Source organism: Anoplopoma fimbria, chromosome 11 (genome assembly GCF_027596085.1).
Source record: "Anoplopoma fimbria isolate UVic2021 breed Golden Eagle Sablefish chromosome 11, Afim_UVic_2022, whole genome shotgun sequence".
Classification (NCBI taxonomy): domain Eukaryota; kingdom Metazoa; phylum Chordata; class Actinopteri; order Perciformes; family Anoplopomatidae; genus Anoplopoma; species Anoplopoma fimbria.
The window spans coordinates 12488384-12549331 of NC_072459.1; the positions used below are offsets into that span (position 1 = coordinate 12488384).

The 60948-nt window shown below is 41.4% G+C and overlaps 5 protein-coding genes across 8 annotated transcripts; 2 read left to right on the top strand and 3 right to left on the bottom strand.

Annotated features, from left to right (window-relative positions):
• Positions 1-18801: 18801 nt before the first annotated feature.
• On the bottom strand, positions 18802-45880 carry tbcd (tubulin folding cofactor D). Its single transcript, XM_054606843.1, has 39 exons — positions 45432-45880; positions 45293-45343; positions 45100-45197; positions 44848-44949; positions 44541-44687; positions 44035-44090; positions 42298-42430; positions 41460-41505; positions 40704-40836; positions 40179-40321; positions 40032-40092; positions 39822-39896; positions 39562-39656; positions 34223-34379; positions 31565-31622; positions 31444-31473; positions 31027-31112; positions 30147-30227; positions 29776-29849; positions 29518-29635; positions 29176-29236; positions 29049-29071; positions 28922-28953; positions 28729-28791; positions 28579-28637; positions 28214-28295; positions 27994-28112; positions 27793-27884; positions 27328-27468; positions 26376-26459; positions 25796-25954; positions 25488-25626; positions 22805-22926; positions 22319-22396; positions 22130-22216; positions 21950-22037; positions 20622-20731; positions 20433-20517; positions 18802-20342 (listed from the first exon to the last, which is right to left on the bottom strand). Exons 1-39 carry the CDS (start codon positions 45607-45609, stop codon positions 20322-20324), a joined length of 3567 nt encoding a protein of 1188 aa, XP_054462818.1. The 5' UTR covers positions 45610-45880; the 3' UTR covers positions 18802-20321.
• znf750 (zinc finger protein 750) lies at positions 37212-39176 on the top strand. The gene is given in 3 exon segments (XM_054606844.1): positions 37212-38476; positions 38595-38689; positions 38692-39176. Coding segments are annotated over 3 exon segments (1845 nt in total).
• A 1084-nt stretch (positions 45881-46964) lies between the features above and the next one.
• On the bottom strand, positions 46965-49344 carry fn3krp (fructosamine 3 kinase related protein). The gene is made up of 6 exons (XM_054607060.1): positions 49159-49344; positions 48805-48956; positions 48577-48668; positions 48321-48403; positions 48087-48209; positions 46965-47976 (listed from the first exon to the last, which is right to left on the bottom strand). Exons 1-6 carry the CDS (start codon positions 49297-49299, stop codon positions 47638-47640), a joined length of 930 nt encoding a protein of 309 aa, XP_054463035.1. The 5' UTR covers positions 49300-49344; the 3' UTR covers positions 46965-47637.
• Positions 49345-49454: 110 nt separating this feature from the next.
• arl16 (ADP-ribosylation factor-like 16) lies at positions 49455-51141 on the top strand. The gene is made up of 5 exons (XM_054607061.1): positions 49455-49572; positions 49868-49923; positions 50023-50139; positions 50242-50357; positions 50504-51141. Exons 1-5 carry the CDS (start codon positions 49497-49499, stop codon positions 50667-50669), a joined length of 531 nt encoding a protein of 176 aa, XP_054463036.1. The 5' UTR covers positions 49455-49496; the 3' UTR covers positions 50670-51141.
• A 13-nt stretch (positions 51142-51154) lies between these two features.
• On the bottom strand, positions 51155-60549 carry epn3a (epsin 3a). Of its 4 annotated transcripts, none has more exons than XM_054607058.1 (11): positions 60324-60549; positions 57591-58338; positions 55776-55894; positions 55028-55105; positions 54488-54577; positions 53909-53992; positions 53455-53584; positions 53039-53185; positions 52847-52924; positions 52519-52755; positions 51155-52345 (listed from the first exon to the last, which is right to left on the bottom strand). In XM_054607058.1, the coding sequence occupies exons 2-11, from the start codon at positions 58186-58188 to the stop codon at positions 52059-52061; spliced, it is 1848 nt and encodes a 615-aa protein (XP_054463033.1). In that variant the 5' UTR covers positions 58189-58338; positions 60324-60549; the 3' UTR covers positions 51155-52058. The 4 variants fall into 4 exon arrangements, with proteins under 4 accessions (XP_054463033.1, XP_054463034.1, XP_054463032.1 ...); XM_054607057.1 differs by having other exon boundaries at positions 51156-52345; positions 53039-53188; positions 57591-58335; XM_054607056.1 differs by having other exon boundaries at positions 51156-52345; positions 53039-53188.
• Positions 60550-60948: the final 399 nt, after the last annotated feature.

Genomic DNA, 60948 nt, shown 5'->3' on the forward strand with positions numbered 1-60948 from the left:
ACTCACTCCCAGGGTCATTATGTCCCAGTACACAGACACGCTTCAGCAGGTCAAAAGTCGGATGGAGCCACATGTGGAAATGTATCAGATATGTTCAGAACAAAGCACAGAAAGTTCACAATGTGAGGACAAATTAATGATAGAAGTAACACTGATGGCACGTCACTGGCTATCACATTCTGGTGTTAGATAAAACCTCAACAACATGGTTTATTAAATTATATTAGATTAAATGTGTACTCATATATATATCATACTATGCATTCGAGTAAGAATGTACCTTAAGAGAAACTGTAGTTTAACATATACATTTAAATACACACACACTTTTGTCTGTGTATCCCTTTACTGAATATGCCCTCATGTGAAGGAGTTCATGTTATTGTGCTGCCTGACACCTGTTGAAACACAGGAGACTCCGTCATGATGAGACATGCGGCTATGCAGGTGAAGAGCTGCAGCAGGTGACACAACCACAACCACACACAGACAAAACCACACTCTCACAAAGGAGGCACGAGCAGAGTGCTTTGTCCAGTGTCCATTACAAAGCTACAAATCAATCAAAATCATGGCTGAAATCCGACTATCAGAAATCAAACATTCACATTCACACAACCTACACGACTATTTAACATTTTTAAATGCAATCATGTGTGCCTAAAACTGAATCCAAATTTATTTGGAAACTGATAAGATATCCACCAAGCATGATTTAAACGTGCCTTCACATGTGTCTTACAATGTGCAGGCCAGACAACAAGCAAGGCTAAGCAGCTTTGAGCCCCAGCCATTCCAACCGTATGATCAAAATCCCAGGATATGTCTGCAAACAAAGCCGGCGATTCAGCGGTGGGCTCGCTCTGCACCTCCACCCTGTCCCGCTCTCCTCTCGCCAAGCCTCAGATCCACCAGCAGCCTGGGGAGTTGTACGTCGCACAATGGGAGCATTGTACGTGCTGAGGTAACACCATAATTGTTACAATCTTCCCATTCAGGTGAAAAACACACCCATTTTTGACTCCCAGTGAAATCTTGAGAGGTTTGTGGCTTTCAGTGATGTAGCATTAATCAGATATAATGGAGGGGAGGGGGTGGGCGGCTTGCGCACCTGAGGTTGTGGCTTGAGCCCCAACTACAGTAAGCTCCTGTTTGTGTCTTCACGTGTGTCTGTGTGAGCCAAAGTCCAGACCACAAGCTCCGTGAAGCTGGAGTGACAGATTTAATAACAGCCTGATATTTCCACATGGTGGATCGGTGATCTGTGATGAAGTTAAATAATCCCCCGCTGCTATGTTAAACCCCAAATGAGAAATAATTTTTCCAAAAGCATCTCATTCCAACGATACTTAAACAGATGTGCTGAAAAGAGAACGTCTATATTCTCCAAGATTGGGTTTCTCTTTCGGCTTTATTTATTTATTCTATTCTTTCCCTCGACTGCCTCTTATCATGGAGCTTTGCTTTTAACGACAGGGATGTCAGCCCTGGCCTCCTCCCCACGCGCCTTACACATCCTGGGGAGATAAATCACAACTATGGGCCTGCGTCTGGGAGGGGCCAGTGAGGAGGAAGCAGTATGGAGGCCTGGGTGGTTCCAGCTGGTCTGCTTCCAAGTCTTAGTTGAGCCTAATGCAGCCTTGTGAGGAGCCTCCCTGCCTTTCATCCGTTTAGGAAACATCTGGAATCATCTGCCGGTTGAATGAAAGCATGCACGTGCATGTGTGTGTGTATGTCAAGGAGGGTTTGCCAGGAATGTTATCACTGTGTAAAAGATTAACCTCACTGTCCAGCAAATAAATTAAGGAAGCTCACTGGTGAATTGCCAGCAGATGTTTGGGCTTTGACATCATCTCCAGTGAACAGATTCCTGCTGAGCATCAACAAGAAGTTTACAATCAGTCCCCATCCTGAATACTCACAGAAGGATGGCCCACTGTGTGACGCTGCTGCAATAAGAAAAAAACAAACTGAAATATCTACACGCTTTATGTACGACCACCAGATTTTTCTAAGGCTTTTAAATTCTCAAAGACTTGCTTACAAATGTTCACAAGAGCTGAATAGTCAAAACCAGGCACAAGCGCATACTGTTGCTGTTTAGCAGAGTGGTTATTGTATCCAGGTGAGCAGACAAAGACTGTGGTGGCGCAGCGTGTCTCTTCATGCCCGAGGCCTGGATGTGTTGACAGAGGTCAGGAGTCACACCTGTCGCTAACACACCTCTTTCTCCGCGCGCGAGGCATCGTCACCTCAAACACTAGCCGCTTGTAGCCGCCTCTGCACACAAAAAACGTCTCTCATGTTAAGCCTGAAGAATAACAAGCGAAAAACATCATCGTTGCTTGCTGTGTCACTGTGTGGTGGAAAACCTCAAAGACTTAAAACTTTTCAGAAAATAAGAATAATGGCCCTGTTTTCAGTGTTTTTGGCCACCATGTATTTTTGAGCACACTCAATTTGTTTTTAAAGCTCAAAGTATTCTCACTGCTTAACACAGGCACGTGAAATCTTTCTTTTCAAGTAAAAACCTGAAATACCACCAAGTGGTTGAGATAAGTGTCTTTCACACCACCACAGGAACATATAAAAATATCATGCAAACACCTCTTCCTCTTTTGGCCCTCTACTCCACCTATACAGTGTGTAAACACCCTAAAAGATAACAGACGGCCCTCGCAGACATTACAATCTGAAGGTTTTTACAGCTGAATGTCCCGTTGCAGACTAGGTGTGTAGGGAAGAGAGTTGCTGTGTTTGGACCGGGGAGAGGATGCTTAGGTCTGGCTGCAGCGACACCAGGGGATGTGATTTTTGGGAGTATTGCGGAGGATGTTTTGCCTCCTGTGTGGTGACTCCTGACCCCCACCATCCTCTCCCAACCTGCTTCACCTCTGTCCCATTGTAGCTCTTCTCAAAAAAGCTGCATGTTGTGCATACATTCAGTCCACTGGCCCGTACAGGAGATAACACTGGCTCCGTCTCACATCAGAGCAGCCAGCCTTGTGTTCTTATTATTGTTTTGAGAGTCATTTGACCCCCATGTTTAGTATCTATTCCATAAGTATAGATGTATATGTGTATATATATATATATATATATATATATAGGCCTGTACACATTAGTTGGCCTCCTCTCCGCCTCATCTCAGCTCCTGTGCATGGGTGTTTTGTCAGTCCTGCATGACTTTCTCGCCTGCTAAGACAACATGGTGTCGTCCTGAGGGTGCACCGTGGCCCCTGCTGATCACACTCCGCTGACTTGCGCTCTCATCTTCGCTAACACGCACTGACATGACCCTTTGAAGTCATGGGGAGCAGCGTGGACCTGGGACCAGCCCCAACAAAAGCAATCTGATCCTCGGCTGATGTGTCCAAGCATGCCTGTAGCCCCCCCGACAATGGACTAGGACAGCAGGGGCCCCCTTTGCAACTTCTGTGTGTACCTTGGGGTGGACCTGCATGTTGTTCATGGGGGAGTTGGACATGTGAAAGATCTGATGAGACAAGGTGCCGTTACATATATGAGTGATTAAAAGTTATGTCCGCTGATAGTCAATTCCTCCTCTGCTTTGATTTGTATCATAACGGAAGGTTTAGCCTTTTATTTGAGATTTCTTTATTCAAATAATAGCCAGTGGCTGGACTATCGATTATTTTGTTATGTTTTCACATAAATGGAAATTGCTTATTCTTTTTTCTTTATAATGTTTGCATTGGCACTTATTGTGAAAAATGAATATAAGTTAAACTAAACATTTAACCCTATCCACTCCAATCATTTTCAGACAGTCCCTTTAATAACCCAAACAATTCAAACTACTTACTCTTAAAGTAATTAGCAGCTGCATTTCAACCTTGACTCTTTTTGTTTTTAGAACAATGTGTTTTTGTTTAGGAGACTCAGGTATGATAACCACCACAGCGACTCACGTCTGACCCGCATACCCAAATCTCTAAGCAAACATTTGGAAATGTTAAATATGCAAAGCTCACCTTGAACAGTATTTGCATAAAGAGAGGAGGAGCCCTGAGTCGCAAGACAGTCGTGCTTTTTGTTATCTTGACATTCCGGTCTTTGTTGTGTGCTTTGTGTTTACATTTGCTGATATGTATTCAGTAGACAAGTAAGAACAGCTCTAAGACAGCTCGATGGCTTGTCCTGGACTCAAGGTCTCTTCTCCCTCCTGGAAAGTACGAGTGAATAAAACCTTGTCTCCTACCTGCAGCAGGTCCTATTTATGTCTGGGACCATTATGGACACAAGGACACATAAGACCTCGTCTATCCAACAAGTGGAAAAACTTAATCTGGCCTTCAAAGCCTCCAGAAAAAAGAATTTCGCCAAGAAAAGCTCCAAGTCAATTACTTGGTATCTGATACGAAATCCTATTCCAGAATGTAATGTTCCAGTTGTAGAGGGAAACAAAAAAAGGGAACAAAATAAAGAAAAAAAAGAAATAGTTGAAGATTAATTTCTCAGCCATAATCAGCCAACGCCAGAGTCTGGTGTTGGCTGATTTACTCTGCAATCTATCATCATTACACAATAACCAACTTCTTACGCGTGAGTGACACTGCAATCTTCAAGATCTCAAACATTGAGTTAATAAATAACCCTTCTATTTTCACTTTACATTCAGTCAACCAAAGGCTCTGGCTGGAAGGTATGTATTCACTCTCACCATGAATTAATCCTCAGGATATGGAGCACAAAACTGCCACAAATGTGACGGTCTCGCTCCCAAAAAAAGCCCTATATAGAGCAACCATGGCTGTGCTCAATTCAATCCCACTTTTCTGCTTTTGGATCACTCAACACACTGACAGGAAGGGCAACACCTCATACACACCTGCCCATAAACACTTCCTTGTTTGTCTTCAACATTTACACCATTCCAAGCGTGCAAATCACGTACCGTCGCCAAAACTGAGCCCAAGAATGAGCTCAGCGCAGAGCAACGCAGCAAATCCGTCCTACATCTGGTTCACTTTAGTTTCAGCATCAACAAGTGCTTCCACTTCCACAGCACATGCTTTTCTCTCTCTCTCTCTCTCTAGCAGAGCACATATGAATCACGGAGGATGATGGGCTGCAAAGCTTGAGAGTGTAGCACCCAATGTATATTTCATGAGGCATTAGACGCCGTTTTATTCATGCTGGTCTGTTTTGTTGGGGAGACAGAGAGCTGGACAATAGACTCATGGCATTGTGATGGAGGATTAGAATACCTACAGTCCACAAAGGCCCACAAGCACTCTTTATTCCCTGGAGGGGCCCATTCATAATTCTATTAGGTGATTTTCTGTGGAGGAATTCTTGTAAATCATACGGAGGAATTTCTTTAGATAAAATAATGAGTCATGTTTAGGAGGCGGGATGATAGAGGCGGCTGGAAACAGAGGGTTTAGTATTGGACTGGAAGACACTGTAGCATGATGAAATGTTTTATGGTGAGAAAACATGTGGTTCAAACTTCCTCAAGAGACCAAGATGTGTTGGATAATCATCTTTCAACATCAAAACGGGGTCTGGAACTGACTAACTTTACCCGGGCAGTGTGCATGTTCAGAAGAAAATTACACGTTCACTGAACCACCTTAACATTGACCTAACCCCATCCATAAAGCTGCTCTTACAGTCTCTGCGTCCTGAACAACACTCTCTTTGTTCCCCTATGCGAGTAGTGGAAAACGAAGGAGACCGTGGTCCTATCCTTTAAATCATCTGAAACAGACGGGTTCACATGTTTTGGTTGTAGTTTATAACAGCGAAGCTTGCTGAGTATCGGCCCCAGGAGCTCTTTTCTCTCGGCCAGCTGTTGCTTTCTGCAGAGCTGACTGCAGATATAGCTCAGCAGAAAGCAGGCGCCTGCTTCTGTGGTATTTATTTGAACAAATGAAATAGTTCTCTACGGAGGATTCAGCGCAGCCATACATCTCCTGATACATTCCTGTGGATGAGTGGATGATGATGAATAGTGCCCGCGGCAGAATGTTTACACCTTAAAATAAAAATACACCTATCTTTTGTTTCAAATTCCTGATTGTCCTTAAAGCAGCTTTAATCAACATTTGCATATTTATGTATCACAGGACTGCTTGTTTGTGAAATGTTCACTCGTACTAATGATGAACACGGAGAATTAACGCCACACTCTGCAGTAACAGTTTTTCATTTTATGGCCTATAACTTTGCTTTGTATGATCGCCTGCTTGTATTCAATCACAGCAGGCAGCCGTTTTCAGCGAAAGGCGTAAATAATAAAAACATTTTACAATAACTGCTGAGCTCAGATGGCAAACAGACAAAGTTAAGGACTGGCTGGTTAAAACTAGAGCTAAAGAAGACTGAATATTGGACTCATATTCGCCTGGTGAACAGAAACAGGACTCAAAATAAATGCTTTTTAGCTGGATGAGTTACTAGTTAACAAGTTAAATATCAACCTTAAAGGTGATACAATGTCAGATTTGGTTTTAACATCCATAAAAAAAATATTACCACTGGGTTCGCAATCCCAAATGTATCCTGTTTTACTGGTTGAGAAGAGAAAATAATCGCAAAAAGTGTGTCCTTACTGCAGAGACGGCCACAGAGCAATTACTAGGAAATTTCCACTAGGAAAGATATGCTCCTATAAACATATGTAAAAAAAACTACCTGTAAGAACATATTCCTAGAAACATATGTACATCAACCATCTGCATGTACCTGATTATCACTTAACGTGTAAGCCATTCAGAACATTAAACACAAAAATCATTGTTTTCAACAAAATACTGTCTCTGATTTGAATTTATTTGTCTCTTCTTAGGCCTCCATTTTTTTTAATTACTTTTGAAGAAGATAATCTCCATATTGTAAGAAATTATAAGTGCTTTTATCAATGTTTCAGGTATTACACCTAAGAGATTTTGAGGATTCACAGAAAACGTTGTTTCTACACATCTCTCGATATTCCAGTCGATGACAAATAGTGCTTGGGGTGGATTTTTTCCACAGTGTTAACAGATTTGTTTATAAATACTTTTGAGTGTTGATCATGTTTTTGTGAGGTACAATACTTGATCTCTATATAACTTTTGTTAGACAAGGCAGGTGTTTGTAACCCATTCATCATTTTTATAGGTAAACACCTGACAGGTTAGCATGTACTGGCAGTAGAGCAGAGAGGAAAAAAGCAACATTGAGAAGAGCAGGAGGCAGGGACACAAAGAGAAATAATAAAAAAGGAGGAGACAAAGTGAGCAAATCCAATTTAGCCATATGTGATCCTATCTCCACAGCAACTCTTTGTGTGTGCAGCGAGCAGTTTGTGAGCTTTGGCACCGACCGACTCCTCTCCCCGCGTTAGCCCCTTTCTAACTGCCATCCCTGAAAATAGGATAGAAAAAGGGACACGATGAGCGAAAGAGATAAAATGTGATGTGGGGCGAGAGAGAGAGAGAGTGAGAAGAGGAAAAATAAAGAGCGAGTGGGGGATAGGGAAGTGATGAAGTGAGGGGAGACTGGAGAGGGGAGTAAAAGGACATTCCTGAGCCAGCTGTGGGTTGGAGGGGGAATTCTCACTGAATGCCTGACAAATAAAACAAGACACAAGGCTATTTCAGTATTCCAGGCAAAAAAAAAAAAAAAAAAAAACACTGGCACATGGCAGCGGAATGAGGGGGAAAGAGAGATTTTGGAAGGAAAAAGAGGCGGCTAATGAGAGAACCAGCAGGCTGCATGGTCCTGTTAGGCCGGACCGAAACCACAGCAGTCCAGCGGTTAACCTTTCGCTGCCTCTCCCTCTCCTGTCTCCTCCAAAAACGGAGAGGAAGGAAACTGGCAGCAGCAGTAGCGATTCTCCTGCACCCTGACAGCTCATACATTCCTCTCGCACAGACAGGTGGTGGGGCTGTTTAATAAATACGGGATTTGATGGAGGGAGACGGCAAAGGAGGGGTGTGGGGGGGGTCAAAGGTCATCACAGACTGTAAACAGCAGAGTCGAGCAGCCATAATATGGCTACTGCTCTTCAGGGGATGCAAAACCCTGGACTCTACTCATAACTCCTTGTTAATGACTCAGCCATCCAGAATGACTGACTACAGATGGCTCACTTTATTAAGTGGTGCTTAACTACACAGCTATGAGGATTAAGAGTGAGCAGTTCAATAATTATGGTGGAGTGGCTCAAAGGCTGAAAATTATAAATGATTTCCTCTAAACCACTCAGACCTCACAAGTTAGACCAGTGTTTCCTAGACCTTTTATGTCTGTCTGTCAATCCATGATGTTCACATTTGAATTGGTTTTAAAGTAGACGTTATGTAACACTATCATTACATTACATTACATTACAGTCATTTAGCAGACGCTTTTATCCAAAGCGACTTACAGTCAGTAGTATATCACATATCATTCACCCATTCACACACTGATGACAGGCTACCATCAAGGTGCCACCATCAGACTCTAACTAACATTCATCATCCAGTCCACACCGATGGCAAGCCTTCGGGAGCAACTTGGGGTTAAGTGTCTTGCCCAAGGACACATCGACTGCTGAAGCCGGGTATCGAACCTCCGACCCTCTGATTGGAGAACTACCTTGCTCTCCACTACGCCACAGCCGCCACTATCACTTTTATAAACGTGTACATTGATACAAAACATTTTTTTGTATGATTTATTATGTCGGTTTGGTTTGCATTTGTACAGGAAGTGCTATTACTGGAGAGTTTAATCATTTATCCGTTACTTTAAGCAAACTAGTGCATCTGTTTAGTACTTTTAGCTAACTGTTTCAACTGTCTGTCCATTACTTTAACCTTTTGGCTGACTGTTTTAGCTAATTATGTTAACTGCTTATTCATTTACTATTTTAAGTTATCTGTTTTTTTTACTTCAAGCTAACAATTTTCAGTTTTGTTTATTATTTTTAGCTAAATAAGGACAATTTTAACAATTTTGTATGTCCAATTATTTAACCAGACTATTCTAGCTGTTTTTTTATTTACTTTTCGTAACTGTAACTGTTTATCTAGTTTGAGTTAGTAGTTTCTAGTTTTAGTAAGTTAGTTGTATACATTTGGCTCATGATTTCAACAGTTTATAATATACTGATAGTGAACAATGACCTTTATTATGTTTCCACTACTTGAAGAAAACAAATTCAACTTCTCTGCTCACTTGTTAACTGTTTATACAATCTCAAAGACAACAGGAAGTGTTCAGATGTTACTGACCCCAAGATGTGGGAGGGTAAGAAGCCGTCAGCTGATCGTAACTGGTAGTTATCAAAAGTTACATCTTGGTGATATAGATGAATGAAATTGTCTTCTACTCTCTCCATTAAAAATGCAAAATATAAAATATAGGCTGTGGCAACTTTTTGCTGGAACTGTTTCACAGAAACTGATTTGACTCTATTGTTGTTTGATTGAATTATATTAAGGTGTTTGGAGGTCAAACAAATGTTGCGTAAAGGCAAAGATAACATTAAGATAAAAGCAGTCATTTATTTATTTAGTTAAGCCTCATCATGAGTGGAATCATTCATGCAAGCACAGAGCCCAGAATAGCAGTAAAAAGTCCCTCCATTTGTTTCATGTAAAATTCTTTTCACACTTACTCACTTCAAAAATCCGTCGGTGTTGTTTCCCCATCTACTGATACTGATACATTAGCATTTAATATTTCACACCTTGTTATCTAAATGCCATTTGGTGCACCCACATTCATGAAACAAGTGAACTCATGCTGAACTCTGTCACTGCTGTCAGGATGTCAGTTGGCTCCCCTGGATGTGAAGTGATAAATAATAAATAAGGAGAAACTATCAGAAAGGACCACACAGAAGGGCAAAATACTTTTTAGCAAGCAATTAAGGACTTATGGTTTAAACTCTTGTATACTGACGTTTATCTTCATGGATTTCTTGCCATCATGACAAACACCTGCTATTGTTCCATCTGCACGCAGAGACTCGCCTTTCCACCACAACCAACGTGGAGTGTCAGTGAACGCGTCGGTAGGCGGGGTTGACCTGACAACCGGCAATAAGACATGACTGATTCACTTGGATGAATGCCACAACAACGTGTGATGGGCCGACTGCACCACCTGTATGACAGCAGTGACTAATTTGCTTCCTCTGAAAAATGGAGTTTACTTTGTGGTCATGAGAGAACCTGTTCTAAACGTGATAAATGTCTTGCGTTTGGACCGATCAGTGTAAACTAGACTGTATTGCGTCACCAGTTGTCTCGTATCAGCTTCAGAGCACTGCAGGGCAGCGGGAGCTCTGATGTGGAGAGAGGAAACACATCCACTGCTGTCTTTTAAAGTGCTTTGTGTACCACGCAGCACAAGACCGGGGCTTTCCGATGAGCAGCACTCCAGCGTTGCCACCCAGGGACAGAATTGGTGGCCATGTGTGTCAGCCGGGCCGCCACATCACAGACGCCCTCCAGCCAAAATCTTTGTGATCTTCCCAACAGCGTGCGAGCTGGCCTGTGCCCCTGCACACGCTTTTTCCTTCCTCGACCCCCCCCCGACATAGATGAGAGGGGGAGAGGGGTGATCATTTCACAGGGGGGGGAATCCCACATCCTGCAATTTTATCTTCTTGTCTGTCGGAGGAACCTCAGAAAAATATGATAGTGTTATTTAAAAGGGCGACGAAACGAGACATGGCGTAAAGTAGACAGCAGTGACAATACTGCTGCTACTTAGAAACATTCATTTTCATGTGGAAAATAAAAGTACAGATGAACTGTTACTCTCGACTACATGTCAAAAGCCACTTCCTAGAGTTGAGTCACTCATTTGGGAGGACAGCTGCTGGTAGACCGCTGCAACCGCATCCAATGTCCTTTCTTCCTCCATCTACTCATCTCTCTCTCGGGTCAGCTACTAGAATTAGTATGCACACACTGCCCCACTCTTGCTGGTGACGCAAATCATGGATACTTCCAAATGCTTCTCCACAAACAGCAGTTGTGTGGTGATCTTCTCTGAACCGTTTGAGGACATTAATGTGGATAGTGAATGTGCCTCATGGAAACAGCCCTGAAGCAGCAGCAGCAGAAGAGTTCAGCGTGCTGCTCCGTATCCCACATCACTGATGGAAATGATTAAGTACATTGGAGTGTAATTCCACCCCCCTCGGTCTGGCTTTTAAAATAGAGAAATTGAGAGAGGAGGGCGGCTGGCCCGGGCGGATGTCTGAATTCCTCTGATTGGAGCGGAGCAGCAACTTGTTATTAGTCTGATGTCGACCCATGACCGCGCCAGCAGGCCTGCCATGTGGGGGAGAGGGGCATGGCATCACTCACTCAGAAAAACCCTCTCCCCTGCCAAAACTCCCCCCCTGCCTCTTGCATTGCCATCCTGGGGTTTTTGTGTGTATTATTTATTTTCAAAGACATTCCTTACATTTCAATGGAAACCCAAACGTGTGATTGCAGTGTAGCCAGATCACAAGTAGATTGAAACAATTGACGGGCTTTGAGAGCCATGTTTCGGTTGGTTCAGTATCTCTAAACAGCTAATTTTGTATGAAAAAAGTGTTTGAATGCTCCATCAGAAGTGTGAGCGATAGCAGCTCTGTAACTAGTGTGATATTTATCATGTTAATCACCCACACACGTCTGGCACGGTGTAACCACTCTGGTCATTGTGCTCACTGGAGGCTGATGGGAAATGAGGCATGAAAAGCTGAAAGATTTCAAAGAAAGCTGAGGTTATGCTGAGTATGTATACTCCAACCACCTGAAAGTCTCAGCTTCCAGCACTTCAATTTGGGCTGCTGCTAAAAGACAAGGAGGTAGAATAACAGCAGAAATAGAAATAAAAATAAAAAAGTAAAGAACTCTGTCGTGCTAACAGAGACAGAGGGGCTTTTGAACACGAGATATTGATTCGTCCCGCTGAGGTTAACCAGACTAAAGACGGCCTCAACCACATTTCAGATGTTAAAACGGTTGATACAGAAACAAACAAAAAGGATTATTGAACTAAGGGAAGGTGTTGAAAACGTACCAAAAATCTCATCTGACCAACAGATGTGCACTTTACAAAAGTCACCCGTCAAAATTGATTTAATGCTCCCTAAAATAGGATGTCACAGCTGATGCATCCAACCACAAAAGACATTTGTGTTTGAAGTGGTTGAGATCTGTTTGTGAAGTTTATAAAGAGGAGTAATCTCGATCATTGCAACCCTGTTCATGCCAAATAAAGTTCACAATTCTGAAAGTCGCCTTGACTTGAACTTGAACTGAAATCAACATCCTTTAAGCTCCGGGAAAAAAAAAAAAAAAAAAAAATATATATATATATATATATATATATCTCACCATAACACAGCACAGATTGAAAAATAATGGCCCGCAGAAATAACGTGACAGCCTGTTGCATCACATGACAGGAGAACTGTGGAAAGGCTGTCAAGACAAAAAGACTTTTAATAGCCACCATATCATCTGATTTAAGAGTCCTGTGATGATCTTTGGGCCTTGCAGTTCTAAAGTGTCCATCTGTTTGCGTGTCACAAGTTCAAGACCAGCCACGGTTAATACACTGCCCTGGAGAGACCGACTTGGGCTCATCAGATGCTCCTACCACAAACCAGTGACTGTCTATGACCCATTTCACGCGGCTAATTGGTAGCCTTTGGATTTGCAAGGAAAAATTAAGGTCAAACTCTGTGTTGCTCCATGCAAACTGAAAATAATCATCTAAGACCACATGGCTGTGACCTGCAGATGTGCATACAGATAAGGAGGATGTATGAGATGGAAATGAATCATAACTGGAACTGATGCTATCTGATATGACTCATCTGTTTTTCCAACTAATGAAAAGTCCTCATCACTATTTTAGTTTTGCTTTATACATATTTGAAGTGTTTCATCAGACAAAGTCCTCTCCACCAAAACGTTTCCGCTTAAACTTCATTTGACATTATTTATGAATTTGTTTAACTGAATGAATGTATTCCTACAGAGTTTTTATGTTACTTCTGGCTGCCATCAGAGCTGTTGACTTTTATTCTAGTAGATTTGGACATTGGAATAACATTTTTTTATTGAAATGGAGCGCATATACCCGTTTAAGCAAAGATCTAATAATAAAAAAAAGTCAACTCTGTCAAACTCAATTTCAGAGACGTGGGATGAACTCAACCTGACCAAGTGCATTTCTGCTGGGACGGTTCTATGATATTGTAGCAATGAGATGCAATCTTAGAGATTTAGCCAAACACTGCAAGCAGATCCAACTGGGTCCAGAGTCGACCCTCGGATAGGACTGCCCAGAAATAGGACCTACACTATGCGACAGATGTTTTTGATTGATTTTTTTTTCTGTAGCAAACCACAGCCCTGGCTTGCTCCATGTTGTACCTCAGAGAAACATTTCTCCTCCAGCCTCTTAGAGACCCTTTCCTGAATCCCAAATCCAAGCAATTTAGGAAGACTTGTCCAATTCATGGACTTGGCTCACCAACGTCTACCTCTCCTCCACCCCGAGGCCTTTTTCTTCCAGCCCTCGAGCCTCCAGAGCACCCACCTTCCTGCTGTGTCAGCCCTCCCACGGGCTGATCCAAGAGAACAGTCGTTAATCTGAGGGAGAACGTTGGAGAACGTCTCCTTTTAATTATCAGAAAACTCAGAGCCGGTTTGGATAATGGATTCCAAATGGTGAGCTCGGGCAGGAGCGGGTGCAGGGTTGGAGGAGGTGGCCTTGGAGAGAGCACGAGATCAGGAGGAGGAGCAAAGAGATATGACTCCATGTCAGGTCCCGACCTTTGGCTGCCCCCGACGCTCATGTGCTTTGCCACAGATTGAGACCAGATTGACCGTGTTAGCCCAGGAGATGACAGAATAATCTCACTACCAGAATCGCACACAGCCCGGTGGAGCTATCTAACCCACAGGGGGCTATCTCACGGATAGCTCATATGCTCCAGAGATCTTTAACTCCGGCTGATAGTACTGATAGAGCGGCACCTCTCCACTGAGAATGTTAATGTAGCATGGGTTGCTGGAAGTAGAGACTCTCTCTGTCTTTTTACTAACACAACTTTGCCTCTGTACCAGAAGCCCGTCAGCATTGCTCTTCACAGAAAAAGTTGAATGAGTCGGAACCATAATGTTTTATGTGCGGTCCTCCCCTCTATTCCCAAGACACACAGGGGGCTCGACAAAGACGGAGAGATCTTACAGCCCGAAGGCTTAGCGTCGAAACTAAAAATAATAGAATCACACAAAAACAAAACACAAGCTAATCATTATGGCTCCAAACACATCGCACATGCACATACATTCACACACACGGACTACAAGACCACCCCTGAGAGCTGACCTGGCCATGCCCCCCTGCCGCTCAGTGCTGGCGTGTGTCCAGAACAAACTGGGCCTCTCCGTAGGGAGCGGCGGAGGCCTGAGGCCGTGCTGCTTAGCAGGCGCCGAGGGGGCGGCAGGCTGCCAGTGGTCAGTCGCTGCCGGAGCTTCTGGGAATGGTTTAGCACTCACTCTAACCCTCATCCTCACACTAGCCGCCTCCTGGGTTCAGGGCCCCGGTGCAGAGGTCGAGAAAGAACAGCACTCCTACGACCGAGCAGCTGGATTCGCTGTCGTGGATGAGCTCATTTTGGCCAGCGTCCAAACGAGAGGCAATCCAGGCCCCTGACGTCTGGGCTGTCTCCATGAAGTCACTCCGCGAGCATTTCTCGAGACGGACTAGCAGCACACTGTCTTATCAGACAGGACAACAAAACAAAGTCTTGAGACTAAGTTCAACCACGTCCAGAATGATGACCGGAGGAGGAAGTACATCTTAAAGGATGTATTGGCAACAGAAAAAAAAAAAAAAGCCTTCAAGGCTATATTTAGTCGTATCATACCCATTACCAGGCTAATGGGAAAAAATAACAACAAATCTTATCGGCAAGAAAGACCATGACAACTCCAAGTGTTGCCAAGTAAGCAGCCCCTAGCGTCTTTCATCAAGCAGACGCAGCACAAAGGAAGACATTACCCAGAAGGCCGCGAGAAACTCAGCAGGCCTCTTGATATCATTTTAACCCCGACAGACCAGCTGGCCGACAGACAACCTCCTCTCCTGCTCTCTTACGCAACAATAACGCAAGAGCATCTGTCCCTCGCTGTTCTCTGGTCAGACTGACATAGTACACACACACACACACACACATATTACAAAAGTAGTAAACATTAAACGAATGGTGAGCTTTGAATCTGTGAGGTGCTGGAGCTGATAATGGCTGTCGGACTCCTCCAGGAGAGCAGAAATAAGGAAGGAAGGCCAATTGGAAGCAACCTGCTCTCTAACAAGGCCAGACAGTCCCAAAAAGCACAAGCCAAGGAAATCGTTTATCAGGTCTAAACCACATTATATTTTTGCACAGACCACACGACTGCTGCGATAAAGTGGCCAGAGCATGCACAGAGTGCCCATTGTTAAAAAAATAATATTAAAAAAATACAACGAAATGGAAGAAAACTTGAAGTCTATGAGACATTGACACACTTGCCCAATCCACAGTTTGCTACACTTTAAAACAGACAAGTGTCTTTCTGCCGCAGAGGAGGCAAAGAAACAGAAGTTAACAGCTGAATATGTTATTTCTATTCAATTAGTCAAATTATTTATAAAAATCTGTGTGCGCCGTTGATAAAAAAAAAACACACTGCCCATTAACCTGTGGTCTATAAAAAGGACAGACGCTTAGCAATTAACCCACATTCCCAAACGTATCCAGCTGCCTCCATTTCAAAATGACTATAATTCTAAACAACGTGGTAATTTACAAGGCAGAGAGCGCATGCCTGGCGCTCGGCTGATTATGGCCTTTTGGAAACTTATAAAGACGGCGGTTTCCTGGAGGGAGACCGCATCAGCTGTCATATTCATAATTATAGCTTTTCTGCTATTTCTAACAATCATGTAGTTTTTGTATCTCTGCTATTTCTATCAGTCATATAATTATCATATTCAGTCATTTCTACTAGAAAGTTTGTTTTCTGCAATTTCCTAACGTTTTTCTTTACAGATCAGGATCCATGCCAGTCATAACATTCAGAGCAGTTTATGCAGATTTTCTTTTCCACCTCATTTTCAGAACAAGCTTTGCTTTGAGTGCTTGACTTGATATTTCAATGGCTAAGCCACTACAGACTATGATCATATGATTGTGGACAGAAACATGTCAGAGCACACGTGGGGTTTGCTGCTGTCTTCTCATGACATGACATACAGGTGTGACGCAGCCTCCAGTGAACACGCAGCTACTTTTCCGTCTACAGCTCCATTTTCAAATCACGTACTTGATATGAGAGAATTAAAACTTCTATATCTCAAAACTATGACAAGTCAACCTTAAAAACAATTTATGATAATTTGTTTAAACTTCATTTAGAGGGCTGTAAAGAGTCCTGAACTCAAAGCCAATGTAGTTGTAACAGCTGCTCCACATGACCCCAACTCCATAAATGTAGGGCAATTAAGGCCCGAGCTCCACTAATGAACCTGACTAACAAGCTGGAGGAGGGTTGCTGCTCCTACACCAGGTGTTGAGGCCATACACAGGAAGTCTCAGCAGGAGTAACACCTGGGAGTAATAAATTCTCTCAGCAAACAACAGCTCCATCTCAGGGCTTTGCCACAATGGAAATACGCTAAAAGTTTCAGTGCATAGAACATCTAACGAAGCTAAACATCATGACTAAAACAGTTTAACCATCAGTAGGTGCACTTCAGAAGTACCTCTAAACTGTTATCAGGAACTTAAATAGGATGGTTGAAGAGTCTGCAACTGCATGACAGTGTACTCTTTTATATTATATATATATATATATATAAATATATATATATATATATATATATATATATATATATATATATATATATATATATATAAATATATATATAAATATATATATATAAATCAAAGTAGTATTAGTAGTTCCCGATAAGGATTGGGATAGAGAACATGAATGAATGAATGTTATCACGGAGGGCACAGAGTCTAACATTTACCCGTGTGTCCACCACAAGTTGAGTCATTGATTGTTAAAGGGTAAATTATTAATCATATATGCTCCTGTGATGTTTATACCAATCAGCGGACCATAAGGGGAAATTAGAAACCCATCGTTTTTCACTGGGAGTAATAAATTCTCTCAGCAAACAACAGCTCCATCTCAGGGCTTTGCCACAATGGAAATACGATAAAAGTTTCAGTGCATAGAACATCTAACGAAGCTAAACATCATGACTAAAACAGTTTAACCATCAGTAGGTGCACTTCAGAAGTACCTCTAAACTGTTATCAGGAACAACTTAAATAGGATGGTTGAAGAGTCTGCAACTGCATATATATATATATATATATATATATATATATATAAATATATATATATATATATAAATATATATATATATATATATATATATATATATATATATATATATATATATATATATATATATAATATATATATATGAGTACAAACATATACCTTATATATATCCTTATCGGGAACTACTAATACTTTGATTTTATATTATATATATTATATATATAATATATATATATATAAATATATATATATATATATATATAAATATATATATATAAATATATATATATAAATAAATCAAAGTAGTATTAGTAGTTCCCGATAAGGATTGGGATAGAGAACATGAATGAATGAATGTTATCACGGAGGGCACAGAGTCTAACATTTACCCGTGTGTCCACCACAAGTTGAGTCATTGATTGTTAAAGGGTAAATTATTAATCATATATGCTCCTGTGATGTTTATACCAATCAGTGGACTATAAGGGGAAATTAGAAACCAATCGTTTTTCACTAAGCAATAACAGCAACAAGTACTAACATTGTCCATCTGTGCACAAAACAGTGATGAACCATAGTAAAGATCCTGAGCTCTGAAAGGTCTATAATCTGCTGTATGTTTGGGAAATGCTGCAATGATCTGAGAGAGGACATCTACTCATAGTTTACAATATAAGTAACAATGGTACCAACTTGTGTATTATTTAATTTCAGAAGGAATTCAGTATGTAGACATAAAAGTGTAAATACAACATTAATGCAGTATCAATATTAACGATGCTGTAGACAACCCGACCATGTTCTGTGTGGACGGATCTCAAAACACGACTGCCCTCTCCACTCCATGATCGTTAACTTGGGCAAACATCTATGGGTACCACTTAATCTCATAATAACCAGAACAGTGGAAAGTGCAAAGAGGTCTTTCCTAATATCACACCGAACTGAGTCCATGAGGGAGCGGTCCCCTCCCTTCCCCATTCCTCTAAAAGGCCACCATTGTATGTGAGGAATTGCCATGGCTACTGCCTGCGAACTGTAAGCCTTTTAGAATTATTAGCATTCCTCTCTACCCCGAGCACTGTAGCAAAACTGCTCACTTTACCACCAATCCGCCTTGAGAGAAACACACCATTTCTTTTATTAGAAACTACAGGAATTTCCATCTGGCTGGGAATTAATTAAAGTCGAATTATGGGCTGCAGCAATATTGGACTAGCCAGACAAATTCAACAACACCCATGGAGGGTAAGAGTGAATGTGGCCTTGTTAATGATCACAGTAAGAGGCTAGCAAAGCCACTTGTCAGAGGCACTAACACAGCGGTTATAGGGCAAGATAGCCGTAAGACAGATAACAATGTCACCATTGATATATCCATTTTTCTTGACCACAAATCCTGGAAATGACTGAATTTTTTTTTTTACATCTTTATACCGTTAGTGTAATTTCCTTACAACATCATGTTAAGAAATAACTGTATTGATCACCACAGAAGTAAATGAGCAGTTGTATTATGGCGCAGAGTTACTGATCAGTTGAAGTGATCCATTTCTAAACAGTTGATGGAAATGAGAAAGTAGAACCACAAGTGAGTGGTGACACATTTTAACAGTGTTTGGAATCAAAGTCAACACACTAAAAGCATACACAGCCGGGCTGACCGTGTTAACAAAGCACAGTGACAGCAGTCTCTGCTCAGTACGTTGCATTTTTACATAGCAAATAGTTGTTTGCTGCTACATTAATGTTCCTAATGTCATATAAAGAACCTTTAAAGAATAACCGGGTGCTAATCGCCAGATGTTACAAATGATTTGACAGCACACGCACAATTACAAGAGCTGCTGAAATACAGAAAGTCAATCATGGGGGAAAAAAACAACAAACAGGTTTTCTGCCCAGTTTTCTGGGAGTCGAAATACACGTCCGTTTCCATGGAAATGGATAAACTTAGTTAAATTAATCATATTACAGAAAAATGTAATGCAATATAGTCATTACTCAGCTGGGGAGTTTCCGAAATGTATGATAAACAACCAGAAACCACCTAATTCAAAATAATGTAACATTTGTATCTCTGTCAGTGTGAGACAGGGAAGCTGGCTGAGACAATGTGGCCACTATCAGACTGTAATGAGAAAGCCGGGACCAATGGTGACACAACAGGCTCTGTTCCACAGGCAACCAGGGAGGCTCCGCTATCAGGCCTGGTACTCCTCCAGTCCATGGCACCTCCACCGATGCAGAAAAAGTAGGTCTGCGTGTGACCCAAGGGGAGCTGCAGCAGGGCCTCAGTGTCATTCCACGGCTTGTGCCAAAAATGGCTAAATGGCAACCATTTCCCTGGAGTATACTCTAACTACAGTTTCAGTTTCACATATCTGGGTTGTTCCAGGTACAGGTTACAAGTTAAGAACTCTATTGAAACCTTCTAGGAAGTATCACTACACTGTGTCCTGAATGGGACATGTGAGACAGGTGGCATGCACAGAAAACTACAGTGAAAGCGTTTTACAGATGTGTTTTGGGTTTTGGAAGTTGTAATAACAAAATAGAGAAAGAAAGCACACTGTTGAATATTTTTACTTAGTTTACTTATAATGTTTAGACGTCCTTTAGGCAAAAACCAAGTAAGTGAGTACAAGTGAATGACAGGGTTCTGGATTTGTTTAGCTGATCACGGTCAACGGAGTTCAGAGAACAGAATTTTAGATCTGTCCCAAAAAATATTTTGAAGGACGTGCAAGAATTTTGTAGTAACCATAGCTGATGTTTTCATCACATCTATTGTTAAGCAAACTGGCCGATTGTGATTCATTCAATGTGTTGTTTTTTGGCAGATGTAGAGACCAAATGATACTGGGCAGCTTTAGAAGAGCAGATCATTCTTAATTTTTACCGCGTGATGTCCACCTACATGCAGCTGGTGTTGACAGCCACAGCTGATCAGGAAACCTGGGCAGGGCTCTGTTGATGAAAGAGAGTCAGGGTTAACTCAGTCCAACATGATGATCAAAATATTTGCTTTTTCCATCTGCGTACCGAAATCATGGTTACCTTGGTAACTGCCTGTGGTCTGGGGACTCCCAACCAGTCACAAAGCTGATTCCTTTGTGTTCGAACTGTGGCAAGGTCACTCTCCCTGGAACGGACACCCAGCACGACAATGAGTCATATAAACATACGTACAAAAGGCATTCAACGCTGAAACAATATTTAGTTACTGCATCTAACGTGACCACTAACCAATTAGTATCACTTAGCAGGGTCATGACATCCTCCAACACTTCTGGATCTATGACATCATCGTAGGTTAGAAGCATCTCGTACATCTGGCTGGCCGTGGTCTTTCTTATCTAGAGTTGTTAGAGAGAAAAAGTTTGTTATTTTTATGTTGGAGCTGTTGTTACATAAAGTTATGACTAGGAGTGTGCAGCCATGCTGGTGGTTTTGCGAGGCTGTACTGACCAACTGCTAACTTCCGTATGCTAACATGTTCACAATCATAATGCTAACATGCTGATGTTAAGCAGCTATATTGTTTACCATGTTAACTATGTAAGCTAAAGTGGCAATAGACCATTTTTATAAAGTAAAAGGTAACTGCACAATGTAATGGCTATAGAATAATGACCTGTAGTTCTCTCTTTAACTATGTAATTCTGTCTGCCACCGGGTGCAATCTCCCAGGAAAATGAAGCTATCATGGTAAGTTATTGGAAGTAACCATTCCCAGTAGCAGAAATGGTGGACAGTTGAACAACCAAAGTAACTGTGGAAAACAAAATGTAGTACGTCCTGTGTTGTTGGAAGTTGCTAGGCTCTCAGGAAAAGAGACAGTGATCCAGTTGTCTTTTTGACAGCTGTGCTAACAATAATACTATTTGGAAACACAAGGGGGGGGAAGTTGACATGTTCCCTTTTTCCACTTAAACAGTGTTAGTATGCTAACATTTGCTAATTAGTATTCCACACAAAGTAAAGCTGAGGCTGATGGGAATGTTGTTAGTCTTGCAGTTATTTGATTACTAAATACAATTTAAAACCTTAACCTGATGATGGTGCACGACTAAAATCCAAGCGATCACTAAAGTTATTACTATTCATCCTGACGGGGAACATAAATGTCCAAACCGAATTTCATGACAATCCATCCACTAGTTGTCGATTTATTTCACTCAAAGCCACAAATCTCAACCTCATGGTGGGGTTGGATGAGGAAGTCAGGGGAACCCCAAAGTCATTAGGATTAATCCTCCTGGGACCATGAATTCTAATAGTTGTCTAATAGCTGTTGAAATATCTCAGGCTGGACCAAAGATGGGGACTATCCAACCAATCAAACATCTGACATTGCCTCACCTAGAGCTAAAAAAAAAAAAAAAAAAAAAAAGCAAAACAATAATATCACTGGCAATTTCAGCAGGATGAAGACAAATTTCACTGGTATTTGGAGAGTGTGAATGTTGTACCATACACCAGGTTGGCTACATTTTCTAATGCTGAAAGAAAGCTTGTCAATGGTTTTATAGATCTAGAAAGCATAGGAGAGTATTCCTGTCCTTTGAACTTACCACAGGGAAGGAATGGCAGAGTAGCATCAGCTGCTGAGACAATACTTTCTTCCTCACATCACCCTGGAACTGGATCAGCCCACAAAAGCTGGGAAACAGCAAACAGCACAGTCATCATGGACGGTGTGTTCTGCCTCAGTGCAGTTTATAACTGAATGAGTCAATTAGTTGGATACTTACACAGATATACAGGCGCGCAGCTTGGAAATATCTTTGGCCTTCCTGAACTCTTTGCAAAGAGCCAAAAGGTCAACACAGAAGGGATGACTATGAAATAAAAAAAGGGCAGAAGAATATAAGCTCTCACACACATCACCTACATTTGCTTCCTCTTTTTTTTTTTTTTTTAATACCTGTGGCAACACTCACTTCTCTTGTGTGGTGAAGATTTCAAAGCAGCTGTTAGCAAGCATCTGATTGAGCATCTTGAGAAAAGGAATAGACACCCTATAAAAAGAAAGAGTAAAAAAAACAAAAAAAACACTGAAGTCACAGAGAGAGTATATGATGTTGTATTTATATTAAAATGGTATTTGAAACTTTTTTTATTGTTGCTTGTTAGTGAATTTTTTAAGAATTAATCTTTAAACATATTCATAACTGACAATAAACATGAGAAAATGAATTGGAAGAACATTCTGCATATAGATATACATTTTCAAACACAGAAACGTGGGTAAAACAAAAGTGTTCCATCAAAAGTAATAATTTACATAATTATATACAAGCGAAGCACATCATAAAAGCAAAATAACAGTCCAGGATGGAAAAAGGGTCTGAAGTTTTATATATATATATATTTATATATATATATATATTATATATATTATATATATTATGTATATATGTGTGTACCTGTCATTGCGTTGGTTGTCTCTGAAGATGCTCAGCAACGCATCTCCAAACTGTGTCAGAGCATCACTGCTGTCCTGAATCCCTCTCAGAAAGTCAAACAACGACTGGGAAGAAAAATGCACCTGAATGGAAGCAGCAGAGAGCGGCAGTTAAGAAGGAGCAGCCTGAAGATTAAAACTGTGGATCTAAATCACACTCATTGTGCTGAGGTCTGTTGTTAGCTAGGGCTGCAGAATATATATATACACCGGTATATATTTTTTTTATCTACATCACATAATCATCATCATCACACAATATTATTTTTTTAAAAGGTTATAAAAGAGTTTAGTGGAACTGCACTTTAAGATGTAACTATCATTCTTTTTTTATGCGTGACTTTTGTGTTCAGTTCAACGTTCAAACTTTCAATGAAAAAGTATTGGAAATAAGTCCTTTTTATCGTTTTGTTATTGATCAAGCATTTTAATTGTTGTATTTTTTTATATTGTTCTAATTGTTATGTATTTTAGCAGTGTACTGAAAGCATCATAAAGGCAGCTGGAGCGACAGCTGGGAGTGTTTATATAATACTATCACGGTCTATAAGAAATAAAAGTTGAGTATGTCAGTTGTAGAGTAAGTTACAAATATTTTTTTCATTCATTTTACGATTTCCTGTACAATAACAGTGCCATGTTCTAAAATGTTGTACTCTGTCAGCAAATAATAGTAAAAAAACAGAAGTTATCATTGGTTTGAATATAAATTACTGATAAAAAACAGAAAAACTTCACTGTAATAACTAATTCCTGTGTTTATCAGTGGTTTGGAACCTGGGGGCCTTCGAAAGAAAAACAGTAAAAGCGATGATATCATCATGCTGCAGGAAATAAAGTGTCAAACCTTGACACTTGCAACAAAACAGAGCAACACAATGTGCTGCTGTAGGAAAACAAAGTAACACAGAAACTGTGTGTCTGATATCCTAATCTACACATAAATACATATTAATTTGTATAATGTATTTGTGTTTCAATGCTTAAATGTTACTTCAAGCATTTAGAGTTCATATTACCAGATAAAATACACATTAATACTTGGTACAGAATGAGGTTTCTACGTCTGACTGTTTCGGCTGTTTGGCTTTTGCATGGCCTTATGATCCCTCTACACTGAGGCTGGCCTTCAAGGCAGTTCTTGGAAAGTTCCTGGATGCTCCATCTCTCCCTGGCCTGTGTGAATATGTGCCTGTGGTGTGAGAACGGTAATCTTGGCTCATGTATTGATGCAGCATTGGCTCAGTTTCCTTGCATGCAATCCAGTACAAACATATCAGTCCTTCCCGTCCTTGAGAACACATTTGTGGCAAAGATATAGGAGGTAGAAATCAAGAGGAGAGCCAGATCGTCTCTAAAGGAATATCTTCCCAGCCTTCATTGGAAGAGGAGTTCAGCTTCACTGCAGCTACTACAGGCTTTAAACTTATTTCTCTTTTTTTTTTTTTACATCCTCTAACGCTAAAAGTTAAAAATAACCCAACCATCGAAATGTGAGCAGGCCCTCTTTTAAATGATTGGTTTTAACGGGTTAGGTCGTACTGAAACAGGAGGTGGAACTTGATCAACCCTCTGTCGGGGCCCCCGCTGAGACCCCTGAGTGATTCTGTGCAAGGGGTCAGGCGTGGAAAGTGTCAGACATGCTTTTGAGCTGTTATTTAGCCGTGGATAGCAATGATTCAACTGATGCGAAATTCTCGCTTGCCAGTACCACGAGCTACCCCCTCAGATCAGTTTGTTCTGGATAAGTCTGGATCGATGCTTCAAGCTCAGGTGGTTGCCAAAGTAATGCGAGCAGGGACATGGTGGAGATTATTCAAAGTAACACAGCCTGATATCTGTGATTTAAAAAATGTATTGAAAGTCATTCTAGAGTATGTATGGGGTTACAGTGCAGACTTCATTAGAGACATAGCTCCCCCTGTTGGCTAAATAGAAACAGCCAAGAGCTGACTCTGCCAACTCAATACAGGCAGCGAGATTTACCACCAATCCAAAAAAAGAAGAACAATAGTCCGGCCTTACTGTGTAATGAAATGTAAATATCGACAATAAAATGTGGTTCATACCGGCTTATTGATGAGCAAAGTACAACAATACGCCATTGAATGTCTCTATTATTTGTAATTTTCAGGAGTTCTACAGTTGATATCAGTAGTAAAATGTTGAAACCGCATCCATAAAATGTTCCAATCAGCTACATTTCCAACTAAGCATCATAAACTATATTTTTTATCATATAAACCTCTTTTCTATGGCCTTGATATGTGAAAACAATTATAGACACTTAACCAACTGTAGGTTAGAGTGAAGTTTTATAAAATATAGATGGGGGACAAATTAAACAAAATTAGAACGTTAAGTGTCTTAATAAAGTGAGGGCGAACCATGGGATGGAGAAATTCAGTGCTCCTTATCATTGATTGTAAAATCTTCAGCAAGGATGGAAAACCACTCTTTTAAAATGTGTCGCCTCGTTTGGTATTTTGAGATCTTGCGACTGATAAAAGCCATAGCCTATAAAAGCATTCACACAATCTTGTCTGCATTTGTTTTCTGTTTTATCTTTCAAAGTTATCACCCATCTGTACAACATAATGCTATGATTTGACCGTTTTCTACTCCTCTCATTGCATATGACTTACTGTGGACTCGGTGATCCCTCCCACAGACACAGTGAGGCCCAGCAGGGTGTGGTACCGATACTGGGGCAGTCCAAGCAGCTGGGTGATGTACTGGAAAGCTTGCGATGGAGCATTCCAGTTCAGACTGGTTGTGGTCTCACTGGAAGACATAGCAGGTGGAGTTAAATAACATCAAATCGAGTCTTGCATACATTGGTTCCACATCAAACTTTCATATTGTATGTATATTTTGACAAAACAGACAAAACAGTCCAGCCAACTAATTATGCTGCTCGATGAGCTGCAGGTTGAGGGCAGGGGTGACTCACACAGGGAAGATGCTCAACAGCTCCTCCCGGTGGGGGATGTGAGGTACTGCAGGCTCTGTGCTGTGGAGGAGGCGCAGGAAGACGTCGCCAGCGTGGGCTCTGTAGCGGTCAATCTTCTCTGCTGACTGCTGGGCCAGGCAGCACATCATACACTTCACCCTGCATGCAGAAGAGTGGGGAAACAAAGTGAAGCGCTATCGTTTATTTTACTTACAAATCCATGCAGGGCATCGCTTCACTAAACTTCACTAAGATATCAGCAAATCGACCTTTGTGTTCCAACTTTTACCAACTTCTGCGCCTTTTTAGCTAGTGATCTGGTTAAAATCAATTCAAATGAATTAATCAACAAACCCAAAGGCAACAGTGCATGTGAATCCAACCACAATCAAATAAGTAAATAGTAAAACAAATGTGGCATAACTTTTTTTTAACCTCTTCCTTTACCTTAATTGTGGCCACACCTTAAGACATTGAAATAACAGTGAAGACTACGGTTATAAACTGACTGACATTACAACTTTAAGGTCACCTGTTGGTGACATTTAACACAGTGAGGAGTTTTCCATTTGTTACTCACAGATCTGGCTGAAGGATTTCTGGATCACTGCTGGCCAAAAGGAACGTCACCTCCATCAGACTAGTCATCGCTGCCTCTCTCACCCTGGAGGCGGCAGAGAAAGAGAAAAGACTTTATGCTTGCAATGACAAGGGCTTGAATGTACCCAACACGCACTGACCTGGGTCGATGTAGTCCAACAACTTATATTAGCAGCAGTTCCTTAAACATAATCTTTAAAAAATCTTCAAAAGTTTCTACATTGTAGATTAATATTGAAGACATCCAAACTATGAAGGAACACATATGGAATTATGTGGTAAACAAACAAATGCTCAACAAACCAGAATATGTTTTAGATTTTAGATTCTTCAAAGTAGTTGAAGAAGGTGTGTCCAAACTTTTGACTGGTACTGTACGTATAGACATACAGTAAGCTGGCAAAGGGAAGATCATATTTTAGTCTCACTAAATTTAGCACTTTTATAGTCAGATTAGCTTCATGGCTGCAGGGCACACTTTGTTTATGCCAAATGTTAATCAAGGTCTTCATTCAAATGTCGCACCCAGAAACAGGTGTGCAATGAAGAGAAATATCTCCCCGTGTGGGTGTGGTCTAGAAAAAAAACGAAGAAGAAAAGTGTACAATGACATTAGAGATAAGGGACGTAAACAAGGTCAATTCACGATAAAGAACGAAGGAAAGAAAAAGATTACTAGACAGTGTGAAAGAAAAAGCCCATCCCATGTAGTGAGGACAAGTGACAAGCCTGGTGACATTCCTGGCGAGGAAGCAAGCATGGCCTGGGGATACTAGCGAGACAGGCATGCAAGTCATGTCTTCGTGTCCCTAGGTGAAGGGACAGGAAACGCCTCAAGCATTCTTAATTCCTGAGGCTAATTAAAAGCACACGTGTGTATATGCGATCAGTGTGTGTTGAAGAGGATGAGGATGACGAGGAAGTTAACTCACCAAGCGCCTACGTCTCCTCTGCTGTCTGTCGTGTAGTCATTCATGCTATTGAGCAGAACACCGTATACCTCTGCTACATTCTCCGAGCACAGAGCAGAGTCTGGGGAGCCGTGGGCACAAACGACCACCTTCACACACACTCTGATGGAGGATTAAAAAGAAATACATATTAAAAAAAAGACTAGAAGGTTGACCAGAGGCCATACAGAAGCTGATGACCTGGGGAAATGAGAGATAAGTTGAATTTTGAGGGGAAAATGTAAAACATATTGGAGAGTAACAAATGGACAGACACATCATTCAGGTCATGCAGGTAGGCAGCAGGGTGTTTATTTTAGCATTACTACCCACACACAAGGCAACACAAAGAACAGAGAAGAGACGGAGGGTCCTTCACAACATAAGCCTAAATAAGAAAATATTTAAAAACAATAAAGTACATATAAAGTGTATATGGAAACTCACTGAGCAAGTGCTCTGATTGCATCCCTCCTTGACTCTGTAAAGGTCCCCTCCTTCTGGCTGACAGTGCACATCTGCTTGAGGCCTTCGAGGATCTAACACACATACAGACACACACACACACACACACACACACATGATATCTAAATACTAAGGCAGTGAGATGTTAAATGGCTAGAAAATGTAAACATCCTCCAAACATACCTGCTTCAGTTTGCCATGGATCATAAATCCTGGCAGACAGCCGAGGGCAAGTGCAGATCCACAGCGAGTGAGGATCTGGTGACTCTTCAGCCCTTCAATGTACTGAGATACCAGGACATCTACACACACGCAAACAAACACACACACGTGCCATGCAGCGATTACCTTCAAATTCAGACACAGTATAACTAGTGGAAAAAGGAAATTATATTTAACTCACCCTGCATTTGTGAGTCCGCCTTGCCCGGCTCGGCCTGGTAGTACTCCTCACACAAAGTGGACAAGGCCGATACTACGCCAACCTGCAGACGAAGGAGGATGAAGCGAATGAGTAGTTAACAACAAATAGTCTTTCTGAATGAAAAGCAGCATTTTTTTTAAAACAAAAAAATCACTTCCACAGTTTTGAAAAGTATTAAAATAAAACATATCTGCCATTTTAAGTTTCTTAAGAGCAGCCACGTTATATTGCATTTCTTTGTGGATGTGTAACATTGAACTAGTATATAATTGGCAAGTAAAATGTAAAAATGTGTCTTCTCTTTGATCCATAATGTTACTTGCATTTCATAAATAATAGCTCACCATAACGCAATCCTTCGCACCACTCTTTATGGTGTCGTCGATAAGCCACTGCCAGCCAGCTGAAACAAAGGGTCCCAACATTAGAGACGCTGAGCTACGACGTCGAATGAAATCAAACATTTAAAAGCATGAAAGCAAGAGTTAACTTACAGATTACGGGGTCGTTCTTAAAAGGCATTTTGGACAGCGACAGCTTTTCGATCAGACAGCACACTGTAACAAAATAAAACTGATCACAACTACGTAGAATTGCTTATCATGTTTCATCCCGTTTGTGCAAAAACTTATTAAAACCAATGAATTGCTATGCGGAAGCCATTTTCCTAACTGCTGTTAGACTTACTTGCTGGCCGCATTAGCTCTCCACCAAAACCCCTACAAATTAAAGCAGAATTGTTATTAAAACCAAAATATTTCTTTTATATTTTTCAGACATACTGCTTATAAAAAAACAGATCCTTTCCACCTACCTGTACTGTTTTTTGTCAGTAAGCTGAAAGTAAGCCAACAAATGAACATTAGCAACAGAGAGTATTTCAACCTCAGTTTATTGATATTGGAACAACATGAATAGTTAGCCCGTTAAGTTGCACGTACCCTCTGGTGAATGTTTTTTAAAGCATCCACACATTCTGAAGAAATGATGTCCACCACAGACCTGGAGGACAAATGTAGGGAGACAACATGTGAGAATCCTAGTTCAAAGCAACAATTCATAGAACAGAGAAGGGAACAGAATCATTCAGAAATCTAAAGTAGCTTCACGATCAGCAGATTTATTGTGTCCTTGTTTGTTGAGCCACATACAGTTTCATAGCCTTCTGTTTTCACTTCATGTCACATGCTTAAGACAAGCTCATCTTCACAGAGTATTACCACTGTTCAGGTAGAAGTTTTAAAAAATGCTTATGGACTTGGACAATTTAAATTAAAGTCTACCTGTTGGTCTGAAGGCCCAGTTTGAACAGAGCATGTGTGATCTCTGCACATGCTAGGATGGCTCCATGGCGACCATGGAGGTCAAAACCCACTGCCAAGGGCAGCAGCTGTGGCAACACTGACAGAAAAATGAAAAAAAAGGAGCATGTCTACTCATGACCAATGATTATAGGTTTCAGACAATTTCAAAAGACTCATGTCTCATGAGTAAGTGGCTTTCTCCATAGTCTGTGGAACAGGTAAGGTGACATTGCTTACCTGTTGTTGCCATATAATCGGGTGCTTGAGGCGTCAGGTTGTGGAGTGCTTTAGTGGAGAGCTCTCGGATCACTCTGCAAAGCACATATAAAAAAATATAGCATTGTGGTCGAACCAACTTTACCCCCATATTTGGTGACATTTATGAAGACAGGCACATACTACGACTAATTTCACTTAAAGTACACGTAACCAAGAGAGCCTCTGTGTAGCCACAAAAACACACAATATTACACAACACACACACACACACACACACACACACACACACACACACACACACACACACACACACACACACACACACACACACACACACACACACACACACACACACACACACACACACACACAAACATAAATGTACGTACCCATCCCAGTGGTTGATCTTCATGGCTATCAAATGATCTATCATGGCCTTGGTGTACTCCGGGAAACTAGCTACATAGACACTTTGAAAACAAAAAAAATAGTTTTAGCTTCATAGCTGCAGAAAAATGAATTCCAGCTTCAGACATCTCACTGTAACCAGTCAAAATCCGCCTCTCATCATTTTCTAAATCTGTATGTTTTCTTTGTTATGTGCAGTTCTATAGTCAGTCACACCCTGAGGCTAGCATCTTTCTCCATTTGTTCTGCCTGAATGTTTGCTCTGCTGGTGTTGAGACACTTCTGCCAAAGATGACAATTCCTGAAAGGGTTTTGGAGCTTTTCTATGTTGGTTTTGTTGCATTTCATATCATAAATGCCAGATATGCACGTACAAAAGGTGGCAGAAGTTCATCATTTTATTTGAAACATTTTCTTCACGAGCAGTGAACTGCACAGCTTTAGCAACATTAGCAATGGCTTTGTTCTAGGAAGTATTAAGGAGCTTAAAGCTGCATATTTTTTTGATTTTGATAACTTTGCTTTTGTGCCACATTAACTTAGTTAAAAAAAAACTTTGCTATATTTAGTTGTATTTGTTGAAAAGCTGCACACAACTCTCCTGTGACCTGAGTCTATTTCTCTTTTTGGCCAATGGGACAGGAAGACAAAAAGAAAATCTTTTGGCCATAAGTTCAGCCATGAAGTTGGATTGGTTTCTTTTTGTCACTTCCTTTATAATTGAGGAAGGATGGGACACTACCTGTTGCCACTCACTTTATTGTTTAGGCTCTTGTAGCATTTGCCCAGGTGTAGCTTCACTTGATTACTGTGTGACTAACACAATGTGGCTGCTAATGTGCAGAATACACTGTTTCTTACCTGATGTTCAGATAGCAGTTGTTGAGATTCCCTACAGCATAGTAGTCTGCTGCAGTCAAGATGTCAATACCGTGAGGAAATGTCCCCTATGGACACACAAGCAAGCAACAAACAGCTGAGACGTTTTCAGTGCATTGTGTAGGAATGGCCCACGTTGTTCAACACTGAGCAGATGAATTTGAGAAAGGACATTGATTCAAAATTAAAGTAACAACCAATGATATAAGGAGAGATTTATTGCTCAAGGACTTTTGGCAAAACGGAGGTCTGCTGGTGCCCTGTGGCTGTACTGTACTGTCGCTTTGCTTCAAAAGGATTCACTAACAAGGCAAGTTCGAGCATGACCTGAGTCATAGCAGCAAATAAACATGAAATCACAGTAATTCTGATTCTCATAATACACAAGTAGTCACAAACCTGTCTGCCGACATTCTCCTGGAAGGCAGCCTGAAACAAAATGAGACATAAAAATTAACATCTGTCATGTAACTGAAAATCTTTAATTAAGTTAGCGTGGGATGTTGACCGGCGAACTTACAGAGGCAGCTCTGCGGCAGTTGACATTTCTGTCGAACACGGCTGTGATCACCAAAGAACTGCAGAGAAAAACACAAAGTGTGAATTGGACTGGAGAGTATAAATTATCTGATAAAAAAGGTGACCAGAGAATTCTCCTCCAAATGCAACAAAGAGGGTATTCAGTAACAGAATGCTTAAAAATGAATGTTTAAAGGGTAGACAATTTACAGAAAATGATCCTTTATGCATTGTTTTTGGACAGTTATCTGTTTCAATATATATATTTTTTTGTTTTCCTTATTCTGTAATTAACACTTTGGTCCATTTTTCTTGCTTTGGTATCATCCCTTTTTGTCAGCTTTAAAACATTGATGACATTTTTTATAGATATATCTAACTGAGACACTAACCATGTATACCTCTGTCCTCTAAGAGTTTCTCAACATCTCAATAATGAGTTAAGAATCAATGACTCGGATTAAAGTGAAATTTAAATCTAGATTACATCATCACCACGAAACTTTGATTGAGGTGCACAGGTTCCTGGAACAGTGCAGCAACAACATGATTAATCATGAGTCCCCAGCAATATTGGAAGTTGCGTCTGATTATGTTTTTTTACCCCAATATCCCTCCTCTCTACACTGCCTCTACAAGTCTCAGGAGGGTGTGTGAATGTCAGTTATTGAAGGGGGGCCAACTTACTTTTGCATCACACAGTGACACTGAAACTAACTGCTGTTGGCCTTGTTTGCTCTCCTCCCATGTTCACTGACTGCTAACAGTGAGACTCAGGCCTGGAGCTTTACTAACTGCCCCAACCCTGAGGGCTTGGAAACAAAAACAGTCCTGATTGCACTCCAGATAATGCCCCAAAGGATATTTTAAATTATGTCTACAGCTGCATAAATTAACAAGTACACTAAGATATAACTGTGTGTGTATGTGTTTGTCTTTAAGTCACTTAGTTGCATATCTACAACAGTAAGTTTTATGTAAATGTCATCAAGTCGTGATGAATAGAGCAGGAACCAGCTTGTCTGAGCATTGCTGCCAAACGGCGACCGAAACCTACAGCAACAGGCGAAACCTGGCAATCCTGTAGGCTAGGGAAAGGGAGGGTGTTGTCACAACTGCTGATGGTAATGGTAGTCGCAGGGGTTCAAACTGACTCTGCAGAGCTGGTCTGCACAGTCAGAGGCCACAGGTTCGTACATGTACACCGAGAGAAAGGAGACTGAGGTGGAGGCAAACCGTTACTATTGACTAAGACTGAACGCACCCCACTGAATGACAGAGCAGCCTGGTTGGCGAATAGATTTACATATTACAAGAGGTTTCTCAACTACTGTTCAGGCCGGCTCCAGCTTCTGATCCTAGAAAAAAAACGCCTTCTTAGTAATTTTGCATTTTAGCCTACTAACCAAAAAAATTTTTTTCTTTTGCTCCCTACAGATGAGCAAACTGCAAATAAAACAGTTACTGAAAAAAACACAAGTTACACTCTACAGACATGCACCCCTTACGATAATGTTATGGTTAGTTATAACGTCTGAATAAGCAACCTGGTCACTTTTACGCGAAAGTCTTCACGGCAATCTAGTAACATGAATGAGTGGATGAATATCCTGCAGAACGTTTTACATACAACATGTGAGCAAACAGGAATACAAAGATTCCCAACTGCCATTCAATGCTTGTGCACTGTGCGTTACCAGGGAGCAGAATTCACTCTCTTATCATGTAAAAAATGTAAATGATGCAAATAAGTTCCCCCACCCCTCTCTGCCAAATATCACGCAAGCATGCAGCTCTTCGCCTTTCAAACCGGATGTTGTCGTGAAAATGAATGTCAAAGTCGCCTTTATCTTATTGGCAAAAAGCCAACAGTTAAACAGGTACATAAAACCATCAATTTCAAATATCACATGTCTAAAAAATGGCTACACAGGTTAGATTTTATTTCTTCCTTTTTTTTTTTTTTTTTTTTAGAATTACCTTATCATGACATTGTGTAATCAAGAGTTACGGCAGCAAGCTTCAATATGAAGTAGCACAAGTATCAGCTGGTTATGTAAGGACATGCAAGACTGATGTGGCACAGAAAAACTGGTTTGAGGCAGTGAATGACCTAAAAAAAACTTACTGACTATTAAAACAGTTCATCATGCTTTCATTTCTTGATTGTAGCTGCTACTGTCTTTAAACAGTAGAGGAACACATAAAGAGTATGTACTTATTGGTGGGATGATATTATTGGCAGATTGTAGGATTATCACAAATATATTATCGTTTGTGAAGCTCTATTCATATTTGACTGTATCTGTATTTTGTCCTTCTTTGTCAGGAAAGAGAAAGGATTGCATTGTTGAGGGTGGCAGCATTGTAAACAATGCTGTAAAAATGTACAATACATTCACAGAGAGGAAATGTTGTGTTTGTGTTTGCTTAATCAACAAACAGCAGCAAGAGCTAAATTAAAATGGGAGCATATCAGAAAGCGTGTTATGACTTCTGGTGACTAGTAGTTCTCTTGAATACCTATGTTGAATACACTTCCTGTAAGTCGCTTTGGACAAAAGCGTCTGCTAAATGACTGTAATGTAATGTAATGTAATGTGTCCTTTGTAGCGGACACTGGCTTTTAAAAGTATTATCACAAGCCTGTTAAGGTTACCTGGCAATCTGTGTGACAAAAGGCTCGAGCTCTTTGGGTTCGTAAGCCCTGGCGAAAGACCAGCACACGTAGCAGGCGGCGTCACGCACGTTGGAACCAACACTGCACGCTCCCCTCTTTTCGTCGTAGGTCAGGGATTTGACAATGAGTGGCACAACTGCAAGAAGACAAAAGAAATGGATGAATGGTTTTATCTCAAGAACAAGAAATACAACTAAGATCAAAGAACAACAGCCATGTAAACAAGAAGTGTTACACGTACTGTACGCAATATTAGAGGTCAGCATACTGTGGTGAGCATCAGACCTGATAAAAACCAAAGTCCTTGGACTACAACCAGTAACAACCAGCTGTATTAAGGTTGTGTGTGTGATCAATGTACTGTTTATTTTGCAAAAATTAACAGAAATTAACTTTTTTAATTTTCCATACACTTAACCTCCAAACTGTGGTAGCATTTCAGATTGTTGTAATGACATGCAATTAAAGCAACCCTTTTGCTGCATATTAAGAATTTAAGAAAATAATAGTGCCATAAACTGTTGATGTGTGGTGGTCTTTTTGAACATTTGAAAGAATTTATGAAAAAGACTCAGCAACTAGTTTGTAATTTCAGATTTCAATTACTATCCAGTAGAAGAAGGTGTCTGTTGTTGGAGCAGCGCAGTGACATGGCTGATTAATCAACTTACAGAGGAAGAATATTGGAATCCTAATTGAATCCAAGGTAATGACTGCTCACCTGTTCCATTCCCGCTGTGAGAACATCAGTGAAATGAGTGTTTCATAGTCATTTAGTAAATGATAAATGTGTTAAATCAGGAAAAGAAACCACAAAACGTTATCACTGTTATGATTTGGAGGTCAAGTGGTTAGCAATAAAGTCAGCACATTTAGTAAACGTTCTAGTCATGTTATACATCTGTAGCACTTTATTAGAATTCTTTAACACAATAAACAAGATCAGCACCAATTGTACCTGCATGTATGTATATGTCATGCCAATCTTGCCAGCTTGCTACTTGACTTCACTAGAAACGTGGCGCGTCGGGTGAAATCACCATGTTATTTACAGTAACTGAATGCCTGTGTGGTCATTTCCTCAAAAGACAGAGATGGAGCGGGTGAGAGAGAGAGAAGGAGCGAGAGCCCCCACCCCACCCCATCATGTTAATCATCGCTTGAGGCTTGACTAATATCAGGTACATCAATGTTGCCTGAGGGCCCTGCTGTTTGGGCTGAAGCCCCACCCACTAGTTAGACAACATCTCAAGAGAGAGGAACTCACCACACAACTAGCATTAACAAATACAGCACACACACGCAACATCACACACATTCAGCAACACAAACGTTTTGCCCATATTGAAGCGAAACGTCCTGACTAGTGCTGGCTGAGGAAGGCGGAGCGGCTCTCTGCAGGCTGAACACTCGGGAGAGGACACTGTCGCTACAACCACAGCTGGTAATTTCTTCTTTTTTTTTTTTTTTTAAATCATCCCATAACACGTTAGCGACATTAAGTTACATTTACTTATTTAATCACTCTGTCAAAGCATTTCTGTGTTGTTGGAATAGACCGTCTTTGTAAAGGTACCATTAACTAGTTTGTATAATATAGAGTTGGTTTAGGGTGCGTATCCACCTGTTACCTATGCATTATAATTAACCCCTACTTGCACTGCCATGACTGATTCACAGGTAATGCTTAAAGTACTTGGATTCAGCAGAATACTTTCTCAAAAAAGTTCAAGATACTTAGTTAGATAACTCTCCAAAACATTTTTATAGCATAAATAGACTGATCAGACAATTAAAAAAAAAACACCATCTGAGCTGAAACCAAATATATATTTTAGTTAAGTAAAAAAAAATCTAAAGCTTAATATTTTGACTGGATTATCAGAGGTAAGAGAGAAACATTGTTAGAAAAGGGATTTTCGAATGAAATTTAGTTCTTAAGAAAGGAGTGGCTTTGCATGCTACAACAACTGGACAGAAACTTGAGTGACAACTTCTTGCGACAGCGCATGACAAGCAGGTTCCTCCATGCGGCACCCAGCAACACTTAACTCACAGCTTTAGGTGATGTTTCATTTCAAACGTCAAACTGAAGGGTTCTGGATGCCTCCGACTTCACTGTTTTAAGAGAAATGGCTGGTTTAAACGATTGCCACTCATGCTAACTGGTACAATACATGCTGCGCAATTACTAAAGAATTATTTCTCATATTCTAGTATCTACAGAGCTGGTGAGCTCATCAAATGATGATTGTGAGCTGAATGCATCCCGCAGGTGTAGTCATGGGAAGCAGGTGGCTTGTGGTTCCCACGCCGACAGCAAAGAGTTTAGTAAGGTTGATAGAGAAAGCAAGTCTCTGCATGCCCTCCGGGTCTGCAGAGACTGTGTTAGAAAGTGTGTAGTCTGCCCGACCGACACCTGTCTACCTAGCGCCTTAGCAGCACTCTCACTTTATAGGGCAGATGAGTGGAGTGATATCAGAGCGGATAGACAGGTGGACGGTCAGGTAGAGGCGTTTGAACGCTGCTGCCAATCAACCAAAACCACACAAAGACAGGAGTGCACCTATGCAAACATGTGGCTACACTTTTGTATACAGTAGACAGGTTTTCCTATTTACCTATTTCTCTGTTTGGTATCAAGTGCAGTGTGCAGTAACAGTTGCAGAAATACATTAGCCTGAGGGTGCAGTGTTTTGTGCAGCTAGATATTTTTCTGTGCAAGCAGCTTAAGAAATACAGAGGAAAACTTTCCAATGAGAGCCACTCTCCAGCTGAACCAGTCAAACCGCTCTATTAGTCACTTCAGCTCCGTGAAAATTTGGTTCAAATCTGCGATGTTCATGAGTTTTTTTATATGCTTTAGTGTCATGTTTCCTATTAACTTTAGTAAAAAGTTAAGAGGCTTAAAAAAACTAAACCACAATCAATTGTGTTTTTCTTTCAGAAAACATCCGTTGGAATCAAGATGGAAACCGCTCTGGAACGCAAGCCAAAAAGGCCCCATTACATTCCTCGACCGCCAGGCAAGCCTTACAAGTACCATTGTTTCCAGTGTCCTTTCACCTGCAATGAAAAGTCCCATCTCTTTAACCACATGAAATATAACTTGTGTAAGAACTCCATCTCCCTGATGTCACAGAAAAATGGGCAAACAGCCCGACAGGTCAAGGCTGTAGTAAAAGAATTCCCTGACAAATCTAAGGACTGTCCAAGCCCCCTGCCAGCAGTTCAGGACAATAGTCCTGAGACAGAAGGTACTGAGGGGAACAAGGCTGAGAGCAGAGAAGACACAGAAGAAGTAGACGTTGGGTGTGACAGCCCAGTCAATAAGGACAGCCAGAGTGTGACAAAATCAAATACAGTAATAGAGGGAGAGAATAGCAATGAGAACAAGTCTGTGCCGCGCCCATCGGCCTTCTCCCTCGTCACACCCAAAAGTGACGGAGCAGAAGCCTTTAAGTCATCGGTGCAGCAGCCAGAGGATTCACAAGATCCTGTTCCCACTTTCAACCACCCAGGCTTCCCATGGGGCACGATTTCATCATCCATTTCCTTAAAACCATTCCCTCCTCCCATGGTTCCTGAATACACTCCTTATCTCCTGCCTGACCGGCACCTGTATCCACCATACTACCTCCCAACAAATCACCATGCAAATGAGCCAAACCCCCCACCTTTCCGGCCAGAGTTTATGGATCCCCAGAGGCCCATGGTTCCACAACCCATTGCCCCACCTCACAGTGCCCTCTTTTCCCCATACCCATACAGATACTGCCACCCTCTTCATCCGGGCCCCCCTCTGCATTTCACCCTGTACAGACCCCATGAGCTCCCCATGCCAATCACAGGACCCAGATATCTTCCTTTGGATTTGTATGGACCGGCCCTTGGGCCCAAGGATTATGACTCGCACATGCATTCCCGATCCAGTCTTGACAGCATCAACACATCTGCGCAAGAGGAGAGCAACCACGGGCAAAGTGGAGACAAGGAAACCAGGCTGAGTCCTAAAGAGGGCTGTTCAGCCTTAGGGTCCCCTGACAGACCCTGTCATGCACACATCATCCAGAGAGACACAGAAGCCCCACACTACACCAACAAGAGTGACCCACAGGCAACCACCCAACTAGGACACACAGCTGCACCCAATCAACCCATCCAATCCGACATTACACTCGAGGAGTCTGCAAGAAGCTTGCTGCAGTTAAGAACTCTGTATGTGGATGGAGGGTGAGTAAAAAGCACACAAATCTTTATTCTTGGCTTCGTTCAGCTGCAGTGTGTTGTTTTTGCAATTATTGATAATTAATGGTTGTCAGTCCTTTAACTGGTTATTTTACCCTTTCAGATTGGCTGAGAGCAACAGATATTCCTCTGTTCCCGTTTCTGAGCCATGTCCTGAAACAACACCAGACCAAGATGATGAGGATAACAGAGAAGATTTGACCCCCTAAACCTCTCAACGAGGAACCAGGACAAAGAAAAAAGTCCATGTGACCACAGACTGAGGTGCTCAGAAACAGAGGACTTAAACAGTCAAGAGTTGCCTCTAAACCTCAGCCTGCGAGCTTCACATAGCAGCCCTGTGCACAGCTCTGCCCTCAGCACTTCAGTAGATCTCCAGCAGAGGCCAGACGCTGATCTGGATGAAGAGCCATGTGACCAGAGGCAGACTGCAGCACTGGCACTCTGTCAGCTAGCCATTGCAAGCTCTGCTGCCTCTTTATGCGACTTTAGCACTGCAGATCGGCCCACAGAGGATTCCACGGACACTATAAGTTCTGGCTCTCCAAAGAAGACAAAACACACAACTACGGCTAAGAAAACTGGTGTGAAAAGAGCAAACGCTGGCCAGGCTGACAAAAAGTGCCATAAACCAAACAAAAGAGTAAAAACAGGACGGGCTCTGAGGAAAAGGTCTCGTTGCTGATAAACTCTGACTGTTGTAATTACTTAGTATGAAGGACAGAGTATCTCGAACCTTCAACACGGCAAGCCTCAACTTGAAAAGATCAATTTAATAAGCATAATTAATAATCCAAATGTCTATAGCACTGCCACAGAGTCAACTTTAAAACAATGTATTGTTAAATGCAAAGACTTGCATATTATGTCAAGTTCTCACACTTGATTGTAAAAGGTGAAAAGCAATTTATATATGGGATGTTTATATTTAAATCTGTACATTTTTGGAAGATGTGATAATGTATTGTAAATGTAAATATTTTGAATAAATAAATGACCAGAACTGAGTAACTCACACTAGTCCATGCATCTTATGATAATTATCTCAATGTGAATTTGTGGTCACTTACCATCTGTCAACCTGGAAGGCAGCAGCAGGCCTCGCCTACCAAGTTCTGCCAGTGCCAGGCAGCCTCCATGCCAAGCATTGTCTGTTTCCTGGAAGCTTGAAATAGAACACACACAACATGGGTGAAAACATGAAACACATTGGTGGAATAAGAGGCTGCTTGAAAAATGTGCAACGGGTATTTGCAAACGAACAAAAATAAAAGATAAATGGCATTACGTAACTGATGGAGAGAGCCAATATTCCCCAACATGCACCTACCTGAAGCAGTCCAGCACTGATCCAACCACCTCATCTGCCAGCTCCTTGGGAAGCCTCCCAGTCACCCTTCCAATGCTGACAGGTTAAATAAAACAGATGTTTATTGTAACACATAAACTCTTTCAGATGAGCCGTCTTTGGCATAAAGAATACAAAAGACAAGTAGCCAATGAGGATGACTTGTTGGGTGACATATGAACAGATAGTTACCCCTTTGCCGCAGACCAGCGCACAATTGTTTCCTTATCTTTCAGTCCCAACAGCAGATGCTCTGTAAAATAAAATGCACATTGAATTTTCTGAGCAGAGGTAATGCAGTAACAAACAATTTAAAACAGAATGGAGGCTGAAACCAACCAATAACAGTCTCCAATTCCTCAGGAATGTCATAGTCCTCCTCCATATCTTGTGTCTCAACTTCAGGAGTCGCAGCGGTAGCGACTGATGTAGAATCGGACATGGAAAGGTTTGCTGCCAGGGAGCGGCTGCCTCTCTGATACCTAAAAAACATGCATATAAACTTTTTACAGCACTCAGTTCTATGTTCCTGTCTGATCCAGTCACATCTCATGAAGGACATAAAGTGTGTTGTGACACATTTTACAATATTCACTATGAAATCTAGCCGGAAAGTAAACTGCAATGAAGCAATTCCCAACTGAACAGGGAGCCATAATTGGTTATGGGAATCCTTTTGTTTTGGTATTACCAATATTGTTTACGTACACTGATGCTATGCATGTTTTAGATCTAACAACGTTTTTAGGCAAACACACAATTTGTGTATCAACGTGTAGTACAGATAGAGATCGTGCCTACTGACTGTGGTTGGAGACCTAGTTTTAACAACATTAGATATAATAAGCTGGTGTTAAGTCTGACCTCCAAACAGCCAAACGTGGCTTCAGAAAGGTGAGGCCAAGTCTCTGGATTAGTTTGACACCAAGCTTCCTCAGCATGGCCTGGCTGCTCTCTGGAAGATGTTTCTGCTCCAGACACTGAAGAATTGCAGGAGCTGGGAACAAATAAACACATTATTATTATCTGTTATAACAAATAACTGGATAAATGTGTACAGGAATATAGATAATTTGTAGGTATCTGGCTAAAGGCTACAAGGAATACGGTTGCCTTTTTGTTAGGAAAAATCCTCAATATGTTTACAATAAAAAAAAACGTTATATTTGCATAAAGGGCTTGCATATTACAGGTATACCAACAACAAGTCATCTTAACTGCCATTGAAAAGACTCACAGCTACGTTTGGAGAGTCTCTACAGAAAGTGCCATATGGAGTGAGAAATGTGCAGTGGATCGCATGTCAGGGAAAATCCTAGATCATATTTAAGTGCGGGAATGCTTTTTTTTAATACTTTTTAAAAAGGGAAAAATCAGCTGATGTCTTCATTCAAATATCTCCCCTCCAGCATAGGCCGTTTAACAATTTGTGAACACAAAATATTGTTTTACCATAGACAAAAGCAACTGAACAAAGACTAGAATTTCACAATCACATGATTCAATAACTCCTCTTCAGGATATTCTGTTTTTGCTTTGACCTCCATTCGGAGATTAGAGAGCAAAATCTTGATTCGATACTTTATGGCAGATAAATATAAAAGGGGAAAGGGAACCAACCATACTGTAGGATGTCATCTCTTTTTCCATGTTTGAAAAGCTTTGCCTAGGGGACATAAATAAGATGACCAAATCAGTTTAAAATACATGATAAAGGTAACATTTGGGAAGGCATCATACTTTTGTTTTGCAATAAAAAAACTGAAAAAAATACACACTCTTAAAAAACAAATTCATACTAGCTAATTTCTTGATAATTATTTGAATCCTTACATCTTGATTCTTTTCAGCACTTTAAAATGAATGTACACCTACACCTGTAGGCTTGTTGACTGAGAACCCAGAGCCAGTTTTGAACGCCCTAAGCGCCACATAGGCTGAAACCAGGTAACAGTAAACACAGAGAAAAGCTTTTTAAACATGTTATGCAAGTTTATGTGCCAATGATATGAACGTAATGTACTTGCTTGAGGGCTGCATTACAATTAGCTTACATTAAGTGATTCTAACATACCATCCATCATTGATAAAGCTTTGCAGTGGGAACAGGTGTAATGTGAGAGGCATTGGGGTGAAAAAAGAGAGGATTTCATTGGGCATAAATACTGTTAAAGCCATTCTCATTTGAAGAAGAACCGTTTATCTTAAACCAGTGATTAAACTGACATAAGTCACTTGAAACAGCAGATCCCACACACACAGCAGGTGCATTACACACCTGCCAAAACCACATTAGGGAATTGTGTGAGACATACCAGTCATGTCAGCTCTTGTAAACCATCCTCCAGTAGGAGTTAATACAGCAGTGAACACAGATTACACAGGCCTCAGACACACACAGACAGGTGTGCGTGCAACACTACAGGTCTGAGGGTGATCAGTGAGTATGTATGTTTACCAGAGACTGCAGGGCACCATCCAGGACCATAATGTCTCTCATTGACTGATCATTGGTCTGGGATATAGTGGTCAGGCTCCAGTCCAAAAAGTCCCCTAGGCACTTCTGTATCACATCAGGGCGTGTCATGAACCTGTGCAGTCATGTACAATAGGACACAAAAGCAGACAACAGTTTCATGTTTATAAAAAAAATGCTGACACAAGTAAAGAGAGTCAAAGAGCAACGTTGCCCTCTACTGGCTGAAAAAATAAATACAGTTAATAACGTTATCTGGATTGGATGTTTTATTCACTGAGAATTGCAATATTTTCATAGATTTCTCTCTTTCTTTCTTAGTCTTCTTTTTGGAGATCATGTTATTTCAGAATCAAACATGATATAACCCTAAAATTATTTAAGACAATACAATAGTTTTAATCCTTCAGGACCAGGCAATCGTTCTCGGTGTAGTCTATTTTAAAACACTGTAGTGTATTGAAACCTATAGATTATGTAGCTCTATTTGCAAACTGATGACGTTGACGTTGGTATCAGCTGAATACTCCACTGGACATTACAACAACTTCAATAAACTACTTATTTCACTTTGCCTACTTAGTTAAACTTTGTCAACTTGCCCAGACTGCTGAGGTACCCAAGTATACATGTTTAACATGTTGGTAACACGACACAGAGCAGAAGAAGTTGAATATAGCTACATTTAAAATAAATTAAATGTTATGAAAGTATCATTGTTATATTATAATGAAATGGTCCATCCCATCAGAGGCGCCAGTCTCGAAATGTCCAAAAACGACCCTCACATCCTGCCCATCGTCTTTTTTTTTTTTTGTCCATTCCGTGAGAGGATGAGACATATATGGTTGTTAACGTTGACCTCCGATGTTTGCGACATATTCGCACTAACCTTTCGTCCATATCAACGCTTAAAAAAACCTTAGTTTTTTAAAAATAAAACCAGTTTTATTTTTAAAAAAACCTTAGTTTTTTTTTATTAGACCCGTCGTGTCTCCTCCCTAGATAGAGGATTCAATATCAAAGAGATGACGTAATAAAACTTCGCTTCTTCTGCTAATAATACCCGGGCTGTCATTAGCTTAGCCACAACTGGAATCAGCTGTTTACTTCCTCAATACTGTAACCTTCAAGGAAACTCGCGAGAACAGGAGGCGCCCGGTGGAAAACAGGGTCAAAGATTAAAAAGAGGGAAAATGTGGACTATGTCACGGATGAGGAAAAACTGTTTTAATGTTCATGTATGTAGCATTATATCATGAGGGTAGATTTGATGTCTCATTGAGTTTTGAAATTCAAATGTAAGGCCTTTTAAAATAGAAACTCAACATTTCCAGTAATGCATAACCTATGACCTGTATTGTAGATAAGAAATAGTTTTCGATGGTACCGACTTCATCAAAAGGGTAACAGATTGTTTTTCTCATTACTATAGTATTTATATGTTCATACTAGAATATCATCATCAGGAATGCCACTTTTAACGGTTAGACTTGGGGAATTTTGTGGCTGCAGGGGTATATTTATGTTTTATAATGAACAGCATTTGAGTAAGATTAAGTCTGCAAGTCCAGTTGTAAGTATTGAAAAACTAAAACTAGTTTTTTTCATGAATGGTATTATTGTTCCAATGTTTCAAAATGTCAAACTGTTCCATTTTTGGATACGATCACAAGATATAAATACTATGTATTACTTGCGTGGTGTTCATGCACTTACTTTGATACCAGAACAGATGCAGCATCCCGAGGACTATCACTGACGAGTAGATAAGACTGGAAAAAATAAATACCTGTGTTACTTGTAGTGTATGATAACATGACTGTAGCTCATCATCACACCTAGACGTTGGAGTAACTGCAAAGAAATCCACAAAACTTTACTCAGGTTTAACAAAATTCAGTTTAGATATAAAGCTTCTGGATTCTCTTTGGTTAACTCAGATTATTTTGAAATATTGATCATTTGTTTTGTTGTCGTAATTAGGGATATATCACTCCCTCTAAAACATATGAGGGCACTTTGTTATAAGTTACTCTGTAATTACTGGCACAACATTACTGCTGTTAATCACTTAGAAAGATAATTCAGATATTTTTGAAGATTCACAAATCATGATAACAGAGCCAAGCCACTATAAGAAGCAAGACCTAGACATACAGTCCAATCTCTCTTACACAAACCAATAAAATAGTGATCAAAATTGTATCATATATTTAACTTGCCTTTGCAATACCGAGAATGCGGTCCATAGTTGGCTCTCTGACTTTGCCACCGTCTGACTCCAGATGGCCATCCAGACGATAAAGGTCAAAGGGTATGAGGCAGGTCATGGACAGCCACAACAACAACATGTAGCGAGTTTCCCAAGTCTGGAATGGGTAGATGGTAAAATACACTATTGTTCAATGTTTGCTAAAGCGAACAACACAGTTATAATATATGCAAACTTGTCTGAGGCAAATTCATAGAGGTGTAATTGTAAAGGCCTGAATGATCATGTTTGCCCCGGATAAGTAACGCCGGTCTCACCTCAGAGTCTTTGGGATCCTGTTTGGACAACAGGTCCAGAACTGGCTGGACATCTGCCACCTCATGGGGGAGAAGCTGCATGAATATTTTGTAGCCTCTGACCTGCCCAGGAAAAAAAATATAAATACAATCACACAGGGGAGCGACGTACAAATCAGGATTACTGAATTTGCTGGATAACTTTGAGTCTGGTGAGTATTTACTGCGACAGCACACAACACAGGTGATGATGCGAACTTGTTTTTGACAGACCTTACAGATGATGTAGAGAAACTTGAAGGCCAAATGAACCAATGAAGGGGGGGAGTTTTCACTCCTCACTAACTCCAGTATCATGTTCAGCATCCATTCTAGAACGAAATTGAACAGTAGCAATAATAAATACATACACATTCTCCAAGTGAATCTACAGTACTAATACAAATTCAATTTAGGGATAATGTACCTAAGTGAGGGTCCAGCAGATGAGGCTGCTCTTGGTATCTGTTCAGGATCACTGTGGGAGGAAATGGGCAGTGTTATGCATTGAGACTAAAAACAACCCATCCAAAGCACTGATTAAAATGTGTGGGTGAATATCTCACCTAGGAACCTCTGTGTAGCGGACTCGACTGTCACAATGTCTGCGTGGGCCTCCTGTAGGCTGGAAAGCAGAGCTCTGGTCTCACTGCTCTCACTGAAGCCCCCCAACACACACGTCTGAACAATGGCCTCTCCTCCTTCACCACCTGGACATCCATCCTCTGTCTCCATTAAGGTCATTGTGCACGGCTTGTCCCTGCAGACAGTGTCTTCCTTGCAGAGGCTGACGTCGGCGTTTGTTGTGATAAGTGATGAACCGGTTGACGTTAGCTAGCTAATATTAGCATTGAATAGCAACAAAAAACGAATGTGAATGAAAAAAAATAGCTTTCGAAACAAGAAAAATTATTAAGTTTATAGCTACGACACTGACTTGGTCCAGAGGGTATTGACGTGAAAATGACTGCACGTTATCTGAAATGAACTACACTGAACAATAGCGAAGCAGGAGTCTGGATGACATCTTTCATATGTGCGTAGCGGGTGCAATCGCGCCCTGCCCAAGTACGGCGAGCGAGAAGGTTCAGACGCTGACTCGTATCACAGGTCACGTGATACGCCAAGCAATCAATTTTGTACACTGTCTTTTTTAAAAGCTACCTACAACTAGCCTACAAGTTAGTTTTAAGATCAAGACTTTACAAACAAAAGTAATCAGTTGGCCTTTATAAAATATGATACTTTGTTACAGAGCCAACAACTCAAAAGTATATAAAATATTTATTGTTAACTCAACCTCAACCAACTAGATCATTTAAGTGCTTTTACATGGTAATGCTTAAATAATAATGGTCCAGTAATGTGGTTATATAATGCTGGCAGGGCCAAATAAAATCATACTTGCAGAGAATACTTTTGTACTTTTACTCAAGTTAGTTAATGTTGAATGCATGACCTTTGTTTGTAGTATTTATACTGTTGTATTAAACTACTTTTATCTAAAATGATTGAATACTTTTCCCACCAGTGCTATTTCCACTGCATGTGTTACAATACATAGCAGAGGTGGGAATTACTGGTTCAATGAGACAGCCTGTACCATTGTGATTTGGCTTTTCATGTCAAGTTCATATAAAATTGTGATTTTATACCTGAGAAAACATAAATGCATAATGAAAAAAAAAAAGCATCTATGTCCATGTGTGCATCATAATCTCAGTTCTGAGTATGTTAAATATACTGCAAAGTGCAAATGCTCGAGTATAAAATGAAACTATACATATCAACATAATACCACACATATAAGCAAAGTAGCAACAAAACTTAAGATGGCTAGGTTCATATTTGTATGTTATGTTAAGAAGTTGTATGTGAGTGCTGGGAGGAATGGTGTACAACAGCCTGGGAGAAGAAAGTGTTGTTTATTTTAGTGGCAAGGATCAAACAGTCAGTAAGAGGGGTGGAGATTTATTTATGATGATGGAGGTCTCAGTCTGATTCACTACTGTTCTAATTACAGATAGATAACAAGTAGAGCAGGTCAGGACAAACACTTTGGTTCATTCGATGATGTATTGTTGACTAAGAAGTGGATATTTAAAGGATTATTTGAAATACAGCAACATTTTATAGGTGTTTGTGTAGTTATGTAGATAAAGTATAAAGTATTGCATTTACTGGGATAATGTGTTGTCCTTTACACAGCAGTACAATCAGTCTATGTCTGGTCAAATGCTGGCAATGAAAAATAATTAAAAAAATTAAGAAAAGGTTTTCAGCATACCAAAGCATACTCAGCTGCAGACCAACTTCAAATTTATTGGTATTTGATCTTCTAACTGACAAACGTTGGTGTGTGGTAAGCCCATCCTTTTAAAACTGTTTTGCATATTATGGTTCATGTTTGCTTATCAGCAACCTACACACGTCAGTGTAGGAAATATCTTTAAATTTAACCTAGAAAAATATCTATATAGTATATATCGTTGTTCAAACACAACATTTTATATTTCACATGAAGCAGGTAGGTAAAGGGAAAGCAGACGGGGCAGCATTATTTTGCTGTGTGAATTCTGTATTGTCTACACAATGTAGACATTACAATGTTAGAATGTTATGTTTAGTCTCTTCAACAAATAGCCACACTATTTTTGGTCAAATTAGCATCTGGCAATACATGCAAAATACTTATATAATATAATACTTATAATACTCAATTAAGTTTGAGTTTAAGACTGTGAAGTTTTCTACAAGAGAATGTGAGTGTAATTATTTCAGTAGGTTCTTCATAATACTTATTGAAGAGCCCCTGTAGCCACCACCAAAGTGGTTCCAGTGATTCAGATAGTGGAAGAGTTGGTAAAGCTGGTTTCTCTTTGCAAAGCCTGGTGCTTGAGGAATCTTTTCATGGTAAGCAGAGTAAAAAGAGCTGTTGAAGCCACCAAACATCCCTGCAATACCCAGCTCATACTCTGAATGGCCATAGAAGGAGGCTGGGTCAAAGATGACTGGGCCCTCTGCACACTGGGCAACGTTGCCTCCCCATAAGTCTCCATGGAGGAGAGCAGGGACAATCTCCACATCTGTGAAAAACTGAGGGATCTTCAGCTGAAAATAAAAGACATAATATGTAAGTTTCTCTTTCAGAGCATTGATACAATTATAGGGATGTGTTTAAAGTATGTTTTGTTTCTGATGGGGTAAAGGCGATGGTGCACCTGTAGCTTGGCCCATAGTTCTCTGGCCTCCCTGTCTCCATAAGATTTCTCCACCATGTTAAGCTGGTGCTGCAGCCTCTGCTGGGAGTAAAATGTCACCCAGTCATCCTGCCACTCATTTTCCTTTGGAGGAAATGGAAAATACAGTAAGGACTACTGTCACATCTCAAAGACATAGAGACCACATACCTATTATACAGCCCAGTATACAGACACATTACATTTCATTTTTACCTGAGGTAGATATCCACAGCATGTCGGTACACTAAAGCCAAATTTTTCAACCACCGCTACCTCTGATTGTCCAGCTCCTTTACCTGTGTATAGTCAGAAAAGTTATGTTTGTAGTGCATCTTACCTAATCAGCAATGAACTAACTTAAATTAAAATAGTTAACTGTTATTCACTGAAGTAATGGCAAGAGGATGAAAGATGTTTTTGTGCATTTGTCTACATGTGCATGTACGAAAGTTATGTTAAGGTGAATTACCCATTGTCTGCTGCTCTTTATTTAATTTTTCCAACTGTTTCTTGTTGTGAACATGCAGATCTGCCAGCTGCTCTCCTAGTTGCTGTGAGTACCTACAATTGGAAATAAAGTATTTTGTTTTTAAAAAATAAATAAAAAAGCACAAGCTATACTTGCACAACTATATTGTCATGTTGCCCTCTATTCTACTGATACAGTGCTGAACAAATTGTATGAGAGATATCTTACTTGGTAAGACCTCTCATGTCCAGATGCTCCATCACAAATACACATCCTCCGGTGTCAAGTTCAATCACCTTCACAGGCTTGGGGACTTTAACAGTTTCTGTCTTTAAAATAGCCTCCAAACTGGCCATCTCCCCATCAAACATCAATTTGGCCTGAATCAAACAAAGACGGATTTGGGCTGGTGAGCACACACCTTCACTACTTTTCATGTGCATAATAAGCTATTAAATTGGTCTCTATTGTCATATGTGCACAAAGTACAGAGACAGTCAAATACTATCTGGCTTTCAGAGGGTGTAGACATCAGCTAAATACACGTCACTACAATCATTTAAAACCATGCTGATAAAATACCTCGCTCTTGTGATTAATCTTCACAAACACTCTCCCAGTGTCAGTATCATAACTCTGGCCCTCGCTGATACATCCTCCTCCTGAGTGACCAGTTGACTTCAGCATGGCGGTGCCCAACTCTTTCTTTAACTTAGCTTCCATGATTATTTCCCACAACCAGTTTCAGTGTTATTACAGTAGCACTTGTTTTTCTTCCGTTATATGTACACACGTGATTTCTTCTTCCTCCTATCAACAGTGACGTATCACGGTCATGTGATCGTAACCATGGTGCCGGATGACGCCACGTCGGTCACGTGGTTCCGCTGGCTTCGTTATCCTTTCGCTGGGAAACCGAAATGAGCAGCAATGACATTTGCCTGCTTCTCGGAACGACTGGCGTGGGGAAAACGTTGTTGATGAAACGTCTACTAAATATCCTTTCTCCCAGCTGAATGTTTTGATCCAGAAATATATTAAAAAAAACTGTAAATAGAAAGTGTTGTGTAGCTTTACTAACGTTAGCTAGCTAGCTAGTTTAGCCTGATAAACTGCTATAGTAGCTAACGCAATAGCTTAAGTAGTATCTAACGTACACATAACAATATACTAACCTAACTAGCTTAGTTTTATATAACTGACCAAATACATTATATAATATAAACAGTTTAAATAGGAATATTGTCTGCACTGGCTCGTGTGTATATGTTTCCTAACAGATTTAGTTTACAGCTCAGTTTGCATGGATTAGGTGAACTAGGGGAACCTCCCTCTACTCTGCCTACAGTAAGTAATATTGGATGGTAGATTTAATCCTGTATTTGTATACGTTTGCAGGCTCAGTTTTGATGGGCCGTCCTTGTAATGTCTCCATATCTCCTCCAGGTAGGAACAAACCTCACAGACCTGACACTGAAGAGGAAAAGGGTGACACTAAGAGAGCTGGGAGGCTGCATGGGCCCTATATGGCCGAGTTACTTCAAAGACTGCTCCTCTGTAATTGTATGGGGGTTTTTTTGTAAACAAGTTGCATCTATTTGTGACATTTGGTAGAAGTAAACAAACTGACTAATGGAATGATTTTCTAAATTTGTTTTCTCATAGTTCATAGTGGACTCAGCCAACATTGCTCAGATATCCTCGTCCTGCATCCAGCTGCTGTCATTGCTCTCTGCTGAGCCTCTGCACAGTGCCCCTGTGCTTCTTCTGTTCAACAAGAGGTAACACTCATATACACATACTCACCTGCAAGATTCAAGTGACAGCCGATTGAGCACAATTTGTGTCTGATAACATAATTCTGTCTCTTGGCGGAAGCTGTTCATGTCATTGTATATTTTCTCTTTTTCTTTACATCCGTGTCCAGGGACATGCCGTGCACTATGAGTCTCATGGAAATTAAATCACTGTTTAGAATGGATGACATTATTGCATCTGCCACTCAGCCAATCACAATACTGGAACTCAGTGCCCGCACTGGACAGGGACTTCAGGAGGTGCTGAGCTGGCTGGAGTCCATCATAGTCAAGTGAACTATCATAAGTTTGTTATTCCACTCTCACATGACTTTGGAGGATGACTTCAATTATTTTGGCAAGAGACGTCAGTATCCTTAGTGTGCAAAGACTGTTGACACATATTTTTAAGAGGATTTAATGAGGTGTTAAGTGTTGGACCCACTGAAAGGCTGTTGCTGTATTTTTGGTAACTTATCCATATGGTGACTGTTAATAAGGGGGAATGGGAAAGGAGATGTATTGGTGATATCATGGAAGAAGTAAATGATTGTATGGTTGCCCATTTTACCATTTGTCAAATCAAACGTATTACCTCAAGTTAAGTATTAATTATACTGGTCACTTTTATGAATTATTTTCTGCACAGATAAACAGGGAACTGCTTGTATTCATGACTGACTACAGTGTGATCCTCATGCTATTCTGAAACAAAATAATCTCTTACAAATTGGTAATGAGTCATTACCAGCAGGGGGCATACAGTGCACAACACATATTGTAAATGGTACTGGGTGTGTGCCTTGGGTTGTGATGATTTCAGAATGAAATGTGTTGATGTCACAGGAATTGAGGAAATAATAAAAAATCCACTGAAGAATGAAGCAGTTTTCCAATTATACCCTTATATTTGATGAATCAGTGGTTCACAAGCAATCAATAAAACTCATGATTCCTACATTTTACAAAGTTGCCTTGCTTATAGTGAATTCTGAAGCACTTCCAGTCCTCCCAAACTTCAATTTCATTCAGTAAACCCCAGCAATTCATTTCACAATAGTAAAATCAAGTACATATTGATGTTTGTCATCAGTTCTGGTCCAACAGACAAAGTTAACCGTAATGATGTGGCAACATTTCAAGAACCGGACACGTCTCTAGCTCTTGTCTCTTATAATAAAAGCATTTTTTAAAACATTTGTATATGACAGCAGCAGTAGCTAGCTAAGCCAATCACACAAACAGCTGAGTGAGCAAGAGACTTGTGGACTACCTGAAAAAGCCGTAATACATTTGCCTGGTAATTGTGGCTAAGTGAAGCGATAACAAAATATTATCAAACTGCTTTTTTGTATGTATTTCTTTTCTGAATTCAGGTTACAATAGATTATGGCCGTAAAGAATGTTTACATGACACTAATGGTTTCTGATACAAAGGTGTTATCTCTTTTATGTTACTGCATCATTGACAAGAGGAGCAGGACTGATTATTGCGGTGAGGAGCAGACCCAGCTTGCATCAATCTAAGAGTTACCGCATTATAATACAATATAAAAACTAAGAATAGGGTTTTCATACAAGTCCTTGGGGATGAGGTTCAGTCTGCAGTTAGAGTTATATTTGGAGAGCATAACCTCATGGCATTCCCCTTTTTTTCTTAGATATTTTCTCCAGTTTAGTTGATCCTCATAAGAAAGGGTTCTGTGCCGCCTGTGATCCGTCAGTGCTGGCTGAAGAGAAGGGCAACAAGGGCTCAGGAAGGGCCCCTGGCAGGCCCAGACCAGGCTGGGTGGGGTGAGTAAGTGACATAGGGAGGCTGGAAGGCTGGTGGCTCATAGGCAGGGGCAAGGAGGCACTGTATGGAAGAGAAGTGCCCTGGGGAGCTGCAGAGAGAGAGCCGGAGCCCATTTGATTCAGAGTTAGTTTGGGCTGCTCAGCCTGGAATGGATTGTTGGGTGACGGAGCACTGAGGCCTGAACAGAAAGACACAACAGAAAACTTTTAGGTTAGCTTCAACGAGTTATTGAACTTAATTTACACAGAACTGATTTAAATATTACATTTTGCAGCTATCAAAGCACTTCCTGGTCTTCCCCTGGGAAATCGAAATGACTGATGCCTCTACAACCAATAATACAATAATTACCTGATAGGAAGGGGTTCATGGTCTTGGCTGGAGGATTTGCAGGGATCAATGTATCCAGGTTTACCAAGGATGCCGCTGTGGGGCCCAGGAAGGCCTCAGGTGTCCGGCATGTACGAGGGGCGGGGGCAGCCAGGCTTTCTCCAAGACGTGACAGGTCAAATGTGTCAGGACTGTCCTCCCCTCGCCCATTTACATTCAACTGACCTCCATCCATGGCCTCATCAAACAGATCCCCATCTAACAGCAGAAAAAGAGCAGATTCTGACAATGCAAGTTTGTGGGATGCACAGAATCAAAATGAGAACTGAAAAAGGAATGTATTGTTTACCTGAGGGGCTTCCAGGTCGGGGAAAAGGTTCCCTGATAGTTCCTTTAAGGGCGAAGAATGGATCAGCACCTGAGGCGGCTACAAACATACCAAAATACAGTTTACTCTTATTATTTAAATATGTCATTGAAAATAAAATGTGGCTTCTCCTGTTTATTTTATATGGCTGAACTGCATGAGTGCATGTATCACCTGTGACGGCAGGGAAGAGTCGGCCCGTGGCGTTGAGGTCGCTCTGCGGGTCGTCCCAGGTGTTGACTGACTCCCATGGTGGAGGGGGGCTGTTGGATGTTGGCGGTGCCATCCAGGCAGGATCTACTCTGGAAGTGTTGTTGTTGCCTACTTTAGTAACAGAGAAGGGAATTAGAGATAGAAGCTCCTGTTCTAGCATGTGAGCAGGACAAATTGTGAAGAATGAGGAGGACTCAATTAGAACACTGTACTATTATTGTATATCCGTTACTGAAATCACCTCCAATGATTCAGGCTCAAATGTTTCAGTCCTCAAAGAGTAAACATTATTTGGCTATAATTTAATACATATATCTTTTACAACTTGGTGCTTTAACACTCCCGCTTTGGTCATGGTTAGTTAACTGGAGGCTCACCCAGGGTGTCCCATGGGTCTGTGCTCCCTGGGAGTGCGGCTGCCTGGCGTGGGGCACCGTTCCATCGGTGGTCGCTAGGAGGCTGATCTGAGGGCAATGCGAAAACATCTACCAGGTCCATGAAGGCGGTCTGACAACAAGAAGAAGAACAAATCTGTCAGCTCAGTATATTGCTTCGACACTCTCAGATAGTTCTCTAATCCGTAATGACAAAGTGATAGTTGAGTTTTATTATTGATGAATTTTATTTAAAAAAAGTAAAACTGGAGATTTAACGGTAAAATGTAAAACCTTATTAGACCCAATAATCCTGCCCATCATTATTGCAATGTATTATCATTTAGATTTTGGTCCTTGTTCTATAGATACATGTTCTCAAAACCACAGTAAACTACAGTGTATGGTTATATTTCACCACCCCCATTGAGATATTCCATACCCCAATAAATCATACCCCGCCTTTAGACTCCATCTCACGTTTGCTGTCCTCCAGAGCTTTCTTGAGCATCGACTCGTCCCCTTGGCGACTGAGTATATCCTGTCAACGGATACAGACACATGGATGCCGGTGGGCATAACAGCTCCCAGCAAAATTCCCATATTGTTACATCATACTATATTTATGACTCCGCGACTGCTCACAAGCACAAATGCCAGTTTTCCTAGGCAACGTATAACCCAGATATAAATGAGTGCAGTGGGCACAAATCAGAAAAGTAAGGGGACAAAAAGAGGAGAGAGAAGAGCACCACTGTGATCTCTAACAGAGCCGCTCTGTTGTAGCAGAGTGAGGGAGGAAAAATACGTTTTTTTCTAAAGTAGGCAAAACAAACGAAGCAGAAGCGAAGGAAGTAAATTTCACATTTTTATAGTGGCCAATTACCAGAGAATCTGATCAGATTATCAGAGAAAATAATTAAAAGTGAAAAGAAAACACAGAGGATGATTCCCTTACACATTACATTATTTAAATCCCAGCAGCTCCAGAACAGAAAGGGTCTCTTTGCCCCCCAGTGACCCAGAGAAACCCTACCTTCTGGTGCTCCTCCTTGCTCAGGCTCAGGGCTAACTTGAGCTGTGTGTCCTCATCCATATCCAGAGGAGCAGGGGCAGGTTGGACTGGCTGTGAAGGGTGGTCAACCGTGGAAAGAATTGCAATCAGTACTTGGTCAACAAAGTGTAAATAATGCTCGGTAAAACTCACAGTACACTACAATGCATGCACTTCTACAGGTGTCCTAGGTAGGATAAAACGGGTCAAACCCTTTGCCCTTCCCTGACACCACACCAGGAAAGTGTTTGACATGAGTGTCTCATACTACCGAACTAAGAGGAGAGATTTGATGGTTAGTGGAACAGAAGGATGAAGCCTTGTCTCGATTAGTCGCTGGAGAAAATGACATGTCCTTTTGCTGTCCGGGGGGTTAAGGGAGGACATAGAGAGTGAGAAGTACATGCAGCTGTTAACTCAGAGCGGCCCAGATGTTTCAGTGCACAGAGCAACAGGAGATGTGCCTTAGGGCATGAGATGCAAAGGAAGAGGCATCCCTCTCTGGTTCCAGCATACTTGTACCTTCTGGGTTTCCTCCTTGCTGAGAGTCATAGCGATCTGGAGCTGGGTCTGTTCATCAATATCCACTGTAGGAGGGGGCTAGGGTCAAGCAGGGAGGATAAGGAGGAAGACTAATCAAAGGGAAAGGTAAACACTTGATTTTGCTTGAGTGATTCTTAAAGAAATCTAACAATTTAAGGTGATTTAGAACAGAGGAGTATCACAGAAACAGCTGTGCGCTGTAATATATTCCTGTAGCAGCTGAACAGAAGTCACAGAGGGCAGCGGCTGCCCTTGCCATGGAGACTCGGCCTGGCTGTGGATGCTTAAGAGTGGATCAATGTCCACATCCTGTCTGGCTTCTCACTGTCTCTCTCCCAGCTTCCTCACTCTTCAGCATTGCTCACGCCATTATGAGACAGCTGATGATATCACTTTCAAGCTTCTGGGAAATGATGGCCTCGTAGAGAGATGCAGTAGGAGCGCCTTAACCACCATGACAGACAGTGTCTAAGCATGTGTGTGTGTGTGTGTGTGTGGGGGGGGGAGACGTTAAAGTTTTACTGCAGCGTTACAACATTACTTGTCAGCAGCATGGCGGCTAAGAAGCCTCTTTTTGTCAGGCGCATGTGCTGTAGAGATGAGAGGTTTGTGTGTGCTGTGTGTGTGTGTGTGTGTGTGTGTGTGTGTGTGTGTGTGTGTGTGTGTGTGTGTGTGTGTGTGTGTGTGTGTGTCTTAGTTGTGTGTGTGTTATCTTAGTTAGAGGTACCTTTTCACTCTCTTCTCGGCTCATAGCCAGGGCCAGGGCCAGCTGCAGCTCCTCTTCTCCACTGGTCGCTGGCCGAGCTTGCTCTAGGTCTGGAGCAATTCGAGGAGAGGAAGAGGAGGCTACAGAGGAAGAGCAGAGGGGATAGGATGTTAAGTGAGGAACAGAGACCAGAGGGGTGTAGGCAGAAACATAAAGAGATAGATGGAAAACAAAGAAAGAAAGACTTAAGGGGATTTTTAAAGCCAGAAACGGAGCTGGCAGTGTTTTGCGTGTTCATTTTTTCCCCCCAACTGCCCGTTCGTTGTTCAGGGCCTTTGCTGGCATTGCCTGCCACTGCCTGCCTGCACTGAGAACAATGGTGCTCCTGTGTGGAGAGTTAGGGTGGTGGAGGGGCAGAGGAATGGACGGGTTGGAGTAGAGCCCACCTTATTACCCTGAATACTCTGGTTGGGTCTCCGGGCTCGGGTCCCGGTGTGGAGGAAGGGATGGGAGTGGGGGTGGGGTGGGCGGGGGTGGGGGTGGGGGTGTTTTGCTGGCAGGGTACCAGTCTGGGTGTCAGGCTGTCGGTCACGGGGCTAAAAGAGGGAAGCAGGCCACACGTTGGCAAAGTCAGGTCTCAGAAACCGATCATTTCCACTGTGTTGCCCCTCAATATCCTGCGTCTGAGCTGGAATGCTTGCTGGCAATTAGCTGCCGCCAACCCCATGACCCCCACCCACGCTATCCATCACCATTCTGTCCATCCCCATGCGCCAGTGACCTGGAATTTCCAAGAGATCCACCCGGGGTGAAGCAAGAGAAAATTGCAAAGAAATGTGGAATAACTGCATTTACACAGCCCAGCACACAAGTATGTAGGTGTGAAATTGCTATGGTTATCCAGCCTGAAAGCTGTCTATTGCATTTCCTATAACATGTAGCATATCCTCTCCCTGCGTAGTGCAAGCCCTGCTCCTATTGGACCTGGTAACTGTTCATGCCAGATGTTTCAACTGGCACACGTTCTGGCCTAGAAAAGTATGCAAGGAACGTGTATCAAGTGGGAAAATGGATTGGAGAAAAGGGGCTTTGGAGGGGTTATAGGAAATAAAACCAGCTGTGGGCATGTCTCTGTTTAAACCATGTAACAGGCTTCAGACATCAAAGTAACTGGTGCAGTCATGAAGCCACAGCTCCGCTACTGACTGACTAACACTTTTTAACAAACACCATCAACCACGCAGACCACAAAATGAGATGGTACACACAACGCATACCTTTACAAATGCTACACACAGCTACTTGACGCTTTTCCACAATAGGTTTTCAACTTTGAGCTGTTTTTTGTAGTTGATAAGTCAATGACATCAGATGTCCAAACCCCTACACACTCACAGAGGGATCACTTAGGCCTTATATTATCCTGCCACCTAACTAACATCTCTGAAGTAACGTAACAGATCACACTGTAAAGTAAACATGGTATCCAGCTGTGGTTTCACATTAGAAAAGAGACAACCACACACATGGGCCTCCTCTCTTTTGTGAATCCAGTTCAGCTGACGTGACTGTAAACAAGAGAATGACAGGAATGCAAATGTCCAACCATCAGTAGGGAGCAAAACCGAAAGAACGATCAATTCATTTAATACTCATCAAGGCTTTAATGTTGGAACGTGCCGCTGGTGTTAAAACAGCATGTACCTCAATGAGAAACCTTAGGTGGGATCTGATTGCTGTACAGGTCTCAAAAACTGTGCAGAGACTAGAGATATATACCTGACAGGTCACATGCCAAAGATGATTGTGTAGATGTTAGATTCCCCTGCTACTCACAGTGAAAAGAGGACGGCGAGCCTCTGCACCTGCCGTGCTCATCCCCATGGACCCCTGACGCGCCGGGCTGGCTTGTGCGACTCCCCGGGTACGGAGGAGGCATGGATCCAGAGCCCAAGCCACTGGCGGAGCCCGCCATACGCGTCTTGGTCTTCAGTGCCTGGCTTCTCTCCTTCTTCAGCTTCTCCTCGTCCTGCAGCAGAGTCACCAGTTGCTTGGCCTTCTCCCGGACATTTACACCTTGGTCGCGTCCGTCCCGATCTATGTACTGGAAGTCTCTCAATGTCTTGATGGTGTAAATGTTCTCCCGGCACTCCTGGGCCACGCGCTCAGAGCCCGTTTTGATCAGGTAGTCCGTCAGGGTCAGTGCCTTATAAACATGGCGCCAGTTTTTCCCGTGGTCATTGAGCCGCTTCCAGATCATACCCATAACCTCGACGAAAGCCACCGCGTTGAAGGTCAGGTCTGCGATTTCAGACATGAGCGTGCTGGGGGGACCCCATGGATCGTTGGAGGTGGCCTCTCGGACCTTGATCTCGGCCTCCGTGAAGTTGTTGACCATGTTTTTCATCTGGCGGCGGAGCGATGACGTCTGCATGATGGCAGTAGTGTTTCACAGCTAGCAAAAGATAGTTCAACAGCAGGCCAGCCCACAGTGTTGCCTCGTTAAGAGATCAGTTTAGTTGAAAAATGCAATGAAGTTAACCTTCTATTGGGAACTTCAGAGATGTCCACAAGTGTGTTTCTGCTGGAAAGGAAAGATATATATAAACATTTTTATCCTTCTGTCAAAGAATTTGTTTAGTTTTTGACTTTTTAACAGATAACACACATACACACACACACAACACCATCTTTAGTATCGCTACTCCTTTTGCATGCTGCTACTAACAACACTGGAGACTACAGCTAATCTCTCACACAGTTTTTCACTTTGTAATTGTGTTTGGAAGGAGAGATAAACAACTTAGCACCTCCCAGCGATGTGAAACACAACACCTGGGCTCAGTTTTCCCTGAAACAACTTGAAGAGAGATATGAAGCCTTGTTTAAGTGCATACAGGGCATTGTTCCTGAGCAAACAATGATCCGCTTGACGCCTGTTTCCTCAATTTAATTTATCAAAATATTGTTTCCTTACAAATATTAGTTTAGACCAAGGGACTTCAACACAACCTGCCAGTGTAGTAAAAGTGAAAAGTGGGGGCTCCGCCTGTTTTTCTGACCTGATTACATCACCACATCAGCAGTAGGGCTTCAAAGCATCAAAGACTCACAAACCTGGAGGTACTCAGTCCAAAAAGAATCAATAATAGTTTGTGTGTGTGTGTGTGTTTATATATATATATATACACACACACACACACACACAGTACATAGATGTATAGTGTATAGTATATGCCCTTTGCCCTGGACATTTGACTGCTTCTCCGTCTGCAGTCGAGGCAAGAACAGAAATGCACGAACATTTCACTTAATAGTCGAAATGCTGAGTCATTGTTAAGCATTTCCAAATATTGAAAATGGGGGCTTAAGATGAGAGATGGGCTTTTCAAATCGTCAGTATTTACCCCTTGACTCAGTATAATATTGAATATGGATAAGATGAATATGCCATGTTGATACAGTAATTAAAAAAGTAAATATTTAAATAGTATTTAAAACCTCAGCAAAGCTTGGGCCATACTATGAATAAAAGGTGACTAAGCTGGCCTTCAATACCAGTCCAGTCACACTCTGTGCTGTAAATAGATTATGAAGTGGTAGTAAGAGACGAAATGTTTGTGATGACTCGGTTCCATTATCTCCTGATCCCTAGGGTCACGTGGCAGGAGATTGTCTGAGGAATAACTAGAAAGTCAGTTCATGTAACTTCCTGAAACTGAAAGTCGGTAAAGGGGATGTTTTAATGCTGCTAATGACAGAGAGAGAGAGGGAAGTGCTGTAACAGGAGAGATCAAAGAGTGGCAATTAAACCGTCCCTCTGGCCAGATTTCTAATGCAGGAAGCCTCCATTAATGTGGAACTCACGCCCATAATAAAGATAAATTCATGTTGTGACTTTTCTGACAAATTACTATCACATAAATCAGACTGGTAGTAGCCGGGGGAGGGAGGCAGCACCCCCTTCCCTCAAATACACACATAAATATTTATTCTGCACATAACACACATACTGTCTTTCCTGAGAAAATGAAGGTATTTCACACACAGTTTGAGTACTGTAACTTGTGACCTTGATATGGTGACATACTGGACTCAACTCTCAGCGTATTTACTTTGTCTGATTTACACTTCAGATTATTCAATTACTCTGTAAAAAGCACATTTTCTTGTTCAGAAATCCAGCAAAGTGAAATATGAGCCCATCATTACAGAACATTCTTTATCTATAGGCCTACTTATAGGAAGCAAACTGTTCCCAGATCAGGCCTACATGCGCGTTTGTTATATTTTGCCCTACAGATGTGTGGACAAAACATAGATTGTGAACACTAAAACCGCTGGATGAAAACACAGGTTCGATAACAACTTGCGTCCCTTTTTTTTGTCCCAAACTAGGACGACCGGAGCCATTGTAATGCACGTTGCGTCAAATGGGATGATCGCGTAGGTGAAGTATGTGGCCGTGACTCAGCTGAGCTTCCGAGTTTAAAAGTTTATACCTCGACAGGATCAAAAAAATAAAAGCAGTAAATCGCCACGACCCACGATCCACTATCCCCCTCTTACCTTCATGTCATAGCGCGTCAGCAGGGTCCCAACTTGGGGAGGTTTTGGGTGGAGGAAGAAACGCCTCCGCCTCTCGGCATATCCCGTTGAGAAAGGAACTAGAGTAAAAGAAGGGGAGGAAAAAAAAAAAAAGGTAGTCAAAGCGCAGAGGAGAGCGGTGTGTGCGCAAAACGTCTCCACAACCACGGCGCGTTCTGTTATCAAACTAAGTTGTGTGTGTGTGTGTGTGTGTGTGTGTGTGTGTGTGTGTGTGTGTGTGTGTGTGTGTGTGTGTGCATAACACAACACAATCCAGGCTTGCAGACGGCACAGATCCCCCCTGCCCCCCCTTAAAAAAAAAAAAAAAAAAAAAAAAAAAAAAAACACTCACACAGTAAAAATGGATGGAGAGGGAGAGAGGGGAGGGGAGGGGAGGGAGGCCCGGCTCGGTGCATGCAGAGTCAGACTTAACCCGTTCACTGCCTGGTGAAAAATAATTGAAGCTGACTGGGGCAGGTGATCAGAGCACGCGGAAGAATCACACACAGGATTGTGAGGCACGAAATAATCTCAACCTGCATACTGTAAATGGAGACACACCGTCAGAACAAAGACTGGGAGCCTACATTACATTTCAGCACATCAC

Bases quoted from the DNA above. Each gene is read 5' to 3' on its own strand.
- tbcd (XM_054606843.1), bottom strand. From the start codon at position 45,609: ATGACCTTAATGGAGACAGAGGATGGATGTCCAGGTGGTGAAGGAGGA. The intron at 45,344-45,431 runs GTGAGATATTCA...TTCCTCCCACAG, and splicing joins CGCTACACAGAGGTTCCTAG to TGATCCTGAACAGATACCAA. The intron at 29,850-30,146 runs GTACGTACATTT...TGTGCTTTGCAG, and splicing joins AAGATCAACCACTGGGATGG to AGTGATCCGAGAGCTCTCCA.
- fn3krp (XM_054607060.1), bottom strand. From the start codon at position 49,299: ATGGAAGCTAAGTTAAAGAAAGAGTTGGGCACCGCCATGCTGAAGTCA. The intron at 48,404-48,576 runs GTAATTCACCTT...GACTATACACAG, and splicing joins TAAAGAGCAGCAGACAATGG to GTAAAGGAGCTGGACAATCA. The intron at 48,210-48,320 runs GTAAAAATGAAA...TTTCCTCCAAAG, and splicing joins GCTGTGGATATCTACCTCAG to GAAAATGAGTGGCAGGATGA.
- arl16 (XM_054607061.1), top strand. From the start codon at position 49,497: ATGAGCAGCAATGACATTTGCCTGCTTCTCGGAACGACTGGCGTGGGG. The intron at 49,573-49,867 runs ATATCCTTTCTC...GATTTAGTTTAC, and splicing joins GTTGATGAAACGTCTACTAA to AGCTCAGTTTGCATGGATTA. The intron at 50,140-50,241 runs GTATGGGGGTTT...GTTTTCTCATAG, and splicing joins AAGACTGCTCCTCTGTAATT to TTCATAGTGGACTCAGCCAA.
- epn3a (XM_054607057.1), bottom strand. From the start codon at position 58,188: ATGCAGACGTCATCGCTCCGCCGCCAGATGAAAAACATGGTCAACAAC. The intron at 55,106-55,775 runs GTACCTCTAACT...GCTTGACCCTAG, and splicing joins GCCGAGAAGAGAGTGAAAAG to CCCCCTCCTACAGTGGATAT. The intron at 54,578-55,027 runs GTACAAGTATGC...CACCCTTCACAG, and splicing joins GCAAGGAGGAAACCCAGAAG to CCAGTCCAACCTGCCCCTGC.